The following is a 59,343-nucleotide window of genomic DNA, read 5'->3' as shown; positions in this document are numbered from 1 at the left end:
AGTATTTGAAAACCTGGATTTTTATGACATAAATCAAATTTTTTAATGTTGGCAACTAATTCAAGATTTTAAAACACTATTCAGGCTAAGCACAACATACCTTCAGGACAAATCTAGCCTAAGGCCACCAGTTTGCGACCTTTAATATAATGGTCCTATTACTAAACATTTAGGTTAATTTCACATTTTGCTATTACAAACTGTGCTGAAGTGAAAATACCTTCATGAACTTCATTACACACAAGTAGGTGTATTTTTCTAGGACAGCTACAGGAAGTAGAATTTCTGGGCCACAGAATATATAGGCATTTTTAATTTTAATAAATACTAAATTGCTCTTGCACTACAAATGTCTGAGAGAGCCTGTTTCTCCAAACCCTTGCCAACATTTGATAGATCGGCTTCTGCTTTTTTTTTTTTTTTTGGCCCCGCCATGAGACTTGTGGGATCTTAGGTCCCTGACCAGGGATTGAACCCCAGCCCACAGCACTCTGGACTGCCAGGGAATTCCCAGATCAGCTCCTTTAATATGTACATTCTGATGGGTTAAATGGCGTTTTATTTATTTGCTCACTACACACTTATGTAGCACCTACTGGGTTCCAGGTACCGTTCTATTTAGTTTAAAATTTTAAAATATTTATCATTTAATCTTTATAGTAACTCTATGAGATAAGTACTATTATTAATATAATACCACTTTTATAGATGAGGAAATGGAGGCATAGAGAAGTTAAATAATTTTCCTTCAGGCCGTAGAGTTAAAAAGTATTAGAGCCACGATTCAAACTCAGGCCATTGGGCTAAAGAATCAGTGTGCTTAATTGCTGTGCTGGGCTGTCTTCACTACAGCTGGCTGGTTTCTAGTGATGTTGAACATCTTGTGTGTTTATTGGCCAATTGTCTATCCTCTATTGTGAACTGCTTACAATTATCCTTTGCCACTTTTATTTGTTTACCATTTTCTTGTTGCATTGTGGTACTTATTTACATATTTTATGTATTTGTTAGGGAACAGGCTAGGGTGCTTCTCTTAGTTCAGGCTCCCTAAGAGCAAACCCCAAGACAAGGATTTGGTATAAGTAGTTTGTTTGGGGAGAGATTCCCAAGAAACATGGTGAGGAATTGGGGGAGTGAGAGAAAAGAGAGGAAAGCCAGGAAGGCAGATGTTGATGAGTAGAGGGGGGCATGTGGGGCTCAGTCCCACTGGGGATCATCTGAGAGGCTCCACAGAGCACGCCTCAGAATTGTCCCATGGAGGAGCAGCTACTTCTGGGACACTAATTCCCTAGTCCTTCTGGCCTGCCCACACAGAGGCCAGCCCAGCCCCACGTACAGAGGACACCTCAGGCAGACACTCAGGAAGCCATCCATCTCCACGGAGGGCTGTGGGGATACAGGCAGGGTACCTACAGTGTCTGCTCTGCTGTTATAACAGAGAGACCCCAAAACACAATGGTTTTATTAGGAAAGAAGTTTATTTCTTTCGCATGCGATAGTCCAGAGGTAGATGGACAGTCCAGGCGTGGTAGGCAGTTCCGCTCCAGGAGATCCATGCGATCACACAAAGACCTGGATCCTTCCTATCTTGTTGCTCCACCACTCGGTAAAAATTTCCAAACCTTCTCTGATTACAGCACCCCTCAGGGACTTAGAATTTTTTTCACAGAGCACCTCAGCCAAAAGAAATATCTAATAATCCCATCTATTAAATAATTATCTCTGAACAACTTCATAAGTATTTGTGTCCAAACAACTTAGTGCCCCTTGCACACTGCACAGTTTATCAAACTTTAAAAACAGGTTGAAAACCGCCATTCTCATTCCTGCTCCACATTCCAGCAGCACTTGCTTTCTAAATCCATCTTCACAAAGATGAGACGTCAGGAATTTCTCCATCTAACGGCTGAAAATGTGAACTAACTCAAGCTAGCATTTCATGTACAACACAGATGTTACTTTATTTCGTCAAATTTTTAAGATATCCCATAGCATCCCCATGAGTTTGCTGTGGCACGCCCCCCCCCACCCCCACCCCCGCCCCCCCGGCACTTTGGACACAGTATGGAGCCACAGGGCTAGGGTGTTGCCCTTACGCCAAGGTCACTACCTTCCAGCCCCTGAGTAGGGGAAAGAAGGAAAAGAAAGGCGGTTCACTTTCAAGGATGGAACTTTCCAGTTGCACTTAGCCTTTCCTGCTCAGATCCAATTGGCCAAAACTTAGTCACATGGCCATACCTGGCTGCAAGGGGAGCTGGGAAATGTAGTCTCTGGTTGTACTGCTGTGTGTCTAGCTAACACTTGGAAGGTTGTTACTTCTAAAAGGAAGAAATAGAAATTATTCTCTATCTTATTCTGGATATTAATCCTTTGTCTATGATATAAATTCCAAATATTTTCTCCTACAGATCACATTTCTGTTAACTTTGTTTATGGTGTCTTTGTTATACAGAGATTTTAAATTCTGAAGTACTCACATTTATCAGCCTTTTCTTTTGTGGCTTTTGGGTTTTGTTTTGTTTTATTTTGTTTTGTTTTGGCCGCGCCCTGCAGTGGAAGCGTGGAGTCTTAACCACTGGGCCGCCAGGGAAGTACCAAGTGGCTTTTGTTTTTGTATCGTATTCAGCAAGGTATTCTTTATTTCTTTTTTAACTTTTAGGTGTACAGCAAAGCGATTCAGTTATACGTACACATGTATCTATTCTTTTTCAAATTCTTTTCCCATTTAGGTTGTTACATAATATTGAGCAGCGTTCCCTGTGCTATACGGTAGGTCCTTGTTGGTTATCCATTTTAAATATAGCAGTGTGTACATGTCAATCCCAAACTCCCAAAGCAAGGTATTCTCCAATATTACATATACCAAAAATAAAAAGCACACACACTCATACACACAAATATATTCTCCAGTGTTTTCTTCTAGTTGATTTATACTTTTATCTCTGATTCATCTGGAGTTTCTTCCCCTGATGGCTGAGATCATTTCAGAAGGGAAAGGAAACATTTAAAGTGTGTAGCCAAGGCATTATGTATCTATATATCTTTCTCCATTTACAATGGAGTTACCTTCCAATAAACCCATTGTAAGTTGAAAATATCGTTAAGTTGAAAATCCATTTAGTACACCTAATGTACCAAACATCATAGCTTAGACTATCCTACCTTAAACGTGCTCAGAACACTTAACATTAACCTACAGTTGAGCAAAATCATCTAACACAAAGCCTATTTTATAATAGTATTGAATATCTCATGTAGTTTATTTAATACTGTAGTGAAAGTGAAAAACAATGGTTGTATGGGCACAGTATGGTTGTAAGCGTATCTATTGTTTACCCTCATGATTGTGTGGCTGATTGGGAGCTGCAGCTCACTGCCACTGTCCAGCATCACAAGAGAGTGTTGTACCACATATCGCTAGCCCAGGAAAAGATCAAAATTCAAAATTCGAAGTATGATTTCTCTTGCACCATCATAAGTCGAACCATTTTAAGTCAGGACTGTTTGTATTAAATTCTCAACTACCTTACAACTCACCTTCCTGCTTTTCATGGCAATCTTCTGCACACGTTCCACATGGAACAGTGAACGCTGGTGTTTCCTACCCAACATGTAAGCCACACACCTCCATGCATGCTCTTTGGGTACGACTGAACTACCCCCACCTCTAGGAGTGGGTCTTAATTGGTCTCAGCCAATCAGGATAATCCTATCCTCCTTATCACAGAAATTTTTCAAAACAAAAGCCAATGTCTGGAATGCATGACCAGCCTCTGGGATGCAAGTGAACCAATGAGAATGAAGCTAGGATTCCTTTCCAATGGTGTCTCCTCTCCCTGAGATTGACTAAAGATACTAAGGAGGAATCCTGTAGCTTCACTTCCTTTAACTTGTAACCATGAGGAAAGCCAGCCTGAGGATAAAGCCTACATACTGGAGAGGGCAGACCCAAGAGAGGTGCAGAGAAATGAAGTCAGAGCCCTGATCAAACTGTGCCTGAAGCCCACCCCACATCTGGACCTCCTAGTTAGATGTCCCCTTTATTTTTTTAAACTATGTTGAGTTACATTTTCTGTAACTTGCAATTGAAGACATCCTAATCCTAACAGAAACAGGTAGTCACTCAGCTCTTTTTCCCCTACCTCATATTTTTCTCTTTAAACTCATTCAAAATGTTATAGAAATGTAGAAATAAACAGCGAAGAAAAAGAAAAAAAGAAAAGCAGTTATGTATTTTACTATCATAACTGCTACTTTATTATTGTGTTTCTATAAACATGAAAATGTGAACTTTATATTCGTTTAAAAGGTTTCCATAGCTGTAACCGTAGTGTCTAGACAATTTTTTAATTTTGCTTTTTATTTTTTAAAATTTATTTATTTATTTATTTATTATTTTTGGCTGTGTTGGGTCTTTGTTTCTGTGCGAGGGCTTTCTCTAGTTGCGGCGAGTGGGGGCCACTCTTCATAGAGGTGCGCGGGGCTCTCACTGTCGTGGCCTCTCTTGTTGCGGAGCACAGGCTCCGGACGCGCAGGCTCAGTAGTTGTGGCTCACGGGTCTAGTTGCTCCGCAGCATGTGGGATCTTCCCAGACCAGGGCTCGAACCCGTGTGCCCTGCACTGGCAGGCAGATTCTCAACCAGTGCGCCACCAGGGAAGCCCTAATTTTGCTTTTTAAATTTAGTTTATCATAACTTCTTTTACTCTATCTAGATAATTTTAATTATTATTCAGGGATACAACATAATGAACTTAATCTTATCATTGGACATTTGTATTATTTCCTACTTTTCAGTATTATAGTTTTGCAAGTATTCATATTCATAGCTTTTATTTTTATTCAGTTGAATTATTTTCTCAGGACAAATATCTCAGTGGTCAGTCAGTTCCTGAAACTCATGTATTTCTGGCATTTTATTTTTTCCCTCTGTTCTTCAAAACCTCCAAGCATGAACCTTGACACTTGTATTTTTATAAATAGTAGAGGAGAATACACGCTACTTAAGCCTAAATCCAAAATTTTAATTCAAGTGTGATAGAAAGGATTGTATCACCCATGAAACATGTAGCAAAGAATCCATCTTTGGAGCATTCCTAGACCCTCCTGTCAACCCCTGAAACTGGACCTGTGGTATCAGTTTTTTACCTGCTACAAGATCGGTTGACAGGATCAACCACATTTTATACCGCCATCTCTTGTCCCCAAGGGAATGACTGAAGCAGTACTTTGGAAAGGGGATACGGGACTTCATAGCTACCCTTGCAAAGACAAATATAGCACATGATGCTTGTTTACAAACAGTGATTTATTGGTCAGGAGGAATTTTACAATGGAGAAAAAAAGAAAAAAAATATAAAGGAACATGACCAAAGTATTTTTGTTGGAGGACAAGCATTGGGTCTGTATTTGCTTACTATTGTATCCGTATCAACTATTTTAGTGCCTCGTTCATAGTAGATGCTCAGTAAAAATGTGTTAAATGAATGAAAGAAAAAGGATGAATTCTACCCAAAGGAAAATCTATATCCTGGATAGCAACCAAAACAAAAATTCTTCTGGCCAGTAGGTGGGGCCATAGAGTGTCACCATTAACCAGCTTGAAGCATTACATAGGTGTGGCCAACTTAATACTTTCCAATGGGCCTTTGCTTCCTTGATTGCTTCCCCTTAAGGTAACTGTGTTCAGCTCTCAGTTCAAAGGGATTGTCAGAGCAGAATCTCCATTTCCCGATCACTTCTGATCTTGTCTTAAGCCGGTGCCCTGTTCAGCTCTCTTCACCCCAAATGCTCTGTCACTCTGGGCACCAATACTGCAGTCCACTGTCAACTGTGGTATCTCTCAAAAGAGGGTATAAGAATAGCTATACTAAAAAATTATCCTTTGTTTATCTGAAATTCAAATTAACTGGGCGTTTCGTATTTTTATTTCCTAAATCTGGAGGGCCTATCTCCAGCTACCTATCTTAATGCCTTTCAACAGAGATTCTCATTTTCTACCCCAGTTGAGACCAAGAATTAGTTTTGCAGTTGGAATCTGGTCATCCCCTGGTTAGCAGTGTTGAGCAAAAGGAGAGTCCAGCCCTGGACATTGAGCTGGGGCTGAGCTGTCTCTGGCTGACCCTGAGACATTTTCAGAAAAGAGAAGCCACCTGACAACCCAATAAAAAGGCAGACAAGCACGAGATTACAGGCTGACTGATGGAGGATGGTCCCTCCCTTCATATAAAGTCTACAGTTTGTTCTTCACTTGTTTGGTTTATATGTTACACAGAAAGAGGCCGGAGAAAGACAAGGGACGATGTTGTGAATACTGTCTCAGAACAGTGGGGAAGAAATGAGGGGCACTTCTTGGTCAGGGTCCCAGCGTCATGACTTCCTGGTTAATGCTCTCGACACCAAGCAACTCAGGACTGACACTGGGCTCTGTGAAGGGCAGACATGAGTGTCATCCCAGGAGGAAATTCAGAAGGAAAATTTTGGGTGGGAAGTCATGTAGGAGTTAAGAAGATGAGCGCAGGAATCAGGCTTCCTGGGCTCCAGTCCAAGATCCACCTCTGCTAGCTGTATGGTTTTTACTTAACCTCTGTGAGTCTGTTTCCTCATCAGTCAAGTAAGGATAAGAGACTCTACCTCAAAGCATTGTTGGGAGGCTTAAATGAGATAATGCATGTAAAGCACATTCAATCAACACTGGCCACTCCTACAGATGTTAACAAATGTGATCAATACAGGAGAACAAAGTGGGAAGTATTTCTGACCTCTGAAGAGGTTTGGGGCATCAGAGTTCTTTATGTTGCAAGTAACAGTAAGCCCAACTCAAATGGGATTAAACAACAAAGGAGATTTCTTGGCCTCTGTCACTGGAATATCCAGAGATGGTGCAGGCTTCAGGAATGGTTTGAATCAGCAGCTCAGTGACATCATCAAGGACAGAGGTTCTTATCGTCCCTCACTCTGTCCCTCACCCGAGTATCAGCTTCATCCTCAGACCAGCTTTCCTTCTGGTGGTGGGATAGCTGCCAGCCACAGCTGGGGCTTCATGCTTCCACATTCACTTCCAATGAGGGGAGAGTGGGGAGGTTTACCCTGGTGTTCCAAGTAGGAGTGCTGAGATTCACCCTGGCTGGCTTGAAGCAGAGGCTCACTCCTGCACCATGAAGGGCTGGGAAAATGGACTGTGTCTTTTGGTGAGTTAAACAAGGCCCCTTGCTGAAGCTGCAGGGGAGATCAATTTCTCCCAAATCATATGAGCTGCTCAGGGGAGAGGAAGCTTCCAGACAGAGATCTGGGTAATACTAGAAAGGGCATGGATGCTGGGTAGGCACTCAGTAAGTGGGTATCTAATAAGTTGTATCTGGAATGATGGGCACAATAAGTAAAAAATGTTCCCCCAATTAAGAGTGAGCCCAGGATGAAAGAAGTTGCCACAGTGAAAACGTGGGATGAGTGGGGTGTGGCAGGAGCTCGTGGTGGACGCCCTTCGTCTCCCAGACTCAAAGGCAAATATATTAATAAAATTCCTTCCTGGCAAGCCGTCTCCTGGTGTAGGTTCAAGAAAATGTGTATTCAAAGGAAGAGGGAGGAAATTCTAGCCACAAAGCTGCAATGTCACAGTTCTGCAAGGTCACCCAGAACGGATGCAATTCCTTAGGAAGAGCAAAAGGCGTAAAGAGAGAAGAGGCAGAGGCTCTCCAGCGTCACGGGGTGGCAGGAAAAGAGGGGCTGGCAAAGACAGCCAAGTTAGGCTGGTCCACCAAGAGGGCTGCCACGGAAGCCAAAGGAAGAAGTGTTCTCTAATCTCTCCAGGGGGGCTCCAACAGGCGAGGCGAATGGGAGGCCCTGGAATGAGCGTCCCACAGATGTGAAGAAACGTCCCTGCGGAAGCGAGGTGCCCCCTATCCTGGCACAGGTTCTGGCGGCCCCTCCGGTCCCCTGAGCTACCACAGCAACTCCTCTTGCTACAGATGGCACGTTGCGGACTAGGAGCTCCAGATCCGCAGGATTAACAGCTTACAAACCGCAGCCTGGAGAAGGCGGATCCGGATCCTGCCGTGTTGCGAAGCGATCCTGAACATTAGCCCGAGGCCAGGGCACCGGAAGGAGAGGCGCCTGGGATACACAGAGTTTGTTGTTTGTCACACACACAACACAGCGAGGTTGTGCAGCACCCTGACCGTCCCACTCTGATGGTGCTCCCAGGAGTGGAGCAGGGCGCCGAGGGGAGTTGTGCAGCTGAGAGGAGCTCACACTGCCCCCACGGTCAGCTGTGCCAAACGCGGCCTCCTTCGTTTCCCCGTAGCTGGACCGAGCTTGGCTCCCATGGCCCGGGTTCTAGTGGGGCTGTGAGTCTGCTCCTCCAAGCCTCCCTCCTTGCCCACTGCTCCAATTCTTACTTCTTTTGGGTGTGAAAGAGGCTCTTGGTCCCAGTGAAAGCAGTCTCACTCTATGGTTTATGGTGTAAACCATAAACTTTTACAATAATTTTTTTTTCCCCTTCCAAGATCCCCAACTTGACACCAAAAAAAAAAAAAAGAGTTTGTATTTCAGAACTTGATCTTTCACCAGACACACTAAAGTCCACTAAAGAGGTTGAAAGACCAAAAGGTGCTCTTTTAAGGCTAAATCTCCCCATCACACACACACCCCAAGTTCCCATCTAAAGCTACCTTGACGACTGGGGGAAGAGCAACAGGTATAAGGGATAGGCAGGGCGACTTCTCCAAATCTCAAACTATTCTCCACCACATTTATTTAAGGACAGGTGCTGTCTTATTCCTGGCGGGACTGGAGATGGTTTACATAGACATACAAAAAAAGATAAAATAACTTTCAAGTGAGTAGAGGGGAAACAAGACAAAGGGGAAATGAACATAAGAAAGACAAGGTGCACCAGTGGGTGGATCTCACTTCCGTCGTGGAAGCAGGGGTGCCAGGAGAGGCTCCTACCAGCCCTTGGCTCACAGACCAGCTCTACATGCAACTCAGGCCAAGGCTTGTGCCGGGGGCTGAGCAGAGAGTCAGTCCTGCCTGGACCCGGACGTGACAGCTACTTTGTTCTTCGCTGTTGTCGTGCTAACGCTTCCTGTGACACGGTGGTGGGATTTACAGTGCCCAATGCTGCTCATCACACCACACTCCTCTCCAAAGAGCACCCCCAACGAACCCTATCCTTAATGCACACCAGATCCATGGTCAAGTAAGCCCCCAACTTTTACCCTGTTTACTGCTAAGCCAACTCTCCTACTATCTTATTGGATTGAAACGACTGTGGCAACCAGCATCCCGACTCCGGAGGCTGAGTCCCCACCCACCATCTTCCCCAGCATCCCAACATTTGCAGGCTGGGTGGGAAGATGAGTGTCTTTATCTGTGGTAGGGACAATGCCAGGTGCTCACCACCGGGCTTCCTCTTCCTGGGCACAAGGGAAGGTGACATCTCCCAGGCTCCTTTGAAGTTTGTTCTGGGCATTGAAAAGCAGGCAGAAGAAATGTAGGTCACTTCTAGACCATGCCCTGAAAACATTCCCGCACAACCCTCTGGCAATCTCTTCCCCTTCTATAATGACTTCTACAGAAGTGACCACATGTTTATGATGTCGGCATCACAAGATAGAAGGATCTAGAACCCTGCGTCTTTTCCTGGAGGTAGCCCCCACCCCCGACCCAGGAAAGCCACCCAACCCATGCCAGACTGTGACGTAGGCAATAAATAAAACTTTATTATGTTAAGCCACTGAGACTGCAGGTCGTTTGGTACCACAGCCAGCATGCATCACCCTGACTAATACACTAGCCAAGTTGATGACCCCATGCCAGTCATCAAAATTCCATTATGACACTGGTCAACTTCAGCTCTCATGTCACAGGGATGGACAATCATCTGGACCAACCCCTCCATCCCCTCAGTAGGCTGTTGCCTATTCCCCTGCCTTTGTTACCCAAGGTCCTAAGGATACAGTGCAGATATACTCAGAGGCTTTGGGTAGGAGTACATGATGTGACTGCAAGATATCAATGCCCAGTTCGGACTCTGTGTCCTCAGTCCTGAGTGGCTGGATGTGTCAGGGTAGACTTGGCATGGAGAGAGGAAGACACAAGCCAATTTTAAACTGATGTCTGGGTCTTCGCAATCAATCCCTGTTTGCCCACATTTGCTCTCCTTGGCCAAGGCCACTTACCTAGCTCTTAACACATCCTGAGTGAAGAGCCTTTTAACCATATTCTGATGAAACTTCACTACAGCAATGCATAAGTTTGCTAGGGCTGCCTTAAAAATACCACAGACTGGGTGGCTCAAACAATAGGGATTAATTTTCACACAGATTTCAAGATCTGAGATCAAGGTGTTGGTAGGGTTGGTTTCTCCTGAAGCCTCTGTCCTTGGTGCTGTGTCCTCACATGGTCTTTCCTCTGTGCACATGAATCCCTTGTTGTCTCTTTGTGTCCAAATGTCCACTTCTTATAGAGACACCAGTCAGATTTGGTTAGGGGCCACCCTAACAGCCTTATTTTAATTTAATCACTTCTTTAAAGATTTATCTGCAAATACAGTCGCATTTTGAGGTACAGGGGTTAGGAATTCGACATATGAACTTGAGGGGACACAATTCAGCCATAACAAACAAGATTCATTTTGTGGTGTTCGCAGTCATATTTCTGTGGATTATTTAAGGAGAAAAAAGCATCTTCTTATGGGGGAAGTCAGATCAACTACAATATACTCTTAACAGGGCACCAGGGTTGGGCTGGATGTTTCCAAAGTTTGCTGGAAGAAAAAAATTAGGAGAAAATCTGTACAACCTTGGGTTTGGTGATGGGTTTCTAGATACAGCACCAAAAGCATAATCTCCCCCCTGCAAATTTAATAAACTGGACTTTATTCAAATTTAAAATTTGGCTCTGTGAATAACACTGTTAAGAGAATTAAAATACAAATTACCCACTGGAGAAAATATTTGTAAATCACATAACAGGTGAAGGACTTGTATCCAAAATACACACCAAAAAACTCTTAAAACTCAACAAAAGTTTTAAACAGACAAAATACCTGAACAGACACCTCACCACAGAAGATACATAGATGGCAGATAAGCATATGAAAAGATGTTCAACATCATTTGACATTAGGAAGAAGCAAATTAAAATATCAATGAGATACCACTATATACCTACTAGGGCTAAAATCCAAAATAACCTTTACAATACCAACTGCCTATAAGGATGTGAAGCAACAGGAACTCTCATTCACTGATGGTGGAAGGCGAAATGGTACAGTCACTTTGGAGACAGTTTGACAAAGCTAAAGTCTGTCTTACCATATGATACAGCAATCGTTTGTATTTATGTACAACTCCTAGATATTTACCCAACTGATTTATGTCTACACAAAAACCTGTATGTGAATGTTTATAGTAGATTTACTAATAATAGCCCAAAACTGGAAGCAATCAAGATGTCCTTCATAGGTGAATGGATGGTGATCCATCCAATGGAATGATGTACAAAAGTAAAAAGGAATGAGCTATCAAGACACAAAAACATGGATGAATCTTAAATGCATATTACTAAATGAAAAAAGCCAGTCTAAAATGGCTGTTTGATTCCATTTATATGACAATCTGAAAAAGTCAAAACTAAAGAGACAGTAAAGAAGTCAGTGGTTGCCAGTGGACTAAGGGAGCAGGATTGATCAAGCACAGGGGATATTTTAGGGCAGTGAAACTCCTATATGCTATAGTGACGATGGACACATGACATTAATCATGTGTCAAAATCTGTGGAAAATTATAGCACAAAGAGTGAACATTAATGTATGCAAATTTAAAAAATCATTTAGGAAGTTAGGGCATCCCAAGATGAAATACAGAATGCGACCCCCCAAAATCAAACTGTATTACAAATGTATGAAATAAACTCAATGAAGGGAATGAGGGGAAAAGATGCTGACCTAACTAACTTGGGAACTGGGTGGAGACTATATGACTAAAGGTGCAGAAGCAAGGACACCCCAGTAGGAATGAGCACATCCAGTGCCAGATCTTAGTTTCTAATATCATTCTTCAAGAAAAGAAACCAGAGCTCCTCAGAGAAATGGCTGATTCTAGGGGTGGGATGAGCCTGACCTGCGTTGTAGTACCAGAAAATAAGACAGTGTAAAACACACATATGATTTGAGCAACAAAATAAATAATGTAGGACTGGATTATGAAACAAAGTATAAAATAAAATATCCATGAGTCTATACAGATACAAATGATTGAATAAATCAATAGAGGAGAAGAAACATGTCTCCTATGCAGAAGAATCCGAAATAATTTATGTAGAGCATAACTCCCCAACTTTAAGTGACTTCCAAAGAAGGCAGTATGCAGGGTGGGAGCGGGAGAGCTGTACAGGGGAGAAACCTGACAAACGGAATCTCAGTCAGGTGATCAAGGTTAACAGCATGTAAATCACGTTGATAGCATGTTCCCTTGATACGATGTGATGAGAATCGCATTTTGCTTCTCTGGTCTTCCTCCCCAAAACCCACAACCAGTCTAACTATGAGAAAAATATCAGGCATACCCAAATGAGGAACATTCTGCGGAACAGCTGACCAATCCTCTTCAAAACTGTCAAGGTTAAAAAAAAAAAAAAAAGAACTAAAGAACATATTTAATGAATCTCTTATGAGCTATTTCCAAAAACAAACAAACAAAAACCTGTCAAGGTAATCAAAACCAAGGAAACTGCCACAGATTGGAGGGGCCCAAAGAGACATGACAACTAAATGCGGCATCTTGGATGGGATCCTGGGACGGATAAAGCACATTAGGTGAAAACTAAGGAAATCTGAATTAGCTGATAATAGTGGATCAATTTTAGTTCATCAGTTTTGACAAATGTAACATGTAACTAATGTAAGATGTCAGCGATAGGGGACATTGAATATGGGGTATACGGGCACTGTACTATTTTTGAAATTTTTCTGTGAATCTAAAACTACTCTAAAATATAAAGTTTACTTTTTAAGTGGTTTGTGACTTTGGGGAACACAACTGAATTGTCAGAAGAACCTAATAATACTGGATATAATAATAATCACAGTACTTACCATGTGCCATACTGGGGCCCATCCTTGAGATTCTCTTAAGATTACTAAGGGCAGGGGCTTCCCTGGTGGTGCAGTGTTTGAGAATCCGCCTGCTAAAGCAGAGGACATGGGTTTGATCCCTGGTCCAGGAAGATCCAACATTCTGAATAAATAAGATAAATTTATATAAAAAAAAAAAGATGACTAACGGCAGCCTTGGGGAGAGAATGCACTTCCTTCCGTTTGAGGCATACAGCATGGCTTTATTTATTTATTTTTGGCTGCGTTGGGTCTTCGTTGCTACGCACGGGCTTTCTCTAGTTGCCGCAGGCGGGGGCTACTCTTTGTTGCGGTGCGCGGGCTTCTCATTGCGGTGGCTTCTTTTGTTGCGTAGCACAGGCTCTAGGCGCGCAGGGTTCAGTAGTTGTGGCAGACGGGCTCAGTAGTTGTGGCTCGCGGGCTCTAGAGCGCAGGCTGAGTAGTTGTGGCGCACGGGCTTAGTTGCTCCGCGGCATGTGGGATCTTCCCGGACCGGGGCTTGAACCCATGTCCCCCGCACTGGCAGGCGGATTCTTACCCACTGTGCCACCAGGGAAGCCCAAGGTTTTATTCATATATTCATTCATTTTACAAATATTTATTGAGCACCTGCTACGCAGCCAGCACTGTTTTAGGTACTACAGGTACAGCAATGAACAAAACAGACGGAAATCCCTGCTCTCCTGGGGCTTGCACTTTAATGGGTAGAGACAGACAATAAAAAAGTTAAATCAACAGGCCACACGGCAGGTCAATTGGTGAGAGTGCTATGGGGCAGGGAAAACAGAAAGCAGGGGACAGAAGGAGTGCTAGGGGACCACTCATAGAACAGGAGACACCTGAACAGATTCTAAGGGGAAGGGGGAGGGGCACGTGCAGACATATGAAGGAAAACAATCTAGGCAGAGGGAAGAGCTAGTGCAAAGGCCCTGAGGTGGGAACATGCCTGGCCTGAGCACAGAGGGAGACAGCAAAGTGTAGTGTAGCAGGGGGAAAGCCAGGGATGTGCGAGGGGCCTGACTGGGTGGGATCCTACCGGCCATTGTGAGGAATTCGTGCTGGGCTGGGTTTTGAGCAGAAGAGTGACACGATCTAACTTCAATTCAACAGATCATTCTGGCTGTTACATTGACAATAGAGTGCTGGGGGCAAGGGAAGACCAGTGAGGAGGCTGAGGAACCAGTTCCGGAGAGGGATGACGGCGGCTTGGACCAGGATGGCAGCAGAGGAAGTGGAGAGAAGCAGGTAGGTTCTGGTTATCATTTTAAAGTCCAAGATAGAGTCCATAGGATTTGCTGATGTTTGAATTTGGGATGTAAAATAAAGAGAGGAGTCGAGGGTGCCTGCCCTTTTCAGCAGCACCCGCCAAGGGTCTCCAGAGGTTCCTTCCTCCACACCTACAGACATCCCCCTCCCTGACTCCCACGAAACCCTGGAAACCTGGGCCTGGCCTCCCCCCACCTGTTGGCACACCCACAGCTTGGCTGGACCTTCTGAGATTGGGGTGGGAAATGCCCAGGACACATTGTGAGCCTACTGGGACATGCTGGGCAAAAGAAGGTGGAACCCGGAGGAGCATGGAGAAAGTATCTAGGCTTGGGGGGCAGAGATGTACATTCATCTGCGGTCAGTTCTACAGGACCACGAGTCTCCCTGAGGGCTCAGGTAGAGGAGGGCAGAGATGGTCAAACACCATCTCAGCCACTCATGAGCTTGTGTGGCCCTGGACAAGTCACTTAACTCTCTGAAGCTCTGTTTTCTCCTCTCTGAACTGGGGCTAACAATTCTTTGTTGGGAGAGTCGTGACCATCACATGAGATAACAAATATATGACAATTGCTGGCACATGATGGGGTCTGACTCAGTGTGCGTTACTTTCCCATCCTACATAAGTTACAGGGTTTAGGAGTGTACCCCTCAAGTAATTCAAGTTTCTAAAAGTCACCTTTATCGAGGTATAATTTATAAACAAGAAACTGCATACATTTAAAGCGTACAGTTCAGTGAGTTTTGACAGGCACATCCCTGCCAAATTACCACCACAATCAAAATACAGAACATTTCCATCTTCTCCAGAAGTTTTCTCACGCCCCTTTGCAATTCATCCTTGCCTCTACCTCGGCCCCAGAAATCACTCATCTGCTTTCCGATGTTATAGGTCAGCTTGTATGTTATAGATTTTAATATAAATGGAATCATAGAGCCTTTCATTACCAGCTTCTTTCACCATGGAGCTTTTGAGGTTCATCCTTGTTGTTGATTGTATCAGTAGTTCATTTCTCTTTATTACTGAGTAGCATTCCATTGTAGAGATAGAGCACAATCTGTGTCTCTATTCGCCAGTAGATGGGTATTAAGATTGTTTCCAGTTTTGGGCTGTGTGAATAGTGCTGCTATAAATATTCATGTCCAAGTCTTTTTTAAAAAATTTATTTTATTGAAGTAGAGTTGATTTACAATGTTGTGTTAATTTCTGCTGTACAGCAAAGTGATTCAGTTTGCTGTATAGCAGAATATATATATACATATATATATATATATATATACACATACATATACACACTCTTTTTCATATTCTTTTCCATTATGGTTTATCACAGGATATTGAATACAGTTCCCTGTGCTATACAGTAGGACCTTGTTTATCCATTCCATATATAATAGTTTGCATCTGCTCATCCCAAACTCCCACTCCATCCCCCCACCCCCCTCCCCCTTGACAACTACCAATTTGCTCTCTATGTCTGTGAGTCTGTTTCTGTCTCTTCGACAAGTTCATTTGTGTCATATTTTAGATTCATATTTTGATATACTTAGATCACATATAAGTGATATCATATGGTATTTGTCTTTCTGTTTCTGACTTACTTCACTTAGTATGATAATCTCTAGGTCCATCCATGTTGCTGCAAATGGCATTATTTCATTCTTTTTTATGGCCGAGTAGTATTCCATCACATATATGTACCACTTCTTCTTTATCCATTCATCTGTCGATGGATTCATGTCCAAGTCTGTGTGTGGGCATATGCTTTCATTTCTCTTGGGTAAATCCATACCTAGGAGAGGGATGGGTGGGTCATTTGAAAAGTGTTTAGTATGTTTAGCTTTTTAAGAAACTGCCAAACAGTATTCCATAATGGTTGTACCATTTTACATTCCCATCAGTGGTGTCAGGTAACTTAATTTTGTACCATATAGACTTTGTTAGTCAAGAGGACAAAAGAGCAGCCCAAGTAAATCAGCCATGTGACTGCCCTGGTTTATGTCCAATTACCATGCAGCACAACAGTTACGCAGCCTAACAGGCATTCAGAGTTGTGCTTGAAGACGTACTCAATTACAACATCAGTCACTCTTCCACCAGGCTCTGGGGACACTCTTGTTCACTCACGGTTATTTTTTTTTCCAATGAGGATATACTGTAAGCTTCCTAGCAGAGTTTATGATGTACATGAGACTAGAGTACACATATACACACTTCTCTCTCTCTCTCTCTCTCACACACACACACATACACACACACACACACAGTAACTTGGAGCACCTTTGGGTAAAGCAAACTCTAGAAAACATCCAGTTCAATCATGGTGACCTATTAAGAGTATCTTCTAATCTGTGTGATCCCCATTCCCCACATCCTGAGAAAAGGATTTAAAAATAAACTTTTAATTTTAGAACAGTTTTAGGTTTGCAGAAAGTTGGGAAGACAGTACAGAGTTCCCTCTTACCCTGCACCCAATGCCCCCTATTTCTGTCATCTTACATTACTATGGTCGATTTGTCACCCCTAATGAACTGATACTGACCCATTATTATTAGCTAATTCAGTTTCCTTAACTTTTCACCTAACGTGCTTTCTCCGTCCCAGGATCCCATGTTGCATCTAGTCATCAGGTCTCCTTAGCCTCCTCCAGTCTGTAACAGTTTCTCATACTTTTCTTGTTTTTGATGACCCTGACCATTTTGAAGAGCTAGGTATTTTCAGAATGTCTCTCAATTTGGGTTTGCCTGAAGTTTTTCTCGTAGTCAGACTGATTATGGGTTTTGCGGAGGAAGTCCACAGAGGCAAAGTGCCATTCCCATCACATCAAATAAAGGGTCCGTGCTATCAACCTGATTTTTCCCTGCTGGTGGTGACCTTGATCACCTGACTGAGGTCATGTTCGTCGGGTTTCTCCACTGCAAAATACTGTCTCCCCACCCTTGCATCTGTCCTCTTTGGAAAGAAGTCACTACGCTCAGCCCACACTTAAGGGTGGGGAGTTCCGTTCCACCTCCTTAAGGAGAAATAGCCGTCTAAATTATCTGGAATTCTTCTGCACAGGAGATATGTCTCTTTTCCTCACTTATTTATTTAATCAATTGTTTATATCAGTGTAAACTTGCGGATATTTATTTTATACTTTGGGTTGTAACCCAGCACTATGTTATTTACTTTTTTGCTCAAATTGTTCCAGTTTTGGCCACAGGGAACCCTTTCCTTCAGCTCCTGTGTCCCTTTGACAAACCCCATCGTGTGAGTGTGTGTGTGTGTGTGTGTGTGTGTGTGTGTTTAGCACTTCCTTACTCTCCAGCACTAGAATATGCTCCAGGCTCACCTTGTATATTTCCTGCCCCAGCCCTCGAATCAGTCATTTCTCCAGGGAGCCCGGGCTCCTTTTACTGGGCAATGATATTAGAAATCAAGATCTGGCACTGGATGTGCTCATTGCTGCTGGGATGTCCTTGCTTCTAAGCCTTCTCAGCTGACAGAGCAAGCAAACTGATGTGCAGGTACTAACCTATGCATATGCGCGTATCTGTAAATATTTCTGTGTGTATCCATCTGCTGCAATAGTAGGCTAAGCATGAGTTCATACTGCTGTTCCTGACTCTAATCCAGTGCCTCACGGGTCATTCTAGCTTTTCCCCTTTGCTCATCTGTAATCTCCCACTCCAACAGGGAGAAACCTGGCTCCCACGATCCACTGACTTAACTGTTCAGTGCCAGTGTGCATGTACAGTGTGATTTCAGAACTGTCAACCTGCACCCCTGTAGGGAACAACTTTACCAACTAGAGCACAGTGTTATGCACAGTTCCTTTTGCCTTTCGTTTTACAGACCCTGCTCGTTTCCAAAATTACTTAGGTCAGCATCTTTTCTCCCATCCAAACCTCTTTTTCTGGACTGGGTCTCCCCTACTCCTGCCAATAAACCTGGCCTATGGGGCTCCGGCGGTGGTGTCCTCTGTGGGGACTGGATCTCCATGCCCCAGTGAGTCTCATCAGTCCCCTGTGCCATCACCCCCAACCCCAAACAGCCCAGCTGAATCCTCTTGACCCACCTGCCAAGCTCTGTGAACTCAAGGGTGGACCTGGCCCCAGGCCCAGCTCCAGTCAGTCTTCACACCTTCCTGAGGACCACTGCGCATCCCCCAGGACCCTACAGCAGGGGCCGGCCACTCTGGGCCCTGGCCAAGCTGTCCAACCATCCCGCTGGTCCACCTGGTAACCGGGGCCTTCTCGGGTTACTCAGAGGATCACTTTGCCTTAGAAACTCCAGCTGTCACCTCGGACGCATCAGTAACCGATGCCAAGGCCCTGAGCAGCAGAGGGCCGGCAACAAGCGTCCCCAGGTGTCCCGCGAGCACTGTGCTCTGTCACTGCAGCCACTGCCGTCACCGGGGAGGAAGGTGAGCAAACCTGGAGGGAGGTGGGGGACCCAGTACTCGGGGATGGGCAGCCCTGGGATGCCTCCCTCTCGTAAGCCCTGTTGGGAGCCTGGAGTCCTGTTTCCAGGGGAAGATGAGGGAGGAGAGTGACCCAGACGGGGAGCTCTGCATGGGTGAGAGAGGGCTTTGGTCAACCTGCAGGGCTGCGGACGCACTGGAGGGCTGGACACAGCTCCAAAGCCCGGCAGGGTTCGCTTGCTGGCAGCCTCTTTGGTTCTGCGGGCTCCCCAGGCTGGGTGTAGGTGTGTTGGGAGTTGCCTGCTCTGGCCTCTGATAGGCAGCCCTGCCACAGGTCGCTGGTCAGAATAGGTGTGCACAGTTTCCAGCCGCCCCTCTTTGATCGTGGAGGAGCTGACTGCTTCTCTCGTGGTACAAGAACTGATCTCAGGCCCTTCCAAGACACGGGGATGCCCCCACCCCGCCTGGGCCCAGTGGACCCAGGAGTCCAGTGATGCCACCATGTGACAGAGTAAGTGTCCCTGAGGATCCATGGTGGCACCACCGCCTGCGGAAGAGGACCAGGGCCCCTGGGGTGGGCTCGGGAGTGAGCCTGCCAGCCTCGGGGTATGGCAGCTTCCACCCCACCAAGTGTGAGCAGTTCTCACACCGTGCACTCTGGTGGCAGGTGACACAGGTTCTCACTGAATGTCACTCAGGGACATTTCCTCCCAGTCCATGATGCTCTTGGAACCTTGGACCTCCTCCCTGCCCCCAACGGTTCTAAGAAGTTTCCCCAGGTGTCCTGGGAGAGGCCAGCTCCTGGGAGAGGGAGCCAGTGGGAGGATGACACCCATAGTGTGGGTGGAGGGCCCTCCAAACATCTTCGGAGGGCTGAGGGGTACCGAGACCAGGGCCTTCAAAATCCAGCCCTCAGAGGTTCTTCTAAGCCAGCATCAAGAAGTCCTCAGAACTATGGACTCCTACCCAGAAAACTAAGCCTCACCTATGACGTGTCACCCTCGCCTCCCCATGATGTGTCTGTGTCTCCAGCCCACACAATCATCTGCTTTTGGAGGATAGAGTCACCTCCCCTACCCCGAGCCTGTCCTAAGGCCAGGAGCCCAGAGACCCCGAATCAGCCATATCATGCTTCCTCAAGGAGGGCAATTCAAAGGGCAAATAACCCCCAAAGTCAGTAGGAATTTGTGAGCTCATACCACTGGGAAGTCCTTTTGTCCCATGCAAGCTGGTGAATCAGGCACAACTGGATCCGAGAGTCCAGACAATATCCTAAGAACTCATCCTCCACATGGAGGCAGAGAGGGAGAAGTAGAGACTCAGACTAGCACAGGCCTTGAGGCTTTGAGCGGCATGCAGCCCGGCGTGCAGTCTCTCTTGCTCTCCAGCTGCTCGGACACCGCTGCCATGCCAGCCACCAACCAGGGCCGGCCCGAGGACTCCGGCTTCCGGCTGGGCGGCTCGGGTCCCTGCTTCGTCCTGGAGGTGGCCGAAGGGAGCAGCGCACACACCGGGGGTCTGCGGCCCGGGGACCAGATCCTGGAGGTGGAGGGGCTGCCCGTGGGCGGCCTGAGCCGCGAGCGCCTCGTGCGCCTGGCCCGGCGCTGCCCGCGGGTGCCGCCCACCCTGGGCGTGCTCCCCGGCCCCGATGGCGGCGCCGGCGCGGGATCCGGCTGTGCACCCCTGACCACAGCCTCGCGGGCCCCTCGATCCGGCCGCGGCCTCTCCCTGGGCCGAGAGCTGCTAAGACTGACCGGCCGCAAACGCCCCGACGCCGTGCACCGAGAGCGCAGGCGCAAGGCCCAGGAGTTCAGCCGCAAGGTAGGGCGCCCAGGGCAGGACGGGGCGGGGCCCTAGGAGGCGGGACGGTCTGGGGGTGGGGCTCTAGGGACTATTGTTCTGGGGGGCGGGCACTGTGGGCGGGGCACGTCAGGGGCTTGATTTGTGGGAGTTGCTTTTCTTTATTTATTGAGGTAATACGGCTGCACAGCTCAGTAAATCTTACCTAGGCATACACCCTTGTAACTACCACCCTGATCCACCTGTAGATTAATAGAATACAGACAGTAATAGAATGCAGAACATAGAATGATTCCTTCACCCCAGAAGGTTCTCATGTGCCCCTTTCCCTGTCTATCTGCCCCAACCAGAGGTAGCTACTATTCTAACTTCCATCGTTATAAATGACTTTTGCCTGTTTGTGAACGTCATATAAATGGAGTTATATAACACGTACTCTTTGGTGCTGGGCTTCTTGTGGTCATGTTATATCTGTGACTTTCATCCCTGTTGTGTGTGGTAGTGGATCATTCTTTCTATTGCCCATATTAGTAACATAGTGTCTTAGTCTACTGCGGCTGCTGTAATGAACTGTCAGAGTGTGAGTGGCTTATAAACAACAGGAATTTATTTCTCACAGTTCTGGAGGCTGGGAAGTGCAAGAGCACAGCGCCAGCAGATCAGTGTCTGGTGAGGACCCACTTCCTGGGTCACAGACAGAGGCCTTCTTGCTGTGTCCTCACAGAGTGGAAGGGGCTAAGGATCTCTGTTGGGTCTCTTTTATAAGAACATTAATCCCTTAATGAGGGCTCTACCCTCATTACCTAAACACCTCCCAAAGGCCCCATCTTTGGGGGTTAAACTTTCAATATATAAATTGGGGAGGGGGACACAAACACTCAGACCATAGTACATAGTGTTATTTTTATTTTTATTTTTTATTTTTTATTTTTTTAGAATTTCACTTTTTATTTATTTATTTATTTATTTATTTATTTATTTATTTATTTATTTATGGCTGTGTTGGGTCTTCGTTTCTGTGCAAGGGCCTTCTCTAGTTGCGGCAAGCGGGGGCCACTCTTCATCGCGGTGCGCGGGCCTCTCACTATCGTGTCCTCTCTTGTCGCGGAGCACAGGCTCCAGATGCGCAGGCTCAGTAGTTGTGGCTCACGGGCCCAGTTGCTCCACGGCATGTGGGATCTTCCCAGACCAGGGCTCGAACCCGTGTCCCTTGCATTGGCAGGCAGACTCCCAACCACTGTGCCACCAGGGAAGCCCAGTGTTATTTTTAAAAGAGCCATACCTGGGCTTCCCTGGTAGCGCAGTGGTTAAGAATCCGCCTGCCAGTGCAGGAGACACGGGTTCAAGCCCTGGTCCGGCAAGATCCCACATGCCGCGGAGCAACTAAGCCCGTGTGCCACAACTACTGAGCCTGCGCTCTAGATCCCGCGAGCCACAACTACTGAGCCCATGTGCCACAACTACTGAAGCCCATGTGCCTAGAGCCCGTGCTCTGCAACAAGAGAAGCCACTGCAACGAGAAGCCCGCGCACTGCAACGAAGAGTAGCCCCCGCTCACCGCAACTAGAGAAAAGCCCGCGCGCAGCAACGAAGACCCAACGCAGCCAAAAATAAATAAATAAATAAAAGAGCCACACCTATTTCAAGCCCCCACAAAACCGGGATCTGGCCCTGACTTGCACAGCAGTCTGGATGGCAGGTTGGCCACAGGAGGCCCAGGTTTGGGTCCCCCAAACCTCCAAAGTCATCTCCTGTCAGACTTTGGCACAAACAGGCTCTGAGTGTTCTCAGGTGGAAAGTTCCGACTTCCCTGAGGACTGAGAGTTAGGAGCCTGAAATGGCCAAGGCCTCCAGCCAAAAGAGGAGCCCAAGGCCTGAGTCACCTTCAGGAAGTGAAGTAGCCACCAGGAGAGGTGGGGACCCGGGGCTGGGAAGGAAAGACTGAGGATGGTGTTGGCCTCAGGCCAGAATCCCAAGAAATCCCTGATTTGCAGATACCTATCCCTTTACTGGACCAATCCAGGCAAACCCAAGAAACGTGGGATGTGACACATATATGAGGAAGAGGCTGCCCAGTATGATCATATCTACCGGCAAGGTCTCAGTGCAGCAACTACCTCAGGCCATCCACCCTCATATACCTGTCCTCCAGGGCCTTCAGATGTGGTCCAAAGGCCCTCATTTGGCTGAAACTCCAACCGAACACCAAGTGAGCCAGGAAATAGTCTGGAGCCTAGACACTCCCCTCTCCCTGCCTAGGGTTCAGGCCCCATGTGGATGCCAAACCCAATGTCCTGGAAACTTATCTGCTTGGTACTTGGGACGCCGCTTGAGTTCAGATACCATTCCTTGTCCTCCATGGAAGTGGATTTGCTCAGTCCTGCCCTTGGCAGGGTTTGGCCATGGGGTTTGGAGGCCAGGGGGCCAGGAAGCCGTGCTGGAGTTTAGCCATTGCCCAACTGGCTCCCAGCTCACTGCCCAGGTATCAGATCCCCACCCACCTGGCCTCTTCCAGCACCTAAGCTTGGCCCAGTCCTCACTCCTTCTAAACTGACCCCCCTCAGGAGCCTCACCTCTACCACGTGCCCCAGCATAACCCCTTGTCTGAGCAGGACCTCAGTTGAGCCTTTCAGCCCCGTGCCCCCAAGCAGGCCAGCCTCTAGCCAGGTCCAGGCAGTCACTCACACATACACACAGGACTCATCTCTGGCCTTCCTAGGTCACCAGTGTCCAACTCCTCAAAAGATGTGACTTTTTCCTATCTCCATAATAAGCTCGCCCGTAATAACAAACGTCAAAGATATTGATGCCTTTGCACCCGCCACAGTTTATTTTCACCCCCACAGAGTCCTCTAAGGGTCCAGAGGACTGACCTCTACATGAGGTCCCAGCATTCCAGACTCCTCCATCTCAGCATGAAGCTCCAAGATTCCCCATAGAAGAGGAAGAGAGCGTAGAAGATTGTGCCTCACAAAATTAAAATTCTAAGCAATACTAACAAGGAATATGATAGGGTGATAAGTGGAGGCGAGCTGTGTTCCATAGTAAAGTGTCATAAATTTCTTTTCTTTTCTAGGAAGGGGCCAGAGATTAATGTCAGACTCGGGTCATTTTTTTTTTTTTTTGGTTGTTTGTTAAGTTTAGTTAAATACCTGTGTTAATAATTTAATGGTAACTACTAAAAAAATAAGACAATATTCATTAAAAAAAAAAAGAAGATTGTGCCTCAACTCTTAAGGGAGGAACCCACCCACTGCACCTCCCGTCAATGCTCATCGGCCAGAACCAGTCACACTGCTGCTTCGAAAGGATGCTGGGAAGTGTAGTCCTCTGTGTGTCCAGGAAGGAGGGGAGACCTAGAAATATTGGTGAGCGCTAGCGCCTTAATCCATTCCAGCTGTTGTAACAAACTAGCACAGATTGGGTGGCTCATAAACAACAGGAATCTATCTCTCACAGCTCTGGAGTCTGGAAGTTTGAGAACAGGGTGTCAGCATGGTTGAGCAAGGGCCCTCTTTGGATTGCAGACTTCTGGTTTTGTCCTCACATGGTGAAAGGGGCGAGGGAGCTCTTTGGGGCTCTTTTATAAGGGCACTAATTCCATTCATGAGACCTCCACCCTCATGACTTAATCACATCCCAAAGGCCCCAGGTTTTCAACGTACAAATTTTGGGGGGACACAAACATTCAGACCATAGCAACTAGTAAAGTCTGCTGTAATGCCAGATGACCTGTTGTAGAACCAAAGGTCTGTCCTAGACTCCATGCAATCCCTGGAGAGTCGGAAGGGGGCCCATCAGAGCCCCCAGAAGGGCAGGGTGGACATGCAGACTTGGCCAGGAAGCAGGGCCAGGGGTCATGACCGAGGGAGGAATCTGACCAGCTGCCCAGGTCAGCTGTGGTGCATTTTCCGGCAAGAGGGAGTGCAGAGTGGTAGATTCTGGTTAGAGCTCCCCAAGCAGCTCCACAAATCCCAAAAAAAAGACTGCCTCAGGAAGATCAACAGTGTCTGTGGAGCGCCTCCCCCCGTCACCCACCATTGGTTTTGAACAGTCAGCTCCCAGATTCTCGCCAGCACTCTTCCTGCCCCAGATTGTCCTCCTTGAAGAGTCTGATATTTAATAGAAAATCCATTAGCGTCCCTTGATGGCGCATCATGCTTAGATGTAGGTTGAGAGCATCTCGGTAATAGCTGACACCAAAACCGCACTGTGGCAGGGGCCCCAGGAGGGAGGAACTATTTTTTCCTCTTTCTTACATAAAACATCTTTCCCCCTAGCCATGTTCTCCTTTGAATCGAGGCTGCAGCTGACTTTGATTTCAAAGCCACTAACCTTCCTCGGTCTGGCGGGTTCTCGAGAAGGGGTGCCTGGTTCTGCAGCCTGCCCCACGCACCGAGAGGGAAAGAAAGGTCGGCGGGGAAGCTGCGGGCAATGCGCCTCGAGAACAGCCGGCCACTTGCCAGCTCTTTGGTTCAGTTCTGTAAACGCTCACTGAGTGCACCAAGCCCTGTGCTCGGGCCTGGATAGGAGTAAGATGTCAGGTCTATGTCTCGGGCCATCACACCTGGTGAGGGAGACCTGGTGTGCAGGTGCCGGGACTCAGGCATGCACAGGACGTGGCCTCTGGCTGGATGCCCTGGAAGCCACCTGCTAATACCTGCTCATCCTCTATGGTGTCACCACCTCTGGAAAGCCTTCCTTAATCCCCTTGTGCTACCACGTAGAAAGCAGCTGGATGTTCAGTTCTGAAGTTCAGGAGCAAGCTCTGGGCTGAAGATCAAGATCTAGGCGTCACCGTCTGGGGTCCTTGTCCAGAGCGGTGTCAGGGAGCACTCGTGGCAAGTCAAGGGGTGGGCTGTGGCGGGTAAGGACAGTCATATGCAAAGAGCAAGTATAGACAGTTCTGAGCAGGAAAAGGAAGAGGATGGTGGGGTTGGGGGATCAGGGAGGACTTTATTTACTGGGAGAGATGTGAACATTTGTATGAGCTGAAGGGAAGGAGGCTTTGGAGACACTGAAATCCATGCATTTTGCCGCTGTTGATTACAGCCCTCTGATGAGCAAGGGCTGGGGAAACAGCTGTGAACAGGACTGGAGGGGAGCCTGCTCTCATAGCTGCTGACATGCCTGTGGGGAAAGAAACGATGAGCAAGCGGACAAATCAATGAACAATTATTTCAGATGATGATCAATGAAGGGAGGAAATAAACAGGGAGATGAGAGAGTGATGGGGGCCACTTGAACGGAGTGGTCAGGAAAGGCTCCCTGAGGAGGGGACTTTCAGGCTGACCGCTGAGTGACAAGTAGTTGGCAGGAAGAGAGGGTGGGGACTCTGGTGTGTGTGTGTGTGTGTGTGTGTGTGTGTGTGCAGTGGAATGTCTGTGGCCCTGTGGGTTGGCCTTGCCTGGGAGAGTGGAGGGTGGAGGGGAGGGTTGCTGAGTGTGTTGAGGAGTTTGGAGGTGGATGGAAGGGGGTACCGAACAGCCCCAGTTCTGGCTGAAATTGCACCTGCACGGTCCTGAGGGAGATGCCTGGCAAACTCCCAGGTTCACCAAGTGGCCCAGCCTCCCACCCCTGCTTCAGGGTTAGCTCAGGATGTCAGTACCCGGAGGCACCCCCAGACCCTGGACTAACAAGGCAGGGATCTCCTGGAGTATGGACAGGCAATGGTTAACTGCTGCATTTTAAAAAGTATTAGTGGGAATTCCCTGACAGTCCAGTGGTTAGGACGCTGTGCTTCCACTGCAGGGGTTGCAGGTTCGATCCCTGGTCGGGGAACTAAGATCCCACATGCGGTGAGGCAAAAAAAAAAAAAAAAAAAGTATTCGTGCCAGGCACAAAAGCCCACATAGTATATGATTTCAGTCATAAGAAATATTCAGTATGAGCATCCATAGAACAGAAAAATAGGTTAGTGGTTGCCCGGAGCTGGGGAAGTAGGGAATGGGGAGTGACCGCTTAATGGGTACAGGGTTTCCATTTGGGGTGATGAGAATGTCCTGGAACTAGAAGGTGGTGATGGTTACACCACATTGTGAATGTACTTAATGCCACTGAATTGTACATATGAAAATGGTTACAGTGGTAAATTTTATGTTATGTGCATTTTTACCACAGTAAAAAATAAAGGGAAAAAAAGGAGCAATGACAACATGTATGCCTTTTCCTGACTGTATAAGTCTTATAAGCTCACTGTTTAAAAAATGGAAACCACTGACATAAAAATAATCAAAATCGCTCTAAACCTTAGTGCATATTCCCTGTGCAGACATATGTGTAATTATCTATGATAAAAATGTAACACCGTGTGTTCCATTTGAGAACCTGTTTTTTTCACTTACCTGTTTACCACAAACATTTTCTATGTATTTTATAACAGCTTTATTGAGATGTATTCATATACCATATAATTTATTCATTTAAAGTGTACACTTCAATGGTTTTTAGTATATTCACAGAGCTGTGCAACCATCACCACAATTTTAGAACTTTTTAATCACCCCAAAAAAGCAGCCCTGCACCCATTAGCCATCACTCCCCATTTCATGGGTTTTTTTTTTTTTTTTTTTTTAACATTTTATTTTTGGCTGTGTTGGGTCTTCGTTTCTGTGCGAGGGCTTTCTCTAGTTGCAGCAAGTGGGGGCCACTCTTCATCACGGTGCACGGGCCTCTCACTCTCGCGGCCTCTCTTGTTGCGGAGCACAGGCTCCAGACGCGCAGGCTCAGTAGTTGTGGCTCACGGGCCCAGTTGCTCCGCGGCATGTGGGATCTTTCCAGACCAGGGCTCGAACCCGTGTCCCCTGCATTGGCAGGCAGACTCTCAACCACTGCGCCACCAGGGAAGCCCCATTTCATGGTTTTTAAATAAAGACCTACAGCATCATTCTCTCTGGCCAGATAGTACCACATTGCATCAAACCTTAAACACTGTCAATTGCAAGATGCACTTGTTTTATTTACCACCAAGAAAGAAAAATCCCTGCCAACTGACCCATGACACATGCTTCCTTATCTTCTTGTCACTTAATTTATAGTTAGTGGAAGAGGGCTTTTAGACTTATTTGGACATATTTAGTACTCACAATGTATATAACTCAATGGGAGTAGCAATATGAAACCTATGACCAAATTCATACATACACAGGAATGACAGCTAGCCATAGGACACAACCTGATTTCAGAGATGTTAAAATTTTTTTTTAAAAAGTGCTCACCCTAGAATCAATGATATCCAGTATTGCAGAGTATGGAGTGAACTTGGCTGTGAAACAACAGAAGTTGACTCTGCTAACTGAGGCAGAAAAGGAATTTGTGGGAGGAAGAGTTCATAGAATCAGTGCTGGAGACCTAGGCTTAGGAGCAAGAAGGGATGGGCCACCCAGAGCACAGCTGTCCTAAACACCCTTCAGGATGAGTCTGCTCAGGGCGCGCTACAGGGCCCTGCCACTTCCCTGAACAAGCTCTGTGTCCCCGCATCTCTGCATCATTCCTTCAAGAGCCAAAGCCCTGGGCAAGAACCTCCGATTGCCCGAGGCTGCAACATAAGGCCCAGGATCTTGCCTCACCTGGTTGGGGATTTCCTCCCATCTTGGCTGCATAGCCAAGGAAATATCCCCCAAATGGATGTGCTACAATTATTTAGCCTGTAATGTCAGATATTTATACTGCTTCCAACGTCTCAGTATCATAAACAATGCAGAGGTGAACCTCTTCACTCATATATCGTCGTGCACTTGTCAGGACACGTCGAGGATACATTCGTAGATGCAAGATCACTGGGTAGAATGACAGGTGCATTTTTAGGCTTTGGACACTCTTACTGCCCATATCCAGTAGGCTCCTCTGAGTAGATGTGCTTTGTCTGGCATCAGCTGGTTTGCACACTAAAGTGAAGAAAACAAAAGTCCAGAGGGAGCATTGAGGGAACCAGAATTTGGGGTGACGCGTGCACTCCAGGGCTTTTTTGTGGAGCCAGAATGTTCTCTGTGGGATCTCTCAGCGGAAGAGTGTGGTGGAAGGGAGTATAGTGTTATAATAATAGTAACTAGCAATTACAGAGTGCTTGGCACGTGTTTTAAGCCCTTATATGGATTCCTTTAATCCTTACAATATTCAGTAGAAGGGCTGTCTCTGGGTTTGAATCCTGATTCCATGGCCTTGGGCAAGTCACCCCACCCCTAGCAGCCTCAGTTTCCTTAGATATAAAACAAAGATGCTGGCCCCACCCACCTCGTTGGGCTACTGTGAGGTCTGAAATGGCATGGTCTGGGTAAGGAGTTCTCACGGGGGCCCAGAAGGGGCTGCCACGTCAGCTGTCCTGTGGGAGAAAGGGAGGGAGGTGACTGATTCCCTGGTGTTCTGCCCTGGGACCCTTGTGGCCACTCATCAGACCCTTCCCCGCAGGTGGATGAAATCTTGGGGGACCAGCCGATGACCAAGGAGCGGGTGTTCGCTGCTCTCAAGCAGTTCGCGGCTGAGCAGCGGGTAGATGAGCTGGTGTGGGCGCTCACCCTGGTGCTGCCCCTCGAGGCCCGTGGGCCCCTCCTGGAGAACCTCAGGTACCTCAACTGGGGGCAGGATGGGCAAGCAGGGGTGTCCACTCTCCCACCACCACCCCAGGCTCTGCTGCTGCTGTTGCTGTGTGGCCCGCTCCTGAGCTGGACCCCAACACCCCGTCAGCCCCAGGATATGGGTGGGCCAGTGACCCCGAAGGCTGACCCTGGGAAGGGCAGCTGTTGGCTTTGCTGGCTGCCAGGGCATCACTTTGAGTGAGAAGGAAAGGGCTGCCAACTGCTGGGCTGGGACGGGCTGCAGAGAAGACCCACCTCCTGAGCTGAAGTCACAGTCTGCCCTGCTGTCCAAAAACCCAGATCACAGAAATCTCCAGTGTGACACCAAGACACTCCTAGCTCTTCATTGAGAGGGAGTAATGGCGCAGTGTCAAGACAAGGAAGCCTGGAGCTGTGCTGTGTCCATCCCAGGCACCACCCCCCCATCCTATACACAGTGTGTTCTCTCTGCCCTTTGATGATGCCAGCTGCATGCCAAGAACATTGCCAGGGCCCTAGAGGAACACTCTCTCACTGAATCCCACCAGCACTATTATTGTCCCCATTCCACAGAGGTAGACTGAGGCTCAGAGAGGTTAAGGGACTGGCCCAAAGTCACACAGCAAATGAGTAGCAGTCACAAGAACATGAACCAATTAGCTGTGCACTTTCTGCTCAGCTTTGGACCTTCTAAATTCCTCCTTCAGGGAAAAAAAAAAATCTCCTGGTAGGTCCACACCTGGAGTGGCCTGGGAATCTCCCGAAACCGGCCCCCCACCTCCACCCCCATCCTGCCCTGCACCGCACAGCTTTGATCAGGCCCCCCTGGGCCTGAATGATGTGTTCCCTGCACGGATCCTGCGGGGCTGGCTCTCCACCCCCTGCCTCCAGGGCCTGTGACGCTCCCCCACCCCCGCCCCTCCCCCTTCCTGGGCTCAGCCCGCCCCCTCCCCTCGCTGCCATTCACCCCGCAGCCTGCCCCTCCCTCTGGGCCTGGCCAATGTCAGGGATCGGGCTGGCCACCCCCACTCCCCAAGCCCGGGCGCAGCGTCTCCGCTCTGCAGCAGAGCACAGAAGGCCACCAAAAGAGGCCACCATGAGCTGCCTGGGGTGAGTTAGGGGCCTGCCCCTTGCTGGGAAAATCCGGAGAGAGAAAAAGTTATTTCTAGAGCCAAATTTGCAGAGCAGATGATGCGCTGGCGCTGAGGGCTCCCTGGGGAGGTGATGGATGGGGAGCCCCCCACCCCGCCCCTCCGCACCAGGGCTGGGCCAGGGGCCGGGCGGCCAGGCTGTCCCTGGGAAGTTGGCATGCGTGTCTTAAGGCTGTTAGCAGCCAGACTCAGCTGGAGGCCCCCTCGGTCCCTCATCTCCCTCCGGCACTGCCCAGGCTTCCGTCCCTGCCGCCTCTGCCGGGCCAGCCGGTCTGCCTCCCGGGACAGCCCCTACGCCCGCCTTTCCTGTCCGCGGCTCGTCCCCGAGCGGCCGGCAGCGGGTCAGGAAGAGCCGGGGTGGAGGAGGCACCCCCTTGGGCACGCTCGATTTAGAGCCTGGGAAGCGGGAACCCTGGACACCTGGGGGTGCCCAGTCCCCGCAGCGTCCCCGTCCCCGGGGCGCTGCTGGGGAGGATGAAACAGCAGCCTCTGTTGTCCGCGCGTCAAGGGCGACAGGAAAATTGGGGAGGCTGCTGGAGGAGGGGGCGGTGCCCAGCTGGGCTCTGCAGGGAGAGGGGTGCCCTGGCAGCGTGGCTTCAGCCACCCATCCCCCCACCTCCCCACCCCCCTCCACCAGGCTCTGGTGTACTGGTGTACTCTGGTGCCCATGTACTGGGTTCCAGGGATGAAGTGATGATCCCCACGCAGCACCTTCCCGAGAGAGCTCAGAGAAGGCATGGAGGAATCAGTTTTCTGTGATTCTGAGAGCTGAGCACCAGCCGGGGGGCAGCTGAGAATGAACTCAGCACAGGGCAGTCAGGGCAGGCTGCTTGGAGCAGGCAGCAAGTTCCAGTGCTGGAGCTCAGACAGTGACCGGCGGGGTGTGGCATGTGCCCCGTGGAGGTGGGAAGATAGTTCATCAGGGCCAGGCATCTAGCCACAGAGGTGGAGCCCGGAGAGCCAAGGCGAGGGTGGTGCCACACACAGCCCAACCCTGGGTACCCAACTGTGCCTAGCTGTGACCCACCCTGCCTTGGTAGAGGGCCAGGAAGGGCTCTGGCCTTGGGACCCCCCGACTGAGGAGAGACAAGGTTTGAATGAGAGGTGCAGCAGCAAAGGGTAGGTAAAGATACACGTGTGCGCGTGTGTTGTGCTCGTGTGTGTGCACACTCGACAGAGGCTGGAACCCACCCAAATCACCGTGTGGCCTCTGAGGGGTGGTCCCAGTGGCCAAACTGGAAGGCCTGGGGAGAAAGGAGAAGGAGCAGTGAGACCATGAAGTTCGGCCATCCAGTGCAGTAGCCACTAGCCACGTGTCACTCTTTAACATTGAATTTAATGAATATCAAATACAATTTAATATTCAGCGTGGCCTCATCATCTTAGCATGGCCGTGAGGGTGAGATCTGGGTCAGTGGTGATGTTGTAAGTAAAGGGTCTTATCTTTCTTTATGACAGCAGTTCCTCCTGTGGCTCAGAGCCTAATTTGGGTCTATCCCCAAAGGGATCCCAGTTTGATGAAGTGATAAAATGACTTTCTAATTAGGACAGGCCAGGTAGTTTGGAAAGCGTGACGTGGATAGGAGGGAACAGGAAAGCAAAGTCAGCTTTGTGCTCTGCTAGTGTTTCAGGAAAAAATGCAAAGAAGGAAAGGGTCAGGGGTAGGGGTCGGGAGAGGAAACAGCTGAGGTGGTGGAGGAAGCTGTGTTTTGAATCCCAGCAGACCTAGCTTGGACCCCCAGTCCACTCACTGGCTGTGTGACCTTGAGCAGTTTCACTAACCTCTACACTTTATCCATAAAAATGGGGTTGGTCATTTCTACTTGTTCCCAGTTGGGTTCTTGGTAGGAAAGCATATCAATGGACTCTGCCAATTTCAAGCAGAAAAGAGATTAGTTGAGAATCTGGAGGATAGGGTGTGAGCACCTCCTTCACCCTCTTCTGCTTTAATGACAAGTGTCAGAGACACCATCATACAAAGTTCCTTGCAAAATTCTATGACACTGTGTAGGGGGAAGTGCCAGGCATCTAGTATGTGCTCAGTTAAATTGGTTTCCCCTAGGGAAGGTCTCTTTCTCCCTAGAGAGGTTCCTTGACCATGGCACTATCGACATTTGGGGCCCCACGTTTCTCTGTTGCTGGGGGCTGTCCTGCATGTTGTAGGGTGCTTAGCAGCAACCCTGGCCTCTGCTCACTAGATGCCAGTAGCACACCCGCCTCCCACTTGCCATTTTGTGACAACCAAAACTGTCTCCAGACAATGCCAAACGTCCTCTGGGGGGACCCCCAGTTGAGAAACACTGCCCTAGTGTGATCTGCCTTTGGTAGCACCCTCTTGCTGGGCAGACATTTCAGCAAGACCAGCCTGGCCCACCCTATGCTGCCATGGGTCATCTGGCCAGATGCACCAGCTGCTGGCCCCTTTGGTGCCTTCACTGTGCTGGGGTGGCAGAGGGGGGAACCTGGCCCCAAGGCAGCGAGTGCACTGCTGGCTGTGTCTGGATTCAAGCGGGAGCATCTGCTCTGTGGTCACGTCTCCAGTGCCCATGGCAACGTGGGCAGTCTTCACAGCCTCAGGCGGGCCTCGTTCTGGATGCTGGGCCATCACAGCTGGTACCAAACAACCAGAAATGGCTCTATCATGATGGGACGGCTGTGGCCCCGTGGATGACAGGGAGCTGTGCTCACTGTGAGGATTTTCAGACACTTCTCCCCCTGGCAGGGCTGAGGCCAGGCGAGGGGAGGACTCCGAATGAGGACTGGCTCTGGCTTCCTGCTGCTGCAGGGGAGACATAAAGCCGTGAGAGGTCACCCCAGAGTGGTGGCCTCCCTGGGGCCAGGCATGCAGGGCTGAAGTGTGTTGGGCAGCATGGCCTGGATAGAGGACAGAGACTGACCGTCAGGTCTGCAGGGGCCTCCCTGTGACGGGCTGCAGGAACCCACAGGCAGGATCATGGAGGATGTCCTCCGCAAAGACTGAGGCGGAGGCAAAGTCCCCAGGGCTTCCTGCCTCTGCCGTTCCAGCCTGTCTGGGTGGTGGCCGCCTCCTTGTGCTGAGCCCCCCACCCCCTGCCCCCAGCGCCCTGCCCCTTTGAGGCTGTCCCTGAGAAACCCCTCCCAGGATGCCCTGGGCGGGCTCCCCGGCATCTATCCTTTGGTCCTCAGAACTCAGATTCTCACTCCAGCCTGAAGCTAGGACTCGGATCTGCAAGAAATGACAATGCAGTGGGGGCCCTGGGGCCTGCTCCTGCTGTGTCTTCCAAGGCCTGGCAGGCCCAGAGCCGGAGGAGGAGTCCAGACCCCCTTTCCTGTTATCTCCGTCTCTTCCCCTTAGCTGGTCCTCCCCTCACCTCTCCCAGTAGGACACGCCCATCCCAGGGAGGCCCTCTATTCCCCCCCCACCGCCCTCACCTGGCACTTGCCCCAACCCGGCTGCCCCCTCCTCACTTCCACTCACTCGCCGCGTCTCATTAACTTGACTTCCTGTGTTTTAGAATTTGGCCACTTGTCCCATCCCAACATCCTCTGCTGTGCCCCTCCCAGCATCACCCCTCCCCTGGTGTACCAAAACCTTCGGGGTCCCTCCACCTTCCCTTAAATCCTTATACCCTCCCATGGCTCCTCACTGTTCTGAGTGCAGCTTGAGCGGCTGACAACGGCATTCAAGGCCTCCTTCTCTAGCCCCTTCTCCTCTGGAGCTTCCCCCTGCGTGGGAAGGGAGGGTCTCTCTGGCCGACACCTGCTGAGTCCTCGAGTCCCAGCGCAAAGGCCACCTCCTCCAGAAAGCCTTCCCAGGCTCTGCACAAGGCAGTCGGAGCTTCCTCTGAACGGTCGGGTTCGGCCTCGCTGCAGCCGGGTGTTGGGGACTCTCCGGAGCGCCGCGGCCCGAGGGGTCGGAGGCGAGGCGCCTGGGGAGGTGCTCGTGGAGGGGGCCAGAGGAGGCAGCGTGATGGCCTCGGTCAGCCCCAGCTCGCGGGGAGCTCACTGAAGGGTCCCCCGGAGGGGCGGGGCCGGGCGGGGCGGGGCCACCCGAGAGGGGGCGGGCGCGGGGCCTCGGGCCCAGCCGGCTCGGGAGGGGCCGAGAGCGCTCGCCCAGCAGAGGCGCGTGGAGTCTCGGTGCCCTCGCTCTGCTCGCGGGCTCCGCCACCCGCTGCCCATCGGCACCTGCCGCGCCGCCGTCGCCGGCTTCAGATGGGGAAGGACCAGGGCTTCTCTCGGCACTTTCGGTAGTTTCCCCACTGCGCCCCGAGCCCCCGGGAACCGCGCGCCCTGGTGCGACGGACCCGCCTCCGGCTGACTTGAAAAGGGGTGGGGCTGGGACACTGAGGGGCTTCGCTGTCCTGGGTGGGCACCCACCGAGCCTGGCTGGGGGCGGGGGCTTGGGAGGGCAGGCATAAACCAGAAGGTTATTAAAGGGGCGAGTTCCCCGCGCTAGGTGCCTGGAACCCGTCCGAGGCCCTAGGCGTCGGGATCCGGGTCGGGGATCAAGGGCTGGGATTGAAAAGCCCGCTTTCCTTCCTACGACCGGACTGATTGAGGGAACTGGGCAGAGAACAAGGTGGGGAATGTGGTGGAGAGAGAGGACCCTATGGGAGCCCCGGGTAGGAATCTGGAGTTGGATTTAGACCTGATCCCCCAGAGAGAACAGAACTGACTCTGAGTGCAAGGTCATTGTGTGGCACCCAGAAGAGCCCTGCGGCCACAGAGAAGCTTCTTGGCATAGCAGGGACCTGGGAGTCCTGAGGCAGCCATAGCCAGGCTGTCAGGTCAAAGGGGCATCAGATCCATCAGACACAGTGGTCCGTGCATCTGGATCTGCTGGGCCAGTCAATTCAGAGCAGACCCAGGGCTGGGGTGCCTAGGCCAGACTGAGCCGCATGGAGGGCACACCACACCAGCCAGAAAGGGCGTCTGGCACACCAGGCAGCCTTGGCTTCCGTCTCAGCCCCGAGAACACCAAGGAGGGAATGGGCCACCCAACCTTCTCCTACCTGTGCAGTTGGTGACTCACCTGGTTTCCACTGCAGGGGCGGGGTGGCAGCGTTTCTTATTGCTGCTAGAGGGTGGCAGGTTGGACCTAGGGGCTGGGGGTGTTGGGCTGATACCTTCTGGAGCCTGGGGCCGGAGCCAAAGTGTAAGGTAGACAGTTTCCGGCTTGTCATCTCTGCTTTGCCTGAGCATGAGGCATGTGGGGAATGTGCAGGCCAGGCGGATGGAGAAGCCAGGCTCTGGAGACCTTGACTGACCATCTGGGGAATGCGACTGAGGCTCTAGATTTTCGGGAACCACTGGGGGTGGGCAAGGATGAGTGTATCAGGCGATGACTCTCCTGGCAGAGTTGAGCAGGCCATCATTCTAACCTCCTGGTTGCCTGGGACATCCAGATCTGAAGCAGAGCTCACGGGGGGGTGGGGGGCAGGCCCTGATGCACCCTCCTCCCCGAGGATCCACATCCCTTCCCTCCCACCAGGCAGCTTAGTCTGTCCACTGACCTTATTAAACTACCCACAGAGATCGGGGGAACTTAGTGGGGGCCGCTGTGCGACATCAGAGGCGTTGTATTTCAGCTGGCTGCAAGGCCGCTGCTCCCTCCCCTCCTCCCATGCCCTTGGCACTGGCTCCTGGTCGAAAGAACAGGAAAGGGAGCCTTGGGATGCAGCCAGGGAGGCCTCGATAGCAACCAGACCTTCAGGGGCCCTCGACAGAGCCCTGCCACAGTGCGGAGGTCCAGAGGCTGGGCTTCCATCTCAGCTGTGCCGAGGGCAGCCGAGTAACCCTGGAACGTTAGGGATCCTCTCTGAGCCTCAGAATCCTCTGCCATGGGCCAGGGAGTCCACCAGGATGTTAACTGCTGCATTACTCAGAAGTATGGGTGGGCCACTGGTAGACCCCCATTTACTGAGTCTCTGAGTCCCAACCATGTGCCGAGCCCTGGCTGGTCCCTGTGGGTCACACCCAAGCTTCAGACCCAGCCCTCTGAGAGCTTCCAGCCTTGCCGAGGAGACCTATGGGCACCAAGGAAACATTCCAGGGTGTGGACCCCAACAAGGGACTGTGTGAGCCTCCCCACTGCCTCTCATCACTTCCAGGGTGACTCCTTTTAGAGCAGGGTCCGCAGTACCTTCAGCTTTGAAGCCCAGCGCCTGGCTGGCACAGATAGCAGAGACTTCCTAAAACATGTTGGACAGAACTGGAGGAAGGCCAGTGTTGGGTGTTGAAGGGCGAGCCCAGTTTAGCTAGGAGAGCAGAGAGAGTGTGCTAGGTGGGGGCCACAGCCTGGGCAAAAGTGTACAAGACAGGACTGGATGTGGTGGTCCTGGCACTTTCTGAGGCGGCAGCTGTAGAGAGGGCTGCTGGGAGAAGCAAGCTGGGAGATGGGGAGTCTGATGAGGGTCTGGGCGAAGTCTGACCCCGGAGCGGATTGTGGCTTCTGTTTTCTCCAGCAGAGTTGCCTGGAATGAGGCAGGGAGATGGTGGGTGGTGGGGACCCCTATCTGGTGTTTGGCCTGGCTGGTGGGAGGGCATGAGATGAGGGAGTCTGGGAGAGGCCAGAGATGGGAAGACAGAGGCAAGAGGAGGAACGGGCCCATGGACGGGCTTTGAGGGCACTGAAGGCCCCGAGGCCAGAGTAATGGGGACAGTGGGAACGAGACTTTCCCAAAGTGCAGCAAGCAGGGCGCCGTGGCCTTCGTGTGGCCCGGGCCCGTTGGGGCGCAAGTCCGGGCACCGAGGGGTACACTTGGGGTGTGGGCCGCTGATTCCCCCGCCGCCCCTGGATGGAGGGGAGAGCCGAGGGCAGCGCCCACGAAGAGAAGTCTTTGGGCCGAGGTTTGCCGAGTTCGGGGCGCGATCGGGGGCGCGCCCCGACTCTGCTGTCCTCGCCGGCAGGATCTTCATCCCCAAGAAGCACCGGGCGCGCTTCGACGAGGTCGTGTCTCAGGGTCTGCTGGGCAAGCTATGCCGCGCCCGGCGGGCGCAGGGCGCGCAGCGGCTGCGCCGGAGCCGCAGCGAGGAGCGGCCGGAGCGCCTCCTGGTGTCCACGCGCGCCAGCGCCGCCCCGCGCCGCCCCGACGAGCCTCCCCAGCGCAAGGCCGCCTCTCTGCTCGGCAGCCGCGCCGGCCCCGGGGGCGCGCGCAGGTACCCGAGACGCGTGGGCGCGGGCTGCGGACGCCTCTCGGTCGGTGGGCTCGGGATGGAGACCCGGGCAGAGGGCGCGGGGGCGAAGCGAGGACACCTGGGGGTTGGAGTCCAGGAGAGGTGAAGGGGAGCGGGACACTGGACGTCGTCATCTCCTGCACCCCCCAGGCTCCTCTCCCCAGGGAAAGGCACGCTGCTCGCCCCCCACCCGCCCCTTCTTTCTCCCCAGGACGGTCCGAGTCTACAAGGGCAACAAGAGCTTCGGCTTCACGCTTCGCGGCCACGGACCTGTCTGGATCGAGTCTGTCCTGCCTGGTGAGGTGTGGGTGGGTTGTTCAGGATGGGGTGAAGGAGTCTGTTAGGCCTATGCTCAGCAGCCCCTCCCCCTTTCAGGTACCAACCTCAAGTAGCCTGTGTCCTCTGAGTGTCCCAGAGCAGCAGATCCAAATCATCCACCTTCCCCAGTCAGGACAAACCCCCTCCAAGTTCAGGGTCACCCCTGCGCCAAGTGAGCCAAGTTCTCCATCCAGATCTTTCCTATGTCCACAGGGAGGACTAAGGGCACTGCCTGAGACACTGGGGCAGCCGGGACAGAGCTGGTGCCCGCCCAGGCTGAGCCCCAGCCAACATTCCCATTCCCTGGGAACTAGGCACTTGCTGGGCAGGCAGCAGGGCTTCAGGGCCTCTTCCCACTATCCAGCCCCCAGCCCCCCAAATCTGGACTCCCCTCCTCCTGCCACCTGGCCAGCCCCTTCTTGCTCCTGGAATGGTGCATCTTGAAAAAGGCAGTCTTCTCAGTGAAGGAATTCCTTCTTCCCACCCTTCCAGTGGGGCGTTGAGGGGAGGGAGGGAAGAAACCCATTTATTGTGGAGGCAGCCCATTCCCTTGTGGAAGGTCTCCGTGGACAGACATGTCTCCTGGTACTGAATTGAGCTCTCCCTCCCTGTAACCAGCCCACAGGGCTGGGTCACCTGCTCTGTCCCCATCCCCTCCCAGCACCTGAACATGATGCTCCTAGTGAACCAGCCCCATCGGTGCCCCTGCTGACGCTGAGTTCTTTCTACCCTTCTGCATCTCACATCTCCAGTGCATGGATTTGTGAGAAGGGCTCTTCTGATCCCTGGGAAAGTGCCTCAGTGCCTTTGCATCACTGTTCCGGCCTTCGGATCATTCTGAGACCCAGTCCATCTTGGACTGTGTCAATGACATCACTAAGTCATTGACACACTGTTGTAGAGAAAAGGCCCAAGGCTGCTCTCTGGGGAGCTTCCTCTAGGCATGATTAATCTCTCCTCTTTGGATATGCCTCTTCCAACTTTGCCATCACCCCCACCCCCACCTCCCTGCCTCTCCCTCATGTGTAGCCAGAGATACTTGGCCTGGGGCCATGTTAAAATCCAGGGGTGCTGTTCTCCCCAACCCAACCTCCAGGCTGGTAACCCCATGCCTTCCTCGTCATAGGAAGCCAAACGGGTGCTTCGATGGGAGCTTTTACAGATGGGGAAACAGGGCTTGAGAGACTCTGGCAAATCAAGGACTAGAACCTGGGGTCTCCTGACTCCTGATCCAGTGATCTTTCATCCCTTGCTACTACCTCTCTGGCCTTTCCACCCCAGCCTGGCCCAAGCTTCCAGGCAGGCCATGTTGGATTTGTCACCATCGCCCTCTCCCCCTTTTCAGTCCCAGGAAAAAAGACTCCCCCTGGCCCCCTCTCTCAGGAATTCTTCCCTGATCATTCCCCTTCCTCTCCTGACAATCCCCACCTCAAGAGAGAGCCAACTACTCACAGTCTGAGAGTATATTTAGGCATCTATCATTTCCCCCCACTTGCTTCCACATCAAATTTAGAGTGATGAATAATGAAAGAGGCAGAAAGAAAAAAAAATCTGTATCCACAGGAGCAAACTTAGCAGCTCCCTCTTCTTCAGGTATCAGGTACTGGGTTAGGGCTGACCTGCAGGGCCATGAAGGCAAAGAGTGAGAATTAGCTGCTCCCATGTGCTGAAAATGTAGGTTTTATTATTCAGACATGGTGAGGTCAACGGGTCAGGAGATGACTGCCATTAAAAAGATGGTGTGTTACAGCTCCCAAGAGGAAGGGGCACGGCACACCATGCCACAAAGGGCCACACAGGGAAGCACCAGGATTGGTCAGGAGGCAGAGGGAGCAAGAGAAAACATGGGCAAGAGCACTTTTTTTTTTTTTTTTTTTGTGAAGAAATGGGTGAGGCAGGGTAAGCCAGCTAAGCAAGTTTACGATCAACTAGTTTGAATAAGTTCAGAGGACTCTGAGGCATAAGGGCTGTCCCTAGTTGTCTGGCACGTGGCCATGGGGTGGTGAGGGCAGGGGGATAGTGGCCCGGACGGTGCGAGTCCCATAGAGGAAGGATTGGTTGGTGTGCACGGGAAAGATGCACTTGCAGACCAGTCGTGTACCATCTCTAGGGATTGGCTAGCCCTAGAGGGACAGTCCCTCCAGTGTCCGCAAGGTCCCAAGATGTCGAAACATGGTTAATTCTTCATGTTTCCCAGCCTGAGGGAGGAACCTCCCTCTAGACACATCTTCTCCTAGTGACAAAGGCACAGAGGAACTTATGATGTGGACCTTTGTACGAGGGGTCGAGAATAGAGTATAGAGTATAGCGTCCTCTGCGGCTGTGCACACCTTCCTTTTCTGCTCTCCTCCCCCAGCTCAGGGCTGACCAGTGGTCCACGCCGGGTCCCGAGCACTCGCACCCTCGCCAGGCGATCGCTCCCTGCTTCGAGCAGCTGGGAGCAGAGGGGCGCCGGCTCTAATGTGGGGCTGCTGGCCTGAATTTGGCTCTCCTCTGCCACCCATCCCACTTCTCGCCTGTAAAACAGGAGGACGACACAGGGATCCCCGAGTGGGTCACTGCTCAGCTGACCGCACCCTCTCTCCTTGCTTCCAGGGAGCCCGGCTGACAACGCTTCCCTCAAATCGGGCGACCGGATCCTCTTCCTCAACGGACTAGACATGAGGTCAGAGGCTACTGGGGTCACCGGAGCTTGGTGGCAAACAGTCCCCAGGACTCCTGACTCTTGGGATACCCCGGCCATGGGCCTCTGACCAGTTGGTCCCCAGTTTGTCCCTCTTCTCACAGGAAGTCTTGAATCCACCCTCCCACCCTCTCCAGGATGTCAAATCGTCCTTCCAACCAGGAAACACCCCAGCTCCATGCAGGGGACACAGAGTCGAATGGATTATGTGTGTCTTACCCTTAAGGGGGGACCCTGCCCAAGAGTGGCGTGGGCATGACCCCTTCTGTACCCAGAAGTGTCCAGCTGGCCCTGGGCCTGGAGCTTCTCCTGCAGAGGAGATTAACGAGCAGGAGCGGCAGGGCCCTGGCTTCTGGTTCTGGCCCAGCCGTGGGCTTGCTGTGTGGCCTCCACCGGCAGGACAGGGAGGTCTGGCAGGTGGCTTTGGGCGGGGCTCATCCTGGGCAGGCCCTCCTGGGCCATCTCTGCTCGGCAGGAACTGCTCCCACGACAAGGTGGTGTCCATGCTGCAGGGCAGTGGTGCAATGCCCACGCTGGTGGTGGAGGAGGGGCTCGTCCCGTTCGCCAGCGGTGAGACCCCCACTGGCCCTTGGCCGCCTTGGCCCACATACCCTGCTGGGGTCGCCATGGGTGGGATTTATGAGTCTACAGAGGACTCTGCTTGTCCCCCATCTCTGCAGCTTCCCTCTCCAGGTGGTGCTGTAAAACCCAGTGGGGTGGCCTCAGGGGCTCTCCCTCCTCCCTCCGTGGGGCACATCCCCAGGTGTGCCTCCCAATGCATGGCGCTCACCCCAGTTCGGGAGGTCCCCTGGCCCCAGCTGCCAGGAAAACCACGCCTGGCCTGGGGACGCTGGGTCACCCGGACCTCTCCTTCCCGTGGCCCCTACAGACTCCGACTCGATGGACTCTCCCAACCCGTCGTCGGCGCTCACCTCCCTGCAGTGGGTGGCGGAGATCCTGCCATCCAGCATCCGGGTGCAGGGGAGGACCTTCAGCCAGCAGCTGGAGCACCTGCTCACGCCCCCCGAGCGCTATGGGGTCTGCCGGGCCCTCGAGAGCTTCTTCCAGCACAGGTGGCTGGGCCAGGGTGGTGGTGGGGACCTGCCCTGGGTAGACCCCGATTCCTGCCCGGACTCACCATCGGGGTCTCCCTGCCTGAGCTTCCTAAGCCCCCTTCTCCTGAGGGAGGCTCAAAGGACCCGAGTAGGGGTAGGGGCCATCGGGGCTGCCCTAGAACAAACCCTGACTCTGAAACCTCCTAGCCACGTGCCCTGGGCAAGTCACAGCCTTCCCTGTAAAGTGAGGCAGGCAGCGACCCCCTGCAGGGTTGTTGGCGGGACCCTCACAACACCCCGCTGTGGGCACTTGCCACCAGCCCCGCCCTGTTAGGCTTGGTTTAGCATCTTTCTTTTCGCACCTCAGCAGCAGCGGGAGTGTTTATCACACGCCTCAGCCCAGAGGGTCGTTTCATGGTCCCTGCAAAGCCAATCACTTGTTCATTACCTTTTTTTGTTTAAACAAAAATGTATATTTGTTGAAATATAATCCACGTATCATACAATTCACCCATTTGAATGTACAATGCACTGGTTCTTCGTATATTCACAAATATGTGTAACCATCATCATACTCAATTTTAGAACACTTTCATCAACAAGAAAGCCCCAACCCTTTTGCTATTGATTGCTCTCACCTCCTGCCGCTCCTCCTTCACCTTAAACAACCACTAATCTACTTTCTGTCTCTGTAGATTTCCCTGTTCTGGACATTTCATATGATGGAATCATACAATATGTGGACTTTCATGTCTGGCTTCTTTCATTTAGCATGTTTTCAACATTCATCCAAGTTATAACACCCACAGTCGCTCCTTATATCCATGGGTTCGGCATCCATAGATTCAACCAACCACTGAACAAATATACTTGGAAAAAATTCCAGAAAGTTCCAAACGGCAAAACTTAAATTTGCCAGAGTTCCCTGTTTGTTTTATTTTTTATTTTTATTTTTTAATGAATTTATTTATTTTACTTATTTATTTTTGGCTGCATTGGGTCTTCATTGTTGCACGTGGGCTTTCTCTAGTTGTGGCGAGCGGGGGGCTACTCTTCATTGTGGCGCGCGGGCTTCTCATTGCAGTGGCTTCTGTTGTTGCGGAGCATGGGCTCTAGGCACGTGGGCTTCCGTAGTTGTGGCTCACGGGCTTAGCTGCTCCGTGGCATGTGGGATCTTCCTGGACCAGGGTTCGAACCTGTGTCCCTTGCATTGGCAGGCGTATTCTTAACCACTGAGCCACCAGGGAAGTTCCTCTCTGTGAGTCTTAGATACCAATTCCTTGTTGATTTTAGACATTGTAAATATCTTCTCCAATTTGTTACTCTATTGTTATTTCCATTATATCTAATATTAACAGCTCCAAGTTGTGCTTCTTTGAACAAGTATTCTTGATTTTGTATCATCACATTCAATACATTTGGGGCCTTATGCTTTGGCTTTTGAATTTTTGTTTAAGAAGTCCTTCCCTGCCCCTTGGTCAAAAGATATCTCCTGCGTTATCTTCTATTAATTTTATAATTATACCTTCCACACTTTGGTCTTTTATCCACCTGGAGTTCACCTTTATGTGTGGTGTTACATGAGGATCAGTTTTATTTTTTCCATACAATGTAGCGATCAGCAAACTATTTCTAGAAAGGTCCAGATAACAAATATTTTAGGCTTTGCAGGCCATATAGTCTGCATTGAAACCATTCATCTCTTCTGTTGTAACCTGAGAACAGCCATAGACAAAATATAAACCATAGGCTTATATAAACCGTGTTCCAATAAAACTTGCTTTACAAAAACAGGTGGCAGGCCAAATTTTGGGCCTTGGGCCATCATTTGCCAGTCCCTGATATAGTGAGTCAGCTTTCCTAATACATTCTATACGTTTTAATCTTCACAACAGCTCTGTGTGGTAGATGCTTTTTTTTTTTGGCCGTGCAGCACACCTTGTGGGATCTCCATTCCCCGACCAGGGATTGAACTCAGGCCACAGCAGTGAGTCCAGAATCCTAACCACTAGGCCACCAGGGAACTCCCCGGTAGATGCTATTTTTATCTCCCATTTTACAGAGGAGGAAACTGAGACAGAGAAATTAGTAGCGAGAAAGGTCACTTGGCTGGTAAGTGGCAGAGCTGGGATTTGAATCTGGGCAGCCTGTCCTCAGAGCCTACCTTCCTGCCCACTTCTCTGTCTTGGGGAGGAAGGGAAGGGCATGAGGCTGAATCCTGTGGCCTGGAAGTGCCCCCTTGTCCCCCACCCTGCCCCCTCTGTTGAGCCCCTGCGTCATGAACCCCTTGCTCCTGCACCCCACCCCCAGGAACATCGACACCCTGATCGTCGATGTCTACCCGGTGCTGGACACACCCGCCAAGCAGGTCCTCTGGCAGTTCATCTACCAGCTGCTCACTTACGAGGAGCAGGAGCTCTGCCAGGAGAAAATCGCATGCTTTCTGGGCTACACGGCCATGACAGGTAAGCAGCCCCTCCCCCTGCCCAGCCCGCCAGGTAAAGGCCAGACACCTGCTGTTCTCACCTGTGAGGTATTACAGCCAACCCAGGCTCCTCCCACACACAGATGCACCCACTTGTCCTGGAGATACACACCCAGCACACGGGGCTGGTCCCATGCTTTGCCCCACGGATGTGCTTTCCCAACTTGACCCTTAAAGCAGCATAACCTTAGACTTTAGACACCCCACCTAACGCCTGGGGTCTCAGGTTTCTCACCCACAAAATGAGGGTGACCACAGTGGCTGTGCTTTGCACGCTGGGAAGTGTGGCACAGATCAAGACGTTCACGTGGACACTGTTTACAGACCTGGATCGTGAGCACACGGCCAGGTCACACCTGCCTAGTGGGCTCTGGAGCCCACAGACTCACACAAGGGCCTATGGGGCCCCGTGCAGCCTCAGCTCCCCGCTGCTGCCCCGTCACCGGGTGCCCCCGTGCCCACACCACGCATGCACTTCATCACTCGGCCGCGGGCATCGAAAGTGGGCTAAACCCTGGGCACCTGCTGCTCGCCTGCACGTCTCCTATGTGCTGGCCCTTGTGCGCCCACTAACCCTAGTCCTGGGGACCCAGAGTTTGTTGGGGGGTTGAGGGTTTGAGCTCAGGTGCAGGCTGGGCAGCAGACGTCCCACACATCTGCCCTGACCTGGAACCTTCCATTTCACTCTGCAAGCCCCTAGGGGCAGCAGCGCCTACGTGTTGAGACCTGGGAATCAGGGGGTGCTAGGCTCTCGGCATGAGAAGGGGCCCTGAGGGTGGGCTGTGGCCACCTCCGCCCAGCCTCTGTCCTCAGGCTGGCACCACCCCCATGTACCTCCTGTGCCCAGCACCCCGCCTCTCACCCTAGGGTTCCCAGCTGTCCTAGAGCCGAGCAGGCCCGGGCTCACAGGTGGGTGCCCTTACACTCCCTGTGTTTGGAGGCTCCTTGTCAGGCTGAGAGGACAAGGGGCCTGTCTCCCCTTTGGTCCCACAGCAGAGCCAGAGTCCACACTGGACCTGGAGCCCGAGCCAGAGCCGGAGCCGGAGCCAGAGCCCGAGCCCCAGCCGCGGAGCTCCCTGAGGGCCTCCTCCGTGTGCCGCCGCAGCCTCCGGTCCCAAGGCCTGGAGGCCAGCCTCAGCTGTGGTGAGGCCCCGGACCAAAAGTCTGGAGTGGGTGAGAGGGCGCGTCAGGGCTCGGTTTTCCCACCTGCAAAATGGGCTTGGCGAGATGAGACATCCCTGGGAATGGGCTGAGCAGTGGCCCCTCTGGGCCCGCAGGGCTTGGCGGTTCTTTCTCCAGAGGCCCTCGCTGGGTCTGGGCTGGGGCCTGAGTCTCAGAGCTCAGAGGTGGTCACTAGACCCCCGTGTTGTGGACTTGGCCCTCCTGATTCCCCGGCAGGGCCCAGCGACTGCCCGGAGATGCCTCTTCCTCTGATCCCAGGCGAGCGCCAGGCGGGCGATGGCACATCCCTCCCCGAGACCCCCAACCCCAAGATGGTGAGACCTTCTCTCTGCCCTGCTTTTGGTGTCAGTGGGGAGCTGGGAATGGGTGGCCCACGGAGCTGGGGCAGACCCTGGCCTCCCAGACCACCCAGGCCTGGCCTCTGAGGCCGTGTTAGGGCCACGTGGGGGAGGTAAGGGCAGGCTGGACCCATCCCCCCTCCTCTCCCCGAAGATGTCGGCTGTCTACGCAGAGCTTGAGTCCCGGCTGAGCAGCAGCTTCAAAGGGAAGATGGGGACCACCTCCAGATCCCGTGCCTCCCCACCAGTGCCCAGCACGGCAGGCACAGCAGGTAGGGGCTCGCCAGCCCCGGCTCCCGAGGGCAGCTCTGGCCTCCGGCCTCCTGGCTGGCTGGCTGGGTGTTACCCCACCTCCAGGCATATCCCTGGACCTCCCTCTTTGCTCCATGGCTATGGGACTGAATGCTGGGGAACCCTGGCAACCTCCATAGCTAGGGGCCATCAAGGTCCGGGTTGTCCTGGCCCCTCCCATGTCCCCTCTGATCCTCACCTCCGCTATGGATCTAGAAAAGCAGAGGGCTGCCCCCATAGGAGTCCCCAAGTTCGCATGTGACTGTCGGATAGACTATGAAGTGCACGCATTTTGCTCTGTGAGTGGCACAGCTGGGAAGATGGTTGTTCACAGACACACATGATGGTTTCTCGGCAGTTCAGAAGGCAGGACCCCTGGGTGATGTTTCTGTGAGCCAAGGGCTTGCTGGGTGCGGGAGGTGCCCCATGACCTTTGGTCTGGAGACCCCCTCACCCTTGACTTGTGTTCAGTGGGTTCCAGGTGGGACCCTGGGATCCTGTGCAAGGTGAGCTGGGGTCCGCCTGTCCTGGGGCCAAGCAGCGCTCCCCCTGCCCACTCCGGCCTTTGATCACCCTAAGGGAAGCCTGGGGACGCAGCGTCATCCAGGGTCTTCCTGCACTGTGTGCAGAGGGGGAAAGGAAGGCGCCCAGGGACACAGAGCCAACCCGCCCTGGGGCCCCTCCCCTCCAGCCCGCACCTGGAACCCAGGTACTGACCCAAGAGGGGTCCTCACGTTCCATCCCCCACCCTAGGGCCCAGGACCCTGTCCAGCGTCTCGTGGCCCAGCGAGCGGCTCCTGCCCTCCCCCTGCTACTACCCGCTGTGCTCAGAGGGCCTGGCCTCCCCCAGCAGCTGTGAGTCCCACCCCTACGCCAGCTTGGACAGCAGCCGGGCGCCCTCCCCACAGCTGGGCCCCGGGCCCCTCCGCTCCAGCAGCACCCCCAGCCCGGACCCCGGCCGCCCGCCCAGCCGCAGGAAGCTCTTCACCTTCGCCCGCCCTGTGCCAAGCCGGGATACTGACCGCTTCCTGGATGCGCTGAGTGAGCAGCTGGGGCCCCGGGTCACCATCGTGGATGATTTCCTGAGCCCTGAGAATGACTACGAAGAGGTGAGCACGCGGGCAGACGTGCAGGGCACGGGGGCCTATACGGGGACAGCGTCCACAGGCTCCTGCGAGAGGCCTGCTGCCCTGGGGACGTGCCCAGGGATGTGCCCTGTGCCCAGGGCCTGCTGCCCTGGGGATCTCCCCCTCTCCCTGCCCCAGTCCATCCTAGAATCTGTCCCAGGACACCCCACTCCCTGGCTGGAGCTATCCCACCCTTGGCTCAAGCTAGGACACTCTTTGTCCAAGGCCACCCCATATACCCTGTCTCAGGTTCCCTACACTCCGTCAGGCTGTCCCACCACAGCCTCAGGCTAACCCCCCAGACTCTCCTGTCCCATCCCCGGGCCATGCCACCCCCTGCCCCAGACTACTCCACTCTCCCTCACCTTGGCCCAGGCTCCAGTCTCCCTGGGCCCAGCCTGACCCTCCCCTTGCCTTGCTCTGTCCCCCCCAGATGAGCTTCCACGACGACCAGGGCAGCTTCGTCACCAATGAGAGGAGCAGTGCCAGCGAGTGCGTCAGCAGCAGTGAGGAGGGCAGCTCCCTGACCTACTCCTCCATCTCCGACCACATCCCCCCGCCCCCAATCAGCCCCCCGCCACCGCCACCCCTGCCCTTCCACGACCCCAAGCCCAGCTCCCGCACCCCTGATGGCCCCTGGGGCCCCGCTCCGACGCTGGCCAAGCCCCTCACCCAACTCAGCCACCCAGCCCCTCCACCACCCCCGCCACCCCTGCCCCCCCCTGTGCCCTGTGCGCCCCCCATGCTGTCCCGGGGCCTGGGCCACCGCCGCAGTGAGACCAGCCACATGAGCGTCAAGCGCCTGCGGTGGGAGCAGGTGGAGAACTCAGAAGGCACCATCTGGGGACAGGTAGGCGACCTGGGGACCAGGAGTGCTCTGCACCAGGGGAGGTGGTCTGGGCAGCAGCAGTGAAGGCAAGACCCATCTCCAGGCCTCTTCCAGCGTCAGCTGAACATCCTCTGGTCGTCCCCATCCTGAGCAGAGGATGAATGAAGGCCCAGCCCATGAACACGCCCACCCTTGGTGGTTGACACAGGCACCGAAGCCCAATCTGCATCCCTAAGCCAATGACACACAGGGGACATCCAGAAATGGCACCACACTCACCCTTGAAACCTATCACTCGAGATTTGAATAGTTCCCTTTGGCTCTTAGAGCCAAGAGAAGGACATCTGGTTAGAGAGTCACAGAGCTTCGAACTGTCTGCCAGTCTACGATCAGTAGTTTATTCACAGGAGCCAAGACTGAAGGATTCTTAAAAGGGCAGCTGTTCCAAACCCCTGCACACCAGCCTCCAACCTTTCACTCTGATGCTTGAATTTCCTCCCAAACAACACTGCCAATATATACTTGAACACCTTTAGTGATGGGGAACTCACTACCTGTCAAGGCATCCCTTTCCTCGCTGGACAGTTTTCACCATCCATCCTTGTATTGCTCTGAAATTTTGTCTTACCAAGATTCCCATGTCCTGCTTTCTGTCCTGCCCTTTGAAATCAGGCAGAGCAAGTATATTTCCTTATCCACAGACCAACCAGCCTATCCCATGAGCAAGGCTCACCCCATCCCTGTTCTTTAGGTCATTCCCCTAGAATGTGGTTTCTAGCCCCATAGTCTGTCAAAGGGCAGGTCCCAGATGGAACTCCTAATGGGGCTTCACCAGTTCAGAGGAGAAAACAGTGCTCTCGTCTCCTCTGACCTGGACATCATACTCCTTGTAACATGGCCTGGGAACCCTCCAGCTTCTGGGGCTGCCCCATCGCAGTGCTCATTCCCACCATCATCCTCAACCCTAGTCCCTTCCTCTTCTTGGGACCAACAGCATGTCCTTCCATGCAGCCACACTCCATTGGGGCATGCTTGTCATTTCTTCCCATTGCCACTTCCTGGGTCCCAGTTCTGTCTCCTGCCTTCCCAGCCAAGTTGGCATCAGCCCACACATCCAGGGAACCTTTCCATGTTGCTGATAAGGATGCTCAGCAGGACAAAGTCACAAACTGGGACCTACTGGGTCCCCTGGAGACCTCACTCCTACCAGCCTCAGATGGTCCTTGAAGCCTTGCTCTGAAGAGTGGTCTTTCCACTGGATGCTGAAGGTGGACACAGGGACAGAGGTCATGCACATGGCCAAGTCCAAATCCACGCCAGCTGTCCCTGGCCTGCAGCCATGGCCCTCCTAGACTGTCACCTCTCACCCAGGTCATTTGTTACAACCACCTGTCCAGTTCCTAGCTCCTGGCATTTCCCTGCTTCAGTTTCCCCAGAATCGGGAACCCAGAGCAGCTCTGGTGAACTCACTCAAATCAGACCCAGACCCCTTAAGCCTCCTTGGTCGGCTCCAGCCCCTTTAGAGCCCCTCTACCCCCTGCTCCAGCGCAACTTGCTGGCTTCTGCCTGGAGAGTGCCCCAGGTGTGAGTGTTGTTGACCGCAAGAGGAGCCGGCTCACCGCCTGATGACTTGGATGATTTAGCTTCTCCTGCAGTCTCCTCCTGCCGCCGGGTTTGTCCCAGGGCTCGATGGAGGCTCTCCCTCCAGGAGCTCACAAGGCAGCCCTTAGAGGGTGGAGGCGGTGGAGGGCGGCCGTTCTTCCTCGCTCTGAACCTCCCCGTCCCTCGCAGCTCGGGGAAGACTCTGACTATGATAAGCTGAGCGACATGGTGAAGTACCTCGACCTGGAGCTCCACTTTGGCACCCAGAAACCTGCTAGTGAGTGGCCTGAGGGCCCTAGGGGAACCCAGATACCAGGTCCTCTGTGGCAGCCCACCCACTACCTTCTGTGGCGTCCCAGGGCTTAGAGTCCCCAAGGTCTGCACGGACCGCCATTTATTTACTGTGTCCCTGAGTTATTGAACTTCTCAGAGCCTCAGGTTTTCTGCCTCAAAATGGAGATAATAAGAGCTGACATGTATTGCATGCTTACACAATGTCAGACACCCTTGTTTCTAAATTAATCCTGTGACAATTCTGTAAGGTAGGGACTGTGCTTTCCCCAACCTCCTGATGAGGAAGCACAAAGAGGCTAGGTAATTTGCTCGAAGTCACACAGCCACAATAAGGTAGACAGATATCCCTCCCAAGTCTCTCTCTTCCCTTACCCCCTCAGGGTATCTCCCTGTAGTTGTTGGGTGGGGCTCCAGGCAGCCAGGGATACTGTGTGTGGAAAGTGGTCCCGGGATTGAAGAGAAAGGCTGTTGTCCGTCCAGGAAGCATCTGCAAGGTCGAGAGGTGATTGGTTCTCCTTATGGGGCCAGCTCAGTCCCAAGGGCCCAGGGGAGAGAGGATGGGGGGCGGGGGGCGGACACACGCCACATCACGCACACTGTGTTAGACTGGACCCCAGAGTCCATGAGTGAGGGGAGTGTGGACACCTGGAGCTGATTCAGTCAAGTCCATGGTCGGGGGCGTCTGGGCTGTGGGGTGTGGCCACACCCCTCCTGGGCCCTCGCACAGCAGCCTCAGCCTAGCGTCCCCTCATTAAACCATCAGCTTCCCTTCCAGAGCCGGTGCCCGGGCCTGAGCCCTTCAGGAAGAAGGAGGTGGTGGAGATCCTGTCCCACAAGAAGGCCTACAACACCTGTGAGGGGCTGGGGGTGCCGGGTGGTTGTGGGGGGCAGGACGCGAACCCCCTCCGGGCCACAGAGCCTTGGATCCACCCCGGTGGATGATCGAGATTAGGCCGTGGCGGCCCCAACACCTGCCTCCCGCGCGGTGAAGACCCTCTCCCAGGTCCCACCGCCAGCCCGATCCCACCGCGCGCAGGTACCGGCCTTGGCTCCACCCCCGTCGGCCCCGCCCTCATCCTGTAATCGGCTCCCCAGTTCCGGCCCCGCCTCCAGCGGCATCCACTACTCTCCCCGTCTCAGGACCCTCCCTAGTTCCCTGGCCCCAACTCCGCAGGCCCCGCTCAATTCCAGGTCTATCTTTTCGAGAATCCCGCCCTCGCCCCTCAGTCGGTCGCGGGAAGGACCCTCCCCTCCTCTGGGCAGGCTCCTGCTCCGCCCCGGTTCCTTGTCCCCCGTCCCCCGACACACCCAGGAGCCAGGGTGGATCTTGAAGCCCCGCCCACTCCCCGCCCGGGCCCCGCCCCGGCTCACCCTCGCGGCCCCGCCCGCAGCCATCCTGCTGGCGCACCTGAAGCTGAGCCCGGCCGAGCTGCGGCAGGTGCTAATGAGCATGGAGCCCCGGCGCCTGGAGCCCGCGCACCTGGCGCAGCTGCTGCTCTTCGCGCCCGACGCCGACGAGGAGCAGCGCTACCAGGCCTTCCGCGAGGCGCCCGGCCGCCTCAGCGAGCCCGACCAGTTCGTCCTGCAGGTGCTGTGGCCGTGACCCCCGCCCGGGGCCAGGGGCGGCTGCCCAGCGGCCTCGGCCTCCTCTATCGCGGCTCTCGCTTTGTGCCTTTGTGCGTGGGTCTCGCTCCCCTGTCGCCACCGCGTTCACGCCTCTGAGTCCCGGTTTTACACCTGTGGCAGCCAGTTCTCACTCAGGGTCCAAGGTGGATGGGATGAGGGTGCCCCCTAGAGGTTGTGCTTGTTTTCCTAAGGGAATACCGGGCAGCCCGCTGACCCCCACCCCAGGCTGCCCCGGGGCAGCGGTCTCCCGGCGGGATGGATGAATCCTGGCCCTGCCTTCCTGTCAGATGCTGTCGGTTCCCGAGTACAAGACCCGCCTGCGCAGCCTGCACTTCCAGGCCACCCTACAGGAGAAGACGGAAGAGATCCGGGGCAGCCTGGAGTGCTTGCGCCAGGCCTCCCTCGAGCTCAAGAACAGCCGGAAGCTCGCCAAGATCCTGGAGGTCAGAACCTCCCCTTCTCAGATCACTCTACCTGCCCCTCTGTCCCCTGGGGCTTCCAGCCTGGAGGTTCATCCTGAGAGGGGCCAGGGCGTGGGGTAGGACCTGCCCACCTTTCTCTCCACAGTTTGTGTTGGCTATGGGCAACTATCTCAACGATGGACAGCCCCAAACCAACAAGACCACGGGCTTCAAGATCAACTTCCTGACGGAGGTGAGGGGGCCTGTCAGACAGTCACTGATTTGTTTGCTCTACTATTGAGGCCCTTCCCCACCCCCATCACCCCCGGAGGAAGAGCTGGCTGCCCGCAGGCCAGGATGTAACAGAAGCACAGTTTGGGGGTTGAGGGGAGGGGGGAACAAGGTGGCGTCTCCAAGCCAAGCCTCAAGATCTGGAAAAATGGAGTGGTGGGAGAGGAGAAGGGCAGGGAGGGAAGGCTCCAGGAGGAAGGGGAGAGTCCCACCTGGTGGATTCTGTGCCCTCAACACCACCACCACCATCAGGCCAGTCCTACCCCAGAAAGATCTAGGATCAGAGAAGGGACAGCTCAAATATCCAGCCTTTCCCCTGTGTTTCTGGGACTTTACCCCATGACGCTTTTGGTTGTTTTCAAAAAGAGGAAGAAAAACTCCCTTTATAGATATGAATGGTTTAGGGTGTCTGAGGCTCAGATGGGCCACAGATGGTTCCAGAAAACCGCAAAAGTGAAGAACTGTGAGTGATGCTCCCCGCTTTCCCTGGGGTTAGAGAATCTTGGGCTCTATCTTTTGACAAGGGCAAACTCACAAGGACAGAAAAACCTAGGGTCCTCCCCTAGCTGGGGGCTGGGGGCCTGGTTCCTGGGGGTCTCAAAGATCTGGGCCAGGAAACAGGCCTGTGGCATCCCAGCAGATGAGAGCTTCAGAGTTAAGGATTACTAGCCATCAGCTTATGACCTTTGGAGTTGGAGAGTGTCGGGGGCCGGGAACTGACGCCACAGCCCAGGGGAAGCAGGGAGGAGAGCACTTGAGCCCATGTGATCAGGAATCTGATGGGGTCCTTGAGGAAGATACATGTTGGGGTCACTTGCAGCTGAACTCCACCAAGACGGTGGATGGGAAGTCCACCTTCCTGCACATCCTTGCCAAATCGCTGAGCCAGCACTTCCCCGAACTCCTGGGCTTTGCTCAGGACCTGCCCACCGTGCCCCTGGCTGCCAAAGGTAGGCTGGGTGGATGGGTGGGGAGGCAGAGGCACTGCTGTCCTGGGCTGGGAGGGCAGCCCCACGAGGCTCTGTTGCCTTCCCTACAGTGAACCAACGGGCCCTGACCGGTGACCTGGCTGACCTCCATGGCACCATCAGTGAGATACAGGCCGCCTGCCAGAGCATGTCCCCCGCCAGCGAGGACAAGTTTGCCGTGGTCATGGCGGTATCCTGTCCCAGTGCCACAGTGGACCCTGGTGGGGGGGAGGTGGTCAGGTAGAGCTGGCTGTAGCTCCAGTGGCCAGCAGAGATTCTGGGCAGAGGCTGCTGTGGGTCCAGGGGTTCTGGAAGGGGGTCCGTCTTAGGTCATTTAGAATCTAAGTGCTTATGTCAAGTCTGTGTGTAACTGAGAAGGAGCTCTTTTGATTGGCTACATTGCCCCTCTGTCCTCGGGGGTGGCAGAGTCCAGGCTTAAGTCACAAGATACAGGGAGAGGCTTGTCAGACTTGTCAGGCCTGGCCAGCCAAAGGCAGTCAGGAGAGGGGAATATTCTGACTGAGCACAGACAGCGACAACTGCTATAGAAAAAGAGAGAGACAGAGAAAGGGGGCCACTCTAAGTGGATGGTTGGGGAAGAGAGGGTGGTAGCATCTGAGCAGAGCCAGGAGGGAAGAGAGAGCTGCCCCACAGAGAGAGGAGCAAGTGAAAGGCCTAAGGCTGGACTGGATGTGGCAGGTGTCAGGACGAGCTTGGAGGGCAGGGGGCAAAGGGACTGGAGCCTCTGACCAGGGCATGGTGCCCAGGTGAGCAAAGGGCCTGGGGTAGACTGGAGCGGTCGCTGTTTGGGTCACTGCCCGGGGACCTGCCCCAGGGACCTGCCCCAGGGACCTGGGGCAGTTTCCTTAACAGAGGCCCATCAGTCCTTCCTGGAGACAGCCCAGCCGGTGCTGCGGGCGCTGGACGGGCTGCAGCGGGAGGCCATGGATGAGCTGGGCAAGGCGCTGGCTTTCTTCGGTGAAGATTCCAAAGCCACCACTTCCGAGGCCTTTTTCGGCATCTTTGCGGAGTTCATGAGCAAGTTCGAGGTGAGCCACGGTGGGAGGCCCTGAGGAGAGGGCAGGGCCATAGGTCCAGCGAGGGGTTTCCTCTGTGAAGCCCGGGGTGGGAAAGGGCCCCTAGCGAGTGACACGCTCCCCCAGTGGGGCGGAGCCAGTAGGTCTCTGCCCCGGCGAGGGAGGGGGTGGGGGGAGACGACGCAGGGAGTGGGGTGTCCCGGGACCACTGACCAACCCCGTCCCCACGTGCTCCTCCCTCCCCAGCGAGCGCTCGGCGACCTGCAGGCTGGGGAGGGCACGCGCGGCTCTGGGATGGTTTCGCCCCTCTCCTGGTGACGGCGGCGGCCTCGCGTCCTCAGCGGCCCGAGCGCGGAGCGGACGCCGCCGGCGTGGCTCGGAGCGGCCCGGGTGCGGGAGTGGGGCCCAGCCACGCGCGCATCTCCAGCTAGCTCAGCCGTCGAGCTCCGGCCGCCCTCGAAGGTGCGGGGACCCCTTCTCGGGGCCGAGCCCGGGGCTCCGAGGGTTGGGAGCGCGGGGCCGGAGCCGGCACGCCGACTCCCCGGGACGCGTGAACCACCCGCCGCCAGGTCCCGCCGGCTTCCCGCGCCTTGTCCGCCCCCCCTTCTCCGCCCCACTCCCGCCCCCGCCCCGCTCCCGGGCCTTCCAGCAAGGGCTGGCTGTGCACGCCCTCAGGACATCGGGGTCCCGGGGAGGGGCCGCTGCCACCAGCCGGTGGATTCCGAACTGGCTGCGGCACTAGGGCGGCGTCTTGGCCAGAGGGTGCCCGGCCCCAAGGAAGGCCGTCTGAACCTCTCCTGAGCCTGCTCCGAGTGGGCCCAGGGCACGCCCTCGCGGAGCACGGACCCCGCAGACCTTAGACTGTGGAGAAGGAGGCAGACGCCCTTGAACATGCCGCACCAGTGAGCACGATAAGGCCTGGAGGTCTCTCACCCAGCCCAGGGCCTCCTGGGCTGCTTGGAAGAAGGCAGGCAGGCTGGAAGGAGAGCCCCAAGTACAGGGACCTGGGGGAGGGGGGTGGGTGCGCACCTAGCCTGGGTCTTGGAAGCCAGAAGAAACCTCAGCTGGCTGCAGATGAGGCAGGCAGGAGAGAAGCTGGGCAGAGATACAGGAAAGCATTAAGAAGACTATGTCAGACTGCAGAATTGAAGTTTTCACCCAGCAGACAAACTTAAATCCAGTTTAGAAGTGGTCACTTGGAAGTGAGGAGTCTGGGAGTGGGAGGGGGGATGTCGCGGTGGGGCAGAGAGAACAGAGAGATGTTCAGCTGATGGATGAGTAGGACTTGGTGACCGGCTGCCGGGTTTCTCACCTGGGTGGGTGGCGATGATGATGGTCCCTGGAACAGGCCATGTGAGCAGAGCAGGCTTAGAGGCAGTAACACCACCTGGGACATATTTGGGATCCCAGAGTCTGTTTTACGTGTGTGTCTGGAGCCCCTGGTGAGGACGGGGGATAGAGGAGGGAGCTGCCTGGATGCTGGGAGCAGGGGGACGCTGGGGGCATCCTTTCCTTTCTTTGTTTCATCCTTTCCATTCTCCAATCGACAAATCCTGCATCAGGCAGTTTCCCGTTACCTCTTCCCTTTACTTTCTTCCAGAGAAGTCTGAAATGGGCTTTAGAAACATCTTTTGGATTTTTCCCCCCCCACTATGATTGAATAGCTGGTGTTCTCCTGGACAGTATTCGGGACCCATCCAGTTCTACCCAGTCTCCCACAGGCCCCTCGTTGAGGCCATGTATGTTCTTCCCTTGTTCCCCACTCACAGCCACCATATAAAAATATCTAAATCAAATTGTGTAATTCAGGTGGGGGAAATGAACCCAAATTTGGATAGTGGAGGGCATTTCTCCCCAGCAGCTCAAGCTGGATAATTTCCATAACTTCCCAAAGCCTTTGTCTATGAGAAACATGTCAGAAGGTCCATTAAAATCCTGGTATGAGATCCGTAGAGACTGTAGACTCCACCAGGCTATGAATAGGCATGACCCTCCAGGCCCAGGTGTCCTGTATGGCATTTTCCCGCAAATTAGAAACACACACCCTCTCCAGGTAGATCCAGCCCCACGCCAGGGGACTCAGGTTGGCAAGCCAATCGCTAGCTGGGTTTTCTCCCTATAATGCCTTGTAACTGTTACCTGTTTCCCACACAGTGCTGTGTAACAAACTGTCCCAAAACTCAGTGACTTAAAAACGGCAGCCACTACTGCTCTTGAGTCCATGGGTCCTGCTGGGCAGTTCTGATCCGAGCTGGGTTCAGTGGACTCACCTGTGTGACTATAGTCTTCTGTGGGTCAGCTGGGCAGCTTTGCTAGTCATGCAGGGCTCTTTCCATGCCTGGGGCCTTGGCTGGGACAGTTGAGATGGCTTCATGTGGTCTCTCATCCTCCAGCCAAATAGCCAGGACAGTTCACATGGTAAGGTCAGGAGCCTAAGAGAACAAGCAAAGACACAGAAGACCCCTGGAAGCCTAACCTCAGAACTGTCACACCATCCCTTCCACCACATTCTATTGTCAAAGCAAGTGACAAGTCCAGCCCAGATTCTAGGAGAGGGGAAATAGGCTCCCCTCTTGACGAGAGATGCTGCAAAACTACATGGCAGAGGGTGTGGATTCAGGGTCAGGTAGAGAGTCAGGCCATTGTTGCCATCAGTGTACCACGTACTTCCGTGGCCAGGCACCCTGGTGCACATCCCAGCCTCCTTAAAATCCTCAGTGGCCCCCGTCCTCCCTGGACCCAGCACAGCTCTGATTACTCATCTTCATGTGTCCTGCAGGTGCCATGCTTTTCATTCTCTCTTACCTAGTCACCCATGAGTTACCTGACTTCTCTCCAGATACACTAAGTCCATGGGCAGCAGTGGTCTGTGCCTGTGCCTGCCTAGCAACCAGTCTCCCTTCTGCTGAGGAAAGCTCCCTGTTTTTCCTTTGGGAAATTATCCCTCCTCTGCTCCCAGGCCTTGGAGTGTTGCTGATTGGATTTAGGATGATCTTGTGACTCTGGTTGGGTGGCTCAGAGTCAATTCAAGACTCAAGTTTGAAGTGTTTGGAAAAGGAGGCTCCTTACTTCTGGATGAATTGTTGGGTGTAAAGAGGGTGGAATCCTGGAAGGAGCTGCCAGGACTACCACGTGGAGGGCACCTGCCTGGGTGTAAAACCAATACAGAAGAAAAGGAGAGAAGACCACTCCAGCCATCTCTTTGTCCCTGGATCCAACTGTGCCTGAAGCAGACATCCCAACTTTTCAGTTTCCAAGCCAACAAATTCCGCCACCACTTGTGAATTTTTTTAATTTCTTTTAATTTTTTGGCTTAGGCTGGTTTGAATGGGTTTCTGTCACTTGCAACATGAAGAGGGTTGACTAACACACTCATCAACAGATCGTTATAGATGTTCAGTCTTTTAACATTCTCAGTGCATTCTCTTCATTCATAAATGCATTCGCCAATACTATTTGACCGCCTACCATGTGCCAGGCACAGTGCTGGGTGCAGATAATCTTATGGGTCAGCCTCTCTGAGTTTGGTTTCCCAGGGTTCTATTTCATGGTGATTCTACACCCAAGTCAGTACGAAACCCTATATGTGAGCCAATATGTGCGCCATACCCTCCGCCCCCATTCCTCACCAAATGACAGGGTGTGACAAGCAGGAATGTATTTCTCTCTCAATGATACTAATAAAATAGCATAGCCCAATTACACACCGCCTTTCCTAACAATCAGTTAATGTTTACTAGGTAGTGTGCTCCTTGTTTTTACATATTTCATTTTACTTTCACAGTGACCCTCTGAGGTGGGTTTTGTTATCTCCTTTTTACAAATAAAAAGTCTAAAACTCAGGAAGGTTATGTGACTTGCTTGATGGAAAATCAAGTGTGTCTAAATCCAAAGCCCATCCTCTTAGTGGAAATATCTTCTTTGTTTTGCTTAACATGATTTTTAAAAACGTCTATCAGCATTCCAAGGGCCACAGATGCTGGTGACTTCGACATAAAGAAAGCCGTTACCTCTTTTCTCACCCCCTTCTATTCCTCCCTGTGTTAGTCTACTTAGGCTACCATAACAAAATACCATAGACTAAGTGGCTTAAACAACAGGAATTTATCCCCTCACAGCCCTGGAGGCTGGAAGTCCAAGATCAATGTGTCAGCAGGTTGGATTCCTCCTGAGGCTGCTCTCCTTGGCTTGCAGACGGCCGCTTCTCGCTGTGTCCTCACGTGGCCTTTTCTCTGTGCATCACTGGCGTCTCTTCTTGTAATGACACCAGTCCTAGTGGATTAGAGCCCCATCCTTATGACATCATTTAACCTTAAATACCTCCTCAAAGGCCCCATCTCCAAATGCAGTCACCTTCTGAGGTACTGAGGGCTGGGACTTCTGCATATGAATTTGGGGAGGGGGACACAATTCAGCTCATACCACCTTCTTACCAGGTGCCAAGGATATAATAGTGCTAGTTCCAAGGAGGCCTCAGAGATCTCTGGATTCAGCTGATGTTCCAAAGAGAAAGGCTTCAATCAAGCAGGGTTTACTCACCTTCTCCCCCGCATCTGCAAACTTCTATGTACCTGCCCTCATCTTCATCCCATGATGTTCAGGCATTGCTCTCAACTGCAATTCGGAGCTAATTCTTTGTCCCATATCCCCGCCTCCCCAAGCTCTCAGGGGGGTCCCAATGCACCTGTGACCACAAATCATTTTCCACTGGCTCTTTCTCCTTCACCAATAAACATCCCTCTACCTGCAACCCTCAAAGAACAGTCTAGACTCGTGCCATCTCACTCCCTCCTTTAGACCAAATTTTTCAGAGCTGTTGTCTACACTTGCTGCCTCTGCATCCTCACCATCCACTCACCTCTCAGCACACAGCAGCCTGGCTTTCTCTCCTGTCACTCCCCTGAACCTGCTATCGCCCCGACAGGAAACCACAGGAAGCTCTAGTTGTCCTTATCTTCATTGACCTTTATTTAAGCAGCGCTGGGCACTGTTTGCCCTCCCTTGGCAAATTCTCACACACCCAGGCTTCAGCTAGTAGGTGTCTACTCACTGATAACCCATCCATCAGCCTGATTTCCCATTGACCCGTCTGCTTCTAGCCTTTGCATACAGCAAGGTTCAATAATTGCCTATTAAATCAAACCAATAACACAAAGGTGAGGGCGACCAAGTTGCTCAAGAAAATGAATGGCTCCTTTCTATGAAACAGTTTGGCCACGTGTATCCAAAGCCCTAAGGCAAGGGTTGCAGATGGAATGTCCACAGAGGCTGGACAAGGAATGCAGACTTATGAAGAGGGTGGTGTAAGAAAACAACTACACAGGACCAAGGATGACAGGTAACTGACATGGAGGGACAGGGAGAGACAATA

The 59,343-nt window shown here is 52.6% G+C and overlaps 1 protein-coding gene across 1 annotated transcript; it reads left to right on the top strand.

Annotated features, from left to right (window-relative positions):
* Positions 1 to 19,997: 19,997 nt before the first annotated feature.
* LOC118882052 (Grid2 interacting protein) lies at positions 19,998 to 57,767 on the top strand. Its single transcript, XM_036827574.1, has 22 exons — positions 19,998 to 20,608; positions 28,994 to 29,148; positions 37,179 to 37,427; positions 37,657 to 37,742; positions 40,359 to 40,428; positions 40,922 to 41,016; positions 41,336 to 41,519; positions 43,812 to 43,966; positions 44,980 to 45,129; positions 45,385 to 45,482; positions 45,661 to 45,778; positions 46,551 to 46,906; positions 47,358 to 47,774; positions 49,545 to 49,632; positions 50,425 to 50,502; positions 51,041 to 51,237; positions 51,563 to 51,718; positions 51,843 to 51,929; positions 52,788 to 52,917; positions 53,007 to 53,125; positions 53,820 to 53,984; positions 54,219 to 57,767. The coding sequence occupies exons 1-22, from the start codon at positions 20,009 to 20,011 to the stop codon at positions 54,288 to 54,290; spliced, it is 3,825 nt and encodes a 1,274-aa protein (XP_036683469.1). The 5' UTR covers positions 19,998 to 20,008; the 3' UTR covers positions 54,291 to 57,767.
* Positions 57,768 to 59,343: the final 1,576 nt, after the last annotated feature.

This window comes from Balaenoptera musculus, chromosome 15 (genome assembly GCF_009873245.2).
Source record: "Balaenoptera musculus isolate JJ_BM4_2016_0621 chromosome 15, mBalMus1.pri.v3, whole genome shotgun sequence".
Taxonomy (NCBI): domain Eukaryota; kingdom Metazoa; phylum Chordata; class Mammalia; order Artiodactyla; family Balaenopteridae; genus Balaenoptera; species Balaenoptera musculus.
This window is presented reverse-complemented; position numbering and strand designations above follow the sequence as displayed.

Excerpts from the sequence above, each read along its gene's own strand:
- LOC118882052 (XM_036827574.1), top strand. The coding sequence starts at position 20,009 with ATGCAAGCTGGTGAATCAGGCACAACTGGATCCGAGAGTCCAGACAAT. Across the intron at positions 43,967-44,979 it reads GGGCTACACGGCCATGACAG|CAGAGCCAGAGTCCACACTG; the intron begins GTAAGCAGCCCC and ends TTGGTCCCACAG. Across the intron at positions 46,907-47,357 it reads CTGAGAATGACTACGAAGAG|ATGAGCTTCCACGACGACCA; the intron begins GTGAGCACGCGG and ends TGTCCCCCCCAG.